At 40.3% G+C, this 62,915-nt stretch overlaps 1 protein-coding gene across 2 annotated transcripts; it reads right to left on the reverse strand.

Annotated features, from left to right (window-relative positions):
• Nucleotides 1-4,388: 4,388 nt before the first annotated feature.
• LOC103190021 (T-cell surface protein tactile) lies at nt 4,389-53,005 on the reverse strand. Of its 2 annotated transcripts, XM_007910626.1 has the most exons (14): nt 52,820-53,005; nt 36,785-37,147; nt 34,572-34,696; nt 32,296-32,509; nt 28,798-28,862; nt 27,305-27,392; nt 26,603-26,779; nt 23,823-23,938; nt 18,813-18,951; nt 16,026-16,088; nt 9,054-9,419; nt 7,628-7,736; nt 7,212-7,264; nt 4,389-4,749 (listed from the first exon to the last, which is right to left on the reverse strand). In XM_007910626.1, the coding sequence occupies exons 1-14, from the start codon at nt 52,884-52,886 to the stop codon at nt 4,709-4,711; spliced, it is 1,986 nt and encodes a 661-aa protein (XP_007908817.1). In that variant the 5' UTR covers nt 52,887-53,005; the 3' UTR covers nt 4,389-4,708. The 2 variants fall into 2 exon arrangements, with proteins under 2 accessions (XP_007908817.1, XP_007908818.1); XM_007910627.1 differs by lacking the exon at nt 7,212-7,264.
• Nucleotides 53,006-62,915: the final 9,910 nt, after the last annotated feature.

Consider the following 62,915-nt stretch of genomic DNA (forward strand, 5'->3'; position numbering starts at 1 on the left):
GCAGGGCAAGGTAGACAAAGGAGAAAATGGGGTAGAGGACAGGGGATGATGGATTAAAGAGGTGTTAATAATGCAAAACAAAGACCAGAGAGAGAAAGGTGTGTCTAGGACCCTGGGATGTAGTAATAGTCGCAGAAGATGGGGAGGGGGAATGTAAGTTGTTCTGGTCTGAAATTGTTGAAATCAATATTGAGGCTAGAGGATTATAAGATCCCTAGCAGAGAGTTGAGGTGCTGTTCCTTGAGCTTGCGCTGTGCTTCATTGGAACAGTGTAGGAAACCATGGATGGAGAGGGCAGAGTGAACAGAACGGAGTTGTTCAGCAAATTGGTTGCCCAATCTGTGTTTTGCCTCCCCAATGTAGAGAAGACCACATTGTGAGCAGTGAATGCAGTAAACTACATTGATGGTAGTACATGTAACCCGCTGTCTCACTTGAAAACTGTGTCTGGGGCTTTGGACAGTGCTATGGGAGGAGTAAAGGGCAGGTATTGTATCTCTTGCGCTGGCATGGGAAGGTCCCGGGGGGAGGAGAGCAACTGTTGGTGGTAACAAACAACAGCAAAAACAACAAAATTGCATTTATAGAGCGCCTTTCACTTCGGGAGGACATCCCAAGCCGCTCGACAGTCAGGGGTCAGGACCCGAGCATGGGAGAGGGGAGGGGTAAGGGTGAGGGAAGGTAGAGAGGTAGGAGGGCGACCGAAGGCACGATCGAAGAGGATGGTCTTGAGACCGGCCTTGAAGGAGGCAAGGGAGGAAGTGAGGTGAAGGGACTGTGGGATGGAGTTCCAGAGTGTGGGGGCAGAGAGACTGAAAGCTCGGCCACCGATGGTAGGGTGGGTCGGGCGGGAGACATGGTGTAGGCCGGAGCCCGCTGAATGGAGGGAGCGGGCAGGTTGGTAGGGAGTCAGCAGGTCAGAACGGTAGGAGGGGGCAAGGCCATGGATGGCCTTTAAAGTGAGGATGAGGATCTTGAATTCGATCCTCTTGGAGATGGGGAGCTGGTGCAGTCGGGCGAGGATGGGAGTGATGGGGTCACGGAGCCTGGTGCATGAGAGTACACAAGCTGCAGAGTTTTGGATGACCCGCAGTTTGTGAAGGGAAGAGTTGGGAAGGCCGATGAGGAGGGAATTTCCATAATCGAGCCTTGATGTGATAAATGCGTGGGTGAGGGTTTCGGCAGCCTGAGGGGTGAGGCAGTGGCGGAGTCTGGCAATGTTGCGGAGGTGGTGGTAGGCAGTGCTGGTTAAGGCGCGGATGTGAGGGAGAAAGGACAGTTCAGGGTCAAAAAAGACACCTGAATGGCTTAGTGAGGTTGAGTGTGCAGCCGTGGAGGCTGATGTTGCCAGCACCCGAGGTGCCGAGGCTCTGGTGCAAACCAATCAAGAGGGCCTCGGTCTTGCTGACGTTCAGTTGGAGAAAGTTGTGCCTCGTCCAGGATTGATGTCGGACAGGGAGTCGGTCAGGACGCCAATAATCCTGGAGTTCAGGGTGGAGGCAGAGAGGTAGAGTTGGGTGTCATCCACATACATGTGGAAATTTACCCCATGTCTGCGGATGATGTCACCAAGGGGGAGCATGTAGAGGGTGAAGAGGAGGGGACCGAGGACAGAGCTCTAAGGAACACCGCACAAGACGGTGCGGGGGCTGGAGGAGAAGCCGTTTGTTGAGACGAAGGGGAGACGGTGTGAAAGGTAGGACCTGAACCAGTCAAGGACAGAACCTTGGAGGTTGAGGTGGGAGGAGAGGTGGTGGAGGAGGATTGAATGGTCCACAGTGTCAAAAGCGGCGGGGAGGTTGAGGAGGACGTGGGCAGCACGGAAACCCAATTGGAGGAGCTCATGGAGGGAGTGGGAGGAGAGGAAAGAGCGAAACTGGGAGGCATCGGCTCTCTCAAGGACCTTAGACAGAAAACGGAATTGGAGATGGGCCGGTAGCTGGATAGCTGTGATGGGTCAAAAGAAAGTTTCTTCAAGTGGGGGTGATAGTGGCTGTTTTGAGGGGGGTAGGAACAGTGCCAGATGACAGGGAGAGGTTGATGATGTCGGCGAGGAGTGGGGCAAGGAGATGGAGCTGGGATTTAAGGAGAGGAGTGGGGATGGGGTCCAGGGAGCAGGTGGTGAGCTTCATGGAGGATATGGTGGCGATGATAGAGGAGGGGGTTACAGATCAAAGGTGTGGAAGGAGGTCAGAGTGTGGGAGTAGGGTAGGGAGGGGTTGGAAGTTGGGAGGGCAGTGGCAGCTGAGCGGATTCCCTCGATTTTGGACTCGAGGAAGTCCAGCATTTCCTCACAGTGGGAGTCAGAGGAAAGAATCTACGGCGGGGAGGGCGGAGGAGCCGGTTGGTGGTGGAGAACAGGAGCCTGGGGTTGCCCTTCGCCTCCAGGATTAAAGAAATGAACCAGGTAGACATGGAGGGAATGGTTCCTTCGGAATGCTGAGAGGGGAGAGGGGTAAAGATATGTAGTAGTTGGATCATGCTGGAGGTGCCAGAAATGGTGGAGAATTATTTGTTGGATGTTGAGGCTGTTGGGGTGGAAGGTGAGGACTAGGGTTACCATATCATGGTTCTGGGAAGACTGGGAAGTAGTGAGGGCAGAGATGCGGGAATAGGGTGGACACGGTCAAGAGCCCTGCCTACTACAGTGGAAGAAGGCAGGGCTCTTGACCGTGTCCGCCCTATTTCCCGCAAAAAATATAATTGGATGCCTTTAACAAGCGGAAAAAAAGCTTTGGTGAGATAAACTGATTTCTTATGTTAAACATTAGCATTCTCACCTTTGAATCAGAAGCTTGTTCAAGTTTGGCATCAGAAATTTAAATTTACAGTGCTGAGGGAGTGCTGTATTGTTTAAAGTGCCAGACAAGATGTTAAACATTAAACAATCTCCTCTGCTTGTTCACATTTGGATGTTAACATACTTCACACTAAACATCTCATGGTATTATTTGAGAAGGGAGTTTTACATTGCCAACAATCCTCCAGATATAATTAGTAATTCGCTTTATGGCTGTTTGTGGGACATTGATGTGTGCAAATTGGCTGCTGTGTTCACCTACAAATAAACAGTCACTGCATTTCACAGCAAAAATCTTGTGAAGTGTGTTAAGACATTTCAATATCAAGGATGGGGCACTATATCAAATGTGAGTATTATTATAACATTCCTTTCTATCTTCAATCCATTTTATGTTTTTAGCTTTCAAACAAGATCGGGAAATATTTAGGAGGAATATTAATAACATGATAATCATTTCCTCTGTTCTCTTGATTTGGTGGTAGGTTGACAGGTTTAAACGTTTTTTCGCAATTATTGCCATTCAGTTCCTTCCTTTATCTATTCTGTCTCTCAATTGTCTTACTGTTACTTGTATGTTAGCCTGGCTAATTTGGTAGCACTCAAGATTCAGATAAGTTCATGCTCCAAGTCATAATCCAGTCTAGGTTGACACTCCAAAGCAGTGCTGGGTGAGTACTGCATTCTCAGACTTGCCTTGGAAGGGAGGTTAAACTGAGGTCCCGTGAGTGAACTTTCGCCTGTTCAAGGGGATGTTAAAGATCTCATTACTGTATTCGAAAGAGAAGAGACTTTCTGCCAGTATCCTGGCCGCTACTCCTCAAGATAACTAATTTAGTGTATTGAGCTGGGGGTTAGGGACAAGTGGGAAAGATGTCTGAAAGCGCAGTCAAAGAGGAAGGTCTTGAGGCAGACCTTGAAGGAGGTGTGGAAAGGGGCAAGTCAAAGGGAGAGACATTTTGACTTTTTTGTTGATACTTGTATGAGCTTTTTTGATACCTCATTTGCAGAGTTAACATTATAAAACACACACATATTATTGCAACTAGAGGAATTTGGCACCTGAAAAACATTTCTTATATGTTGGGAGAAATGTTATTGTGTTTGTGTCATACAGGCAGTTTAAGATGTTCTTTTCCATGAGGCAATACAATAGTAAATTGTTATGGTCATCAGCAGGCTTGTTTCTGAGATTTTGACTATGTTGGATAAAGTTAGCTACTTTCACATTAATTGAAATTACTGATCTTTTATTTGGTACGATTTCTGCCACATTTCTATACTCTGGTTATAACATTGATAATACAATACAATTACATTTAGGTTGCGCCTTTCACATCAGGAGGATGTCCCAGTCAAATGTCGGACAGTCAGTGATTTGGACCTGAGTGGCAGGTGGGGAGGTGGGGGGGCGGTAATTGGGGTACAGTCGAAGAGGAGGGTCTTGAGATGTGTCCTGAAGGAGGCAAGGGAGAGAGGGAGCAAGACCAAGGGAATGTGGGTTGGAGTTCCAAAGGGTGGGGGCAGAGAGGCTGAAAGCCCGACCTCTATTGGTGGGCCGGGCCGGGTGGGGGACGTGGTGCGGAGGGAGCGGACAGGTTCATAAGGGATTAGCAGGTCACTGAGGTAGGGAGGGGCAAACATCTTCAGGGCAGGCAATAAACTCTAGAAATATTAAAACAGTACATTCCATCAGACCTATTCACAATTTAGAGAAATTGCAGAATATTACCTGTGGATGTTTATAATGTTTGCTCTTATAACACATGCACAAAAGAAAAAGGATTTATTACACTTGAATACTGCACCACAATTAAAAGTGAATGAAAAGTAAATTGCAAAAAGAAGTGTGTTGCTTCTGCCTCACAGTTCAGTCATATGCAGTAGGACCTTGAATGGCTGAGTATTTTATTGGTGGTGGAGGGGGTTTAAATGGTGGAGGTCCATCCCTAAATCAAAGAAAAACAAGATATTTATTACAACCACGTGGTTATTCACAATCAAAAGTACTTTTGTATAATACCTTGTAAACTCTTCAAAATATTTACCTACAATTTACCAAATAGAGACAAGGAAGTAATTTACTTGGTTAAAAAGTACTTCCAGCTTTTAAATATCTACATTGAATCCTGTATCAGTGTATTCTCAGTTTTATTTTCTCTTTTATTGGATACTTTGTCCCTTTCCATATTTCTCTGTTTGTCATTTTGCCATCTAAGACTCTTGAAATGCTTGTTTTCACAGCTAAAGGAATTTTTATACAGTATAAATATTTTAAACAGATGCGGGTGCATTTTGTATTTTTCAGCATGATGAATATCCTTGTAAAGCCCTTAGGTTCCTGTCATTAATAGTTCCGAGTGCAGTATCACAATTCCATGCACTTTAGTTGCATATCTCAAAGCTTTTTAAAGATTTGTTCAGTGTGGACTAATGATTTGAGTGTAGCATGGATTTGATTCTAAGGCAAAATAGAGTTCATGAAGCAGAGAGGGATTTAAAATGACTTGGTAAGACAATTTGATTCACATTTTCTGCTCATTTTACCTGATGTAAAGAGAGGTACCATACACACACTGATTTCACCCTGAACTACCTGGTTAAACAATTCACTGACTGTTCACCTGAGAGTGACAAGCTGTGCAAAATTGTGATATGAAGATTTACATTTAATAGATAATTGAGCTTAATATTTATATCCATTCTACAACATACCATCAACATCAAAATCATTATCTTTTATTCATAGTACCATGCATATAAAAGTTATAAAGTTAAATTTGAAGTTACAGTACTATGCATTGAAGTGCTCTGAATCCTAAATAAAGTATGGATGGGAAAAGAGGAATCGGCCATTTTGCCCATCAAGTCCATTCCTTCTATGACTATGTATAATACGTTCTATTCTGAACCTCGCAAAGTTGTTCAGTGTCCTTCAAAGGGGTTCTCTACAAAGTTCCTCCCTGGCCTCAAAGATAAATCATTCATCACACCACTAAGAGGTATGGAGATGTAACTTGGAAAGATATTACACAATCACTAACTTTACAAATAAAAAACCTGTGAAGCCCTTTGAGGTGTCTTGACATGTTGTAAAGTGCTACATCAAACGCAAGAATTATTGTTATTGTAGATAGAATACAAGAAAAAAACCTGAGAAATGCTGAACATATACAGTGTGACAATCAACCACAATAACAACTTGTAATTTTGTGGTGCCCTTCACATGGGGTAACGTCTCGGAGTACTTAATAGTGGCAGAGCTTGACCCTTGTATCAGCATCTGAAGGACAGCATCAGGGAGGATCCTTCATTACAAGTCGTAACATTCCCCCAGGCTATGGATTTTGGACCTCTTTATGAAAACTCAATGTTCAGATATGTTGGCATCCCAGTGCCTTGGAAAGTCCTCCCGACATGAACAGCGCTTTACAAATGTAATTTTGCTGTTGTTGTGGTTGTTGTTTTCACACAATTTGTGTGGAAAACCTATGTGCAAAGCCTGCAGCATAACAGCAGTCTCGCATGTGGCATGACTGGTACACGTTAAAGATGAGACATCCTAGAAACATAACTCCCCCACCAAAATTCATTGAGCAGAGGTATCAGTAAATATTGTTTCAACAACAACTCTGATTTATATAACCACCTTCATGTAGAATAGCATCTTGGAACTCTTTACAGCGCAGTACTACACTTATCAAATGGGATACGAAGAGACCATTAAATTCAAGCCACACAAGCAGAAAAAACTCATTGTAAAAGAGACTGAGGACAGTGAATATTATTGCTGTGCATTATTATTGCACTGTAAATTATGTAGTTCAGTATCCCTCCTGTGTAAAATAAACCTTGCTGGGAACTACAAGTTTCCTGCTGCTGTGCAGCATCAGCATTAAAGCTGTTCTTACCATTACAGTATTTGGAATGTCTTGTTGTAGCCTCCCATGGGTCATGCCATTGGCTCCAAGTTGAAATTGTGCCTAAATCCTCTCCATTTTCAATGCTATGCTACATTACATGTGGAATACTTAATCTACGTGTCCACACATAAAATCAAATGCTTCACCATTAAATAATCCCAAATCGATGTTGTAAAATTGATGATGCCTCCACTTTCTTTGGGAGCCAGCAGCACTTTGATTAAAATGGCAAAGAAGCAGATAAAATGGTAACAAACTTTAAATTGTGTTTTTTTTGGAGTTTTGTTTTTAATTTCTTTGCCGTTCTGGACTGAGATTGTAATTTCTAAGGAACTATTCTTTGGGAGGACTGGGAGTTGTATCAGTGAACTGGGAGTTATATCAGTGACAACGGTATTGTGTTTTTTTTACCTCAAAAATATAGGTTCTGATGTGCTTTTTATTTCAACCAACATTTATCAATAACGTTTCTTTTAGCAGAATCATACCACTGTTCTTAGCTTGGGCTCCTCCAAAATCCTGTACTTGGTTAACTTCATAACTGCAATAAAAAATATTGCAAATGATGTGAAAGGGTCATTTTTTGACAGAAAAAAAACTAGATATAATCAGATATGTAATGATTCTGAGATGTGCAAATGACGAATTGTGGAGGAGTTTTATCTGAGTGATGTATTCATGCTTTGCACTTTTGAATGAATATTAATTTAGCTGAGACTTGATGCAATTCAAATTAATACTGCACTATAAGCCCAGTACCTCCTGTATAAGAATCAAGGATCTATATCAAACTACCGTAAATTGCAGACATTTAGCAATATGGCAATATTTAGCAATAATTAACAACATCCAAATAATTAAAAATAAGACAGTGTAAACCTCTACAAAACAATGTAGTACTTACATTTTCCTGCTTTGCCATCGTTTGATTAAGTACATTGCTAATGCTGTACACATTATTAGGATTACGATTATGGATACCACGATAGCCACTGAAACAGTTCCTTCGGATTCTGCATAATATACAGTAATAAGTTATATACAGTAACAAGTCAGATCAAAGGAAACAAACTAGATTTTCTTATCAAAATTCACAAATTATGGAAAATATGAATGTTTTCCATAGAAAGTTAGTTACATTAAAAATATTGTATAGAGCAAAGTGAACGCACTCAACTCTCCATCAGGAATGGGAATAATGTAATAAGGTAAATCAATTGCTAGGAGGGGTTGAGTTAGCACTGTACCATCAGGAATGGACAACCTTTCTTGGTCTCCTGATCTGTACTGTTGGAGTAGGGAGCAGAATTTATTTTTCCTGCTGCCAATCACTCTATGCCAGCGAAGGGCATAGTGCTGGGGATTCACTCCTAAGAGAATCTGTAGAACTTGGTTGGCTCACTGGTGTTATCTTTTTTATTGAGCTGGGTTGTTTGCAAGATTGAAGCATTGAAGAAATTGTAAGGGACCATTTCCCAGCAGAGGCTGAAAATGTAATGCTTTGCAGTAATTCTTTATACAAGCCAAGGTTACAAATCAGTGTCTTGCTGAGACCATCTTCTCAAGATATCCAGGCTCCAGCATGAATTGCTTTGTGAATGTGTGGTTTAAACCAGGTTCATGCTGAGACTGTTTTTGCAGTAATTCACTAAAAATTAGAAGGGTAGAATGGAGCAAAAAAAATTACAGGTACACTCATGATATTTTGGTGACAGCATAGCTCAATCGCTAAAATTTTTGCTTCTGAGTCAAAAGGTTGTGGGTCCAAGCTCCATCTTAAAAAAATGAGCCTTTATGCTAGGCTGATATTAATACAGTACTGGAAGAGTATTATATTGTTGGAGGTGCCTGAATATCTTAAACCAAGGTCCCATCTGCCTGCTTAGGTGGACATTAAAGATCCCATGCCACTACTTAAAAAGAGAAGGGAGTTCCACTGGTGTCCTGGGCAACAATTTCCCAGTTAAAATTGTAGTGCCTTGGAACGTCATCCTGATGTGAAAGGTCAATTTGTTGTTGTTGTTGTTGATCATGGCTGTTTGGGATATTTCTGCATACAAATTGCTTGTCATATTCACCTACAAAATGCGGATTACAGTAAATCCTGTGAAGAGCTTTGAGACATCCTCCAAATGTGAAAGATGTTACATCAAATGTAAGCATTATTATTATTACCAAGTCAATACAAAAATCTCCATAAAATACTTATGTGAAATCAAATGATCCTGCCCTGTACTGCACATTCCTTGTTTTTACTGTTGTCCCTATTGCAATTTGACCTCTGAAATTTTTTTTTGTGTACAATTAAGATGTGATAAGAGGTTACTCACCTTCTTCGCTCCCTAATTTGACGGTAGAGATTAGCTCACGACTAGTTGATGTTTGAGTAATCAAGTTTGACTGATCAGTAATTGTAGGTTCATTACTGATGGATGAATTAATGTTGATTGATGGTCCGTTGCTTGCCAAAGGTTGAATGGTGATGGATGTTGAATTTATAGTCAACGAGTCAGAGATGGTGGATGAAGCAGTGCCGATTGATGCCTCTGTGCTGACTGATAGCCCAATTCTAGGGGATGGTTGAATGGTTTCAGTTGCTTCAGTATGGTTAGATGGTTCAAAGGTAGTAAATGAATCTGTACCAGAAGATGGTCCGATACCGATAATGAAATTGCTGCTTGTATAAGATTCAGTGCCTGAAGGAAAAGTTATATTATAAAGAGATCTGTATAAAGACAAGTATGTTGTATATAATAACAGCATCAACAACATCTTGCATTTATATAGGACCCTATATGCAGGGTAGAGTCTCAGAGTGCTTGAAATACAAATAATACAAATGTAGCATATAATACAAATCACATACAAATACACTGTCAGAAACTTTGAGAAGCACTTTGAGATGGTCTCAATATTCGGGGTACTTTATTAAATGCAAGGATTATACAATAAAATACAATTTGCATTCATATGGCGTCTTTTACGGTGTATGGATATCTCAAACTGCTCAAAGGATTATTATACAACAGAGCCCCATTATAATGCAGTGTTTGGGATTCATAAGATCTCAACCATATCATAGAAAGTTCAAGTATGATATCTGCAACTGACTAGCACGCTCCCTTCACATTAGCTGGTTCCTGTGCAAAGAGAAAATATGGTGAATTTCCAGGTCATCAGGGCACTCCAACATCACTTCCTGTTTTCTGTGGCATGTGCAAAGTAATGAAGATTATTGACAGCAATCTAATGACCTGAAAACCATCCATTTTAGCATGAAAAAACTGTCAGAGCTCAGGTACAAGAGGCCTCCTATGCGCATGCACAGTGAATGGGGTTCCCCACCTTCCTCCCCAACATCACCACCCTCCTATCTTACCTCTCCCTCTGCTCCGATTGCCTCCTCATCCTAGCGACTTCAACCTTCACTTCACCCCCTCCTGTTCTGCCTCTGCTGACTTCTCCTCCCTTATCTCCTTCCTTAACCTTTCCCTCTACTTCCACTCCACCACCCACGTCCGAGGTCATCCCCTTGACTTGGTGATCGCTTACAGTCAAGCCTTACACTCTTGAACCTCACCACCATCGACAAAGCGATCTTGGACTATCACTTCATCTCCCTTAACTCCTCAATCCCTCTCCCCACCCAACCTACTTCCATCTCCTATCGCCCCTGGAAAAAACATCTCCCCACCCGTTCCCTCTCAGCTGTCTCAGAGTCTTCTGAACTCCTTCCCCGCTGGGCTTATTCCTGCAATGACCTATCCACCTCGGTCACTTTTCTTCACAGCTCCCTCTCTTCCACTCTCAATTCCCTTGCTCCCCTCACTTCCTGAACTGTCTCCTACTCACATAAGTCACCATGTGCACCAGCCACCTCCACTCATTCAAAGCACAGATGCGTGCTGCTGAACGCACCTGGCTTTGAATCGAACTTAATGTTTTATCGGCAGATCTGGCTGTCCATTATCAAATCCTAATGCTTGGCTCTCGCCACTGCTAAATCGTTGTTCTGCTTCAAGACAATGTTGGAGGACAAAGACAACTCCAGGCTCCTCTTCCCCATCACCAACCAGCTCCTCCACCCAGCATTTCACGCCTCGCCCATCCTCACCTCCAAAGCCAACTGTGAGGCGATGCTGGACTTGAGGGAATCCACTCAGCTGCCTTTGGCCTTCTGTCTACACACTCGCCATCTTCCCCTCTCACCCCAGACCCTACCCATCCCTCCCTCCACAACTTCAAACCTGTCTCCCACTCCTCTCTCACCACCACTATGACCTGCATGAAACCGACCAACTGCTCCCTTGACATCATCTCTCCTTACCTCCCAGCTCCACCTCCTTGCCCCTCTACTCGCAGACATCATAAACCTGTCCCTGTCCACTGGTACTGTTTCCAACCCATTAAAAATGGCCGTCATCACTCCTATCCTTAAAAAACCCTCCCTGGATCCATCATTACTCTCAAATTACCGCCCCATCTCCAAACTCCCTTTCCTCTCCAAGGTCCTGGAACGAGTTGCTGCTTCCCAGCTTTGCTCCTTCCTCTCCCGCCACTCCCTTCACAAATCCATCCAATCGGGTTTCCGTGCCACCCACAGCACAGAAACAGCCATGGTCAAAGTGACAAATGACATTCTGTCCATCTGACACCAGATCATCTGCCTCCTCATCCTCCTTGACCTCTCTGTTACCTTTGACACCATCGACCATTCTATTCTCATCCACCGCCTCTCCTCTCACTTCAGACTTCATGGCTCTGTCCTTGACTGGTTCAGATTGTACCTCTCACACTGCCTCCACTTTATCTCCACAAACGGTTGCTCCTCTACCCCCTGCACCTTCTTGTGCGGCATTTCCCAGGACTCTGTACTTGCTCCCCGCCTCTTCAATAGCTATATGCTCCCTCTTGGTGACATCATCTGAAAACATGGGGTCAACTTCCATATGTATGCGCATGACACCCAACTCTACCTCTCTGCCTCCACCGTTGACTCCAGGACCACTGATGTCCTGACAGAATATCTGTCAGACATCAAGTCCTGGATGAGAGCTAACTTTCTTCAGTTGAACATCAACAAGACCAAGGCCCTACTGTTTAGCTCCCTTCAGCATCTCCACACCTCAGGGGCTCATAGCATAACCATCCATGGATGCACACTCCATCTTACTAAGCCAGTACAGAACCTTGGCGTCTTGTTTGACCCTCAACTATCTTTTCTATCCCACAGCCCATGACCCACTCTGCCTTCCTCCACCTCCATAACATTGCTCGGCTCTGCACTGTCTAACACCGTAGGCCGCCGAAACCTTCATACACACATTCATCACATCGAGGCTTGACTATGAAACTCATTGCTTGTCGGCCTCCCCAACTCCTCCCTCCAAAGGCCTCAGATCATCCAGAACTCTGCAGCCCGGTTTCTCTCCTGCACTAGGCTGAGTGATCCTATCACCCCCATCCTCGCCCGACTCCACTGGCTTCCCATCACATAGAGGAAACAGTTCAAAATCCTGTTCCTCACCTTCAAAGCACTCCATGGTCTTGCTCTCCCCTACCTCTGCGACCTCCTAACACCCTACCATCCTGCTGGCTCCCTCCGCTCAGCAGGCTCAGGTCTGCTTCACATCCCCCACCTCGCCCGTCTCACCATTGGAGGGCGGGCCTTCTAGCATTCTGCCCCCACCCTCTGGAACTCCATCCTGCAGTCCCTCCACCTCGCCCCTTTCCTTGCCTCCTTCAAGACCCATCTCCAGATCCTCTTCTTCCACTGTGCTTTCGATCACTCTGCTTTCCTCCTTGCCTTCCCCATCCCGACCCCCAGCTCAGGTCCAAAACTCTGAACTTTGAGCGCTTTGGGATGTGAAAGGCGCTATACAAATGTAGTGTTGTTATTGTTGTCCACAGTATAATCCATTATACATAAAAACACGCTATAGTGAAGTGCATTAAAATGGGCTGAAGTGTAATCAAAATTCAAAACTACTATATGAAGTGTATTGGGGTTAAAATAGACTCTTCTGTTCCTCACAAAGAATAAGAACTAAACACCATGTCTAACCCTTTGATAATCTACTAAGCCTCTAGTCTCTATGTGTTCGCATAGAAAAGAATTTGCACTCATAGTTTTTAAAACTTGATTGAAATGCAGTGCAAATAGTATTTCTTTGAATCTATTAGAAACAAAAACAATGGAACTCTGAAGTATGTAGATAGTTCAAGAATGAAAATGCTGAGCTAATTTCCTTTTTCTGCATGTTTCTGCAGAACTGTTATGAATTATGTGAATAAAATAACGATTTGAATTATACACAAGGACAACACCAAGCAGGGAAGAGTACTGAAACTGAAGGCAGAATTTAAAAATAGGCTACACTTGGATAGAATAGATTTGTTGTATTTTACATTTAATTTTCCTTTCCTCTCCTGCAGGCACTGACTTGTGTTAGGTTACAATTCCATAGAGTCAGGGTCAGTGGCTCAAAGATTTACCCAGTTTTGGTTGTAGGTTCATTTATTTTTGTAATTTAAGAACATGCAGAATTGTGGACAATTCTCAGATTCAGTCTTAAATTGGACAGCGTTTCTTCCCAGTTCTCCAAAATAACCAGCACCTGATTAAGACTGAATTGAATTTTTCACAAATCTGTGCAAATTTAAATTATATGACAGCATGATTTTATGGGGTCTTACGAGGTAGGACTTGGTGATTTTGCTGTTGTATCATCTAAGTGACTAATCTTCACTGTTAAGTTTTCATTTCTGCAAACATACCTTTATTTCCAAGGGGATTTCAATGAGAGCACAAAAGTATTCTTTCTGAGCTGGAAATGACAGGTCAAGAGCAGCTCAATCGCTTCCTTCCCCACCTCCAAATTTGAAATCACCTACTCTACAGCCCAGTTTCTGAGATCTATCTCTGGCACTTCTATTTCTGCAACTGCAGCTTCCAGTTCGAGTCAAGAAAGGTGAACAAAGGGCACAGCAGTCAGTGAGAGGTGACATCCCCACTCATCACTCACTTCAGCATTGGAATTCTAAAGAATGATGGTCCTGAGCACTGCTGTCCAGTTACACTGTGTCTCCTCGCAACTAAACAGGTTCAAAGGCAGAATACAGAAGAGCCAAACTACTATTATTGTGACCCTAAGTATTTAAGTACAAGATATAGCTCTTCATCTCACATGTATTTTTAATCTGGACAGGTAGAAGAAGGCGGTCCTTGTCGGGCACCAGATGTGGAGAAGGAAGGACTGCTGGGGGTCGAACTAGATGCCTAGATTGCACACTGGTCCAGTGAGTGTGAGGGAAAGCCCAGGGAGGTTGTGGAGTTCAGATCCGCAGGAATGAAAATGTTGATGGGAGCCAAGGAGTTGGCTTCCATCTTGTCCATATTCAGCTGCAGGAAGTTTACACTCATCCAGGTCCTGATGTCTACCAGAGAAGCTGATAGAACATCGCCGGATCTGGAATTGGTACTGGAGGAGGCAAAGTAGATTTGTGTGTCATCTGCATACATGTGGAAGCTTACCCTGTGTCTGCAGATGACATCACCCAGAGGGAACATATAGATAAGGAAAAGAAGAGGGCCAAGGATGCAGCCCTGGGGTACCCCGCAGGTGACTGGGTGGGGGAGGGAGGAGAAACCATGTGCCGAGATGAAATGGAGGCAGTTGGTTAAGTAGGACTTGAACCAGGTGAGTGCAGTCCTGCTAAGATGGATGAGGGAGGAGAAGCGGTGGATGAGGATGGCGTGATCCACTGTGCCAAAAGCGGCAGAGAACTCCAGTAGGACGAGAAGGCAGAGGAAGCCCTGTCACAGATAGAGAGGACATTGTTTGTGACAAGCACTGTCTCTGTGCTGTGGGCAGGTCCAAAACCAGAATGCTGGGCTCGAGGAGGGAGTGGAGGGAGAGGTGTGACCGAAGTTGACTTGCAACAATGCGTTCCAGGACTTTGGCAAGGAAGGGTAGGTTGGAAATGGGAGAGATGGAACAGAGCCTGAGGAGACTGGTTGACCGTGTCGGTCAGCAGAGGGGAGAGAAGGGGGAATTGAGTGACAGGGAAGGGGTCGAGGCAATAGATGGTGAACTTCATCTGGGTAATTGTGGTTGAGAGAGAGGAGGGAGAAATGGGGGCAAAAGAGTGTAAGGAGTGGGAGTGGCAGAATCCGTGGCTGAGGGAGACGGTGGTGTAAATAGCCTGGGTGGGGTGGAAGGGTACATGGGGGTGGGTGTAGGATGAAGTTTTCAATCTTTGAGGTGAAGAAGTCTAGGACCTCTTTGACTTGGCGTTTGAGTGAGGATAGAGGGAACTGGAGGGTGTGCACAGAGGAGGTGAAATACGGTGGAAAACAGTGTCTTTGGATTGTTGCTTGCCTCCAGGATGACTTTGAAGCAAATGTCAGTTTTGGCTGTGAAAGAGAGAGTTGGTAGGTGTGGAGGCGCTCCAGCTACAGCTGGGAGTGAATAGTGAGGCTGGATTTCTGCCATCTGTGCTCGAGCATCCAGGTTTGTATTTTGAGTGAATGGAGATGACTGTTATACCAGGGGGAGCGGGTGGGTTTGGAACAACCCTGGATTTCAGGGGAGCCAGGTAATTGAAGGTGGTGTAGAGACAGTCATTCGGCAGCTTGATAGCTCCATCAGGATCGCTGTGGGTGGAAGACCAGAGGGAGAGGAGGTCCGAGGAAGAGAGGGCAATTGTGAGGGACTCAGGGGGAAGCTTTATCCAGGGGCAGAAAAAAATGGTGGAGGGCTTGGAAAAGGGGAGGGGCTGTGCGAGGAGAGGGAGATGAGGAAGTGGTCTGAGATGGTCTTGTCGGTGATAGACAGGTCAGAAATGTCAAGGCTGTGTGTGATGACAAGGTCAAGAGAGTGGCCACAGTTGTGAGTCAGCGAGTCGATGTGGAGGGTGAGATTTAGGGAGGAAAGGAGGGCAGTGAAGTAAACTAGGAGGATTTTGAGGGAGAAAGAAGAGAGATAGTAGAGGGTGAGGTGCTCAAAGGAGGATAAACAGCTAGAGGAATAGAGAGATAGACCAAGGGAAGCTTGGAAAATGAGGGCCACTCCGCCGCCACAATGATTGGGGCCAGGGTATGGTGAAAAGTGTAGCCAGGAGGGGAGGCTTCAATGAGGGGGGCAGGGTCACCATGAGAGAGCCAGGTTTCTGTAAACCCAAGAATATCAAATGTACTTATCCAGGATGAGATCATGGACAGTAAGGGCTTTAATGGAGAGGGAGTGGTGGAGGAGAGAAGATAACCAAAGATACATGGTTATGAGGGTATCACACCTTACCTTTGCTAGACGCTGCAGGAAACAATGTTTCTGAGGTCACTTTAGTGGGTGGCGTGTAATTATCTGTAAAGTACAAAGCAGGTTATTGAAATGGTACTTATAGAAGTTTAAAAAGCACTTGTAAGGAAAATGACAAGGCAAATGGTATCTTGTACCAAAAAATGCTGCTACCTGTAAAGTACATCTTTTCCAGTAAAGCATGTGAACATTACCTAACTTGCAGGGATTTGGCTTCAATAAGATCTCGGATTGAAGCAGAGTTTATGAAAGTTGATATGACCCACATGGCCTTCTCTGGACTAGATGTTCTATCCTGAGGTGTTTCTTGGGTGTAAGTGCTGGTTATGCTGCTATTTTCCTGTTGGGTGCTTTAAATACCCACCAGCTGCCTTACAAGCGACTTATTTGTTATTTTTTTGACAAATAAGCATGTGGCTACATTGAATAGTGAAGTATGTTCAATGGCCATGGAATATAATTTCTTTGTATTTATGATGTAAACTTTATATGAAAAATATCGCATTTGCCATTTGCAATACAACCTGGATTTCAAATCACAAAATAAACTCCCTGGAGACTGCAAATGTTGTGAATCAGTTGGCTTCAAAGGAATCTTTACAATGAAAAGACTGAGTGTACAGATTGTGCTACCTTCCTAAACCACACCACTTACTCTAGGAATGTGACCACATCACTCTAACCCCCAGATCTAACCGTGCCATGCTACCATACCCTGACCAAATGCATTCTTAATTAAAGAATATCCATGCTCTTTACAACTACAAAATTATACGGTTAAGCACATGGACAAACCTCAGCCAGAGACTTCCATTTAGCAGACAGCTCCAAGCACTTGAAACAATAACTCAGACTATTCAATAGCTTAGTGTTTAGAAATCAATCTGAATTCAGCTCCACCAATACTACATAATTCATAAAATATAATCCTTACATTTGGGTATAAGGTCTTTCATATTGGAAGGAAGTCCTAAGAGTTTCGCATGATATACTGTAAAGTGCAGTGATTGAGTGTTTTGTGGGCAAAAGTGGCAGCCAATTTGCACAGAGCAATAAGAACATAAGAAATGTTAGATGAAAAAAGACCAACGTGCATATAGTTCACCTTCCAGCTGAGTGGCAGTCGCATGCACAACTGTCTTGAACTACCTATGTACTATATCCCATAATGTTATTTCCTAAAAGAAAACTATTTAATCTGTGTTTGAAAGAATTGACACTTCCTGGTTCAACCATATTCATGGGGAGCCTGTTCCACAGGTTCACTATTTGTTCACTGAAAGAGTGTTTGGGTAGATTTGTTCTGAATTTACCCCGCTTCAATCGCATGTTGTGTCCTCTGATTTACTGTTCTGGACAAGTTGAAACAGCCCGTCATGATCTATATTGTCTAGCCCCTTTAGAATTTTAAAGACCGCTATCATGTCGCCTCTCAATCTTCTCTTTCCAGTGTGAACGTGCCCAATTTACTTAGTCGTTCCTCATGGTCCAGTCCTTCCATTCCTGCAATCATTTTGGTTGCTCTCCTTTGTATCTTCTTGATTTCACCAATATCCTTTTTGTACTGGGGCGACCAGAACTGTACAAAGTACTCTAAGTATTGTCTCACCAATGATTTATACAGTGGGAGGATTGCCCCACTATTTCGGCTTGCTATTGATCTTTTGATATATCCCAACATCTGGTTTGCTTTACTCACCTCCACAGAGCATTGTTGGGAGAGCTTCAATTTATAGTCAAGCAGGACCATTTCATTTTCCAATCAAGACCCAGGTCCTTTTCATTTTCTATACATACTATTTTCCTTCTATTCAAATAATGGTCCCTTCCAGGATTTTGTGTCTCCATGTGAAGTACTTTACATTTCTCCACATTGAATTTCATTGGTAGTGATATGAATAGTGTCGCAACTTTTCTCTGAGACATACTTGAATTCTTTTTTCAGATCAGATAAGTTACCCATCTCCTCCTTGGTAAAGACTGACACAAAACAAATGTTTAGCACTATTGCAACTTGTGCAGCATTATTTGACCCTATTCCATTGCTTGTTTTTCTTTTACTCTTAATGTGACTAAAAAACGTTTTGTTATTATCCTTCACATGTTGTGAATGATTGTACAGTGGTCACATTCTTGGAGTAAGTGGTGTGGTTTATGGAGACAGCACTATCGGTATACTACAGAAGATAAATTTGATTAATTTCAATGTACATTTTACTGCAGCATTGAAGATGTCAGAGATTCTGACCATAAATGTCTCCTGTACCAAACCCTATACAAGTATCGCTGGTCTAGTGAGGGAGACCACCGAATGGTGCGGCACAAAGCCATGCATACATGGGCCATAGGTATTATTCCCCTCTGGATTAGCTGATCTCACCATGGAGTCAGTGAAGGGCCTATAGTTGGCCTTATTGTCCTAGGATAGAGATGGGGAAACCCTTTTCTGCTCATTGTTATCCAGTAGTTTCTGCTAAAAATGCACCGGTGGATGCCCATTGAACTGTCTACCAACAAAATTTCACAGTCTTTAGGATAAGAGGAGGGAGAAGAAAAATCTATGACATCAAAACATAAACTATTTGAAGTAACACAATTGGGTCTAAGGTACATCATTGAAACTGTGCTTCAGTTTGATTTCCAAAATTTTAAAACTGTAACTTATGTGGTTCCAAGCAAAATGAATTTTAATATTAACTAAATATAAATTAAATGTGGATTATTGTTTCTCGATTTCAAAACACATCTTTATGTTATCGTAAATCTCACCTTTAAATGTAACAACAATGTTACCATGGCTGCTTAGGTTTGTCCCTGGAATATTTACACTACAAGTGTAAATTCCAGCAGTTTCCTCCGTTACATTTTTCATTGTCAGCAAATCTGAACTTGACACTGTCCTATTGTCCTTCAAAAGAATGAAAGTATTTATATTAGAACTGATCCAATTTGCAATGAAGTGCTTTGAGATGCCCTCCCAATGTGAAAGGTGCTAATAACAGTAAATTCAGTAATAACATTAAATTATTATCATTTTATGATTATTAATAATAATTATTCAGTTTATGCACAATCCAGGTGCAAGCAAGGTTGTAACTACCATAAATATCCACCAGGGTGTGCCAACACTGAGCCAAAACACTGAATCCTCTCAGTCTGCTTCAGCTCATTGCATACTTTTTCCAAAAGAGCAGAGTTTGCAGTTTTCAATGAAACACAAATCGATAATTGAAACATACTTTGTACCTTGCACCTTTGACCTTGTACTGTAGATTTAGCTGTTCTGATTCGTGTTCACATTCACAGGAGGTAAACACAGTCAAAATGGGTCAAACCAACCCGAAAATCTGTCTGGTTTGACCCACTCTTACTTTATTGACCACCACTGAATTGGTTCTTTCCCACCATTCAGTGCTGAATGCAACTTTCTTTCATGTAACTGATTTGAGTGATACATAGGGATTTTTTAAAATGCCACGATTATCTTTTGTCATATTATTGTTGCGGGAATTTGCTGGGATTATAAAATGAATCGGAAATGTCGATCACAGCCAATCTCTTGCCGGAGGCCAGAAGCTTGCATGGTGTGTAATCTGATTTTGGAAATTAAATCGACATCCATGCGAAGCTCTGACAGGTCAGCATGACAGGTTCACACATGTCCAGTAGTCAACACTTTCCAAAAGCCAATCCTTCTGAAAATCACTGCAGTGTGCTATTTTATGCATTTTCAATGAAGTATGGTCAAATAAAAAGAGAAAATACTGGAAAATACACAACGTGGCACTTGGTATCTACAGCATATTGCATGTCAGCATTCATCAGAACTAATGTAGTGAATCGCTGAAACTTTATGTGTCTTTCCCTTTCAGAGGTTGATGAGTCTGTTGTGCTTTCACTGCTTTCTTTCAGATTAGCACTATTCAGCATTTTTTTTCTCAGAGGTAAAATAAAGATGCATAAAGTGCACTGCCATCGGTTACTGCTCTATGGAAGCTCTCAGTGATACTCAATGATGGATTTCCTATTATAAAGATAAGGAGGAAACATCTCTTATTCTTAGGCTGAGTCTATGGATAGAATAGAATAATCTGATCATACTTAACCACATAAAAAATAGCTACACAAAATGTTGCTATCATTTCTCCTCCCTTAATTATCCCTAGTGATTACTTCTTAAAGCTCTTCTTGGCATTAAAATCCAGCACCAATTGCTCAAAGAGAGCTTGAGTCCCATCTGGGATTGAGTTTTGACATTTAACCATCGTGGTCTTCCACTGTACAGTGGTTATTGTTATAATGGTGCCAAAAGATCTATTTTCATTCAGTTTGGCAGAAATGTAGGAGCCTTCAAGTTATTTCTGCTTATTTTCAGTTTTTCATTTTCATTTTACTCCCCAAGCCCTCCCCCCCAACTATAACTGGCAATACTGCAACTCCCTACACAGCAATTGTGTCTCCAGCTGACATGTGACAGAATGCTAACAACAGGCATAAACCATGGAGGCTATGACTAATATTCCCCCTTCTCACAGATGCACTTGTACATGTCCATCCATGCATTTGTAGAGAGGATTCATGGGGACCAGGAGAAAATAACAAGGGGTGGAAAATAGGAGAAGTGCCCAGTTACTGTTAGCCCTCTGTAAGGTTGAATCCAAATACATGTCAAGAAACAAAGGTCTGCAATGAGTTTCCTTGTGGTTTTAGAATCTCAGATACATTTGGAGCAGATGCTGGATTCCTGATTATCATTAGATTAGTTACGCCAGGTATTCTCGATGAGTTTTTTTGCCCTATTTAATTAAAGAATGTCCCAAGCATTGATTTGGCACAGACTGATTGTTTCAAAATATTTAATGAAAACAGCTCGAACTCAAGCAGGGGAGACATCAGCTGTATCATGCGCTGCTCTCCGGTGCCTCCTGTCTATTAATATCTATTAATAAAGTGACATTAATTTTAAATGAAAGTATTTGTGGTGCGTGAAATACTCATTGTGCAATTTTTTCCCCATTTACTGTAAATTGGCATAAAGTGTATGGATTTTAGTTGAGTAAATGTAATCTGCGCTGTGAGTGCACAGTGAGCAACACCGCCCACGACCATAGCATTAGATCAGCTAGTTTCCTCCTTCCATCTGGGCTTGGAGTGACTACACTGACTGTGAGGCTTCACTGCTCAGTTCTGTTGACCCTAAAACAGAGCAGAATGTGTTGCCTTTGAGAGCTTTGTAATGGCTGTAGTTTAATACTATTCATACCTTATAATTCAGTAACTTTCACTGAGGTGTTGTAAATCGCAGCAATAGAAACAGCTATAACAGTATATTAATAAAAGAAGGAAGGCTCTGAACTGTCTGACACTGAGCTGCTTGTTACACTTCCCATCATTATATTTTGTATCATTAGTGTCTGAACAAGCACTTGGACTCTCCTCCGTAAATCACCTTTTGAACTTTTCTTAAAAATAGATGATCAAAAATGGACTTTTAAAGAATTTGAGATTCTGCACGTGATACACATTCTGTCACCCCAGAGTGCCATACCCCATGGCACTGCCTCAAACCGTTTGATGCCTCCATTATAATAAACATTTGTATAATCCATTAATCATTATCTCTAAGAATTTCGCCCTCTATATCTGGAATCATGGATGTTTTAGTTATTTACCTCTTGACATGCACTTATATAGCATCTTTCACTTAGAATGAATGTTACCAAGTACTTCACAAGGACAATCGGGAGAGAGAATGAGGGAAAATTTGGGACTATTCACTGAAGCACAGTCAAAAATATAGGATTTTAATGGTTTTTTGAAGGCAGGAAGAAAGGTGCACATTTAAGGGATTTTGGGAGAGACGTGGTTGCTGTAGGTGCCTCCTCATTGGCTTATCACAGCTCTGCTAGAATTAATGATATGTAAGGATGCCAGCATTTAATTAAAGATATTTAATATGTTGATAAGGAAATTATTAATGAAGTGTTAAAAATAAAGCTCTCATAATAAGCTCTCCCTCCTAGGAGTACTCATTTCAAACTATACCCAATGCTGCTGTCATAACCACAGTATCACTCTTAAACCAAGAATGTGCTGAGTAGAAATTATTGATCTGAAATTCTGCCAGGTTGTAGTCTATAAGACTATTTTGCAGAATTGTGGAAAATCTTTCAGCTCAGTCTTAATTTGAAAGTCATTTCTTATTAGGAACTCTGGAAACCCGGATTCCAAATTAACACTAAATTTAAGAATTCTCCACAATCCTACACAGTCTGAAATGTTAAGACAAAACTTGACTGAGATAAGGTAGAATCTTCACCTTTATGTGTACTGATTATTTTTTACTCAGCATTTTTTTAGGTGATGTTGTGTGATCTTGTGTTACATTGGTAAGAATTTCCAACTATTAAAGATACTAAACTAATAACAACAGAGAAACACATTATGTGGAATATGTAGGAAACTGATCCTCTCTCGTTTGCTGAGCCTGCATAAATCCCTTGTCTTCCAGGCTCAAGCAATTCTCCCCTTATGTGCAATTGAAACAGGATTTTCCTCATAATTTAATGACAAGCAGAGAGTAACCAAGCTGATTTGCCTTGACGTCTTTTTGCTGTTAAGCAGTAAGGATAAAATATGTTACCGAGGACTCATAATCTCTGCAAGTAGCCTGCATCCAATTATTAGTTAATGCAAGATTTAAAAGAAATTGATTAAAAGCAACAAATCTTGAATCACTTCAGAAGTCAAGTCACAGTTGATTTTTATTCAAGGAGGAAAATGTTACAGATATATGGCATCAGAATTACACAATGGGTCGAATGGCCTTCTTCTATGCTGTAAAAAAATTCTAATTGTAGAATCATAAAACACTTGCAGCACAGAAGGAGGACATTCAACCCTGCTGGTTCCAGCTCATCCACTGTTGCTGTCCACTCTAATCCCTTTTCTATTTCCATACCCTTTCAAATTATATCTGCTCAAACAAGAATTATTCCAGCATCACATGGTTTTGTGATAATGTGTGATTATAAATAAGACCAATATGACTCCTACTTGTTCTGAATATCGTGTATTTGGTGAGGACAGAAGAACGGGTTTGTTATTACAATGTTATCTGTCAGTGCATCCACGAAATAAGCATCAAAAAATCCCTTTTCAAGCCTAGACTTGTTTGATCTAGCACCTAGCATCTTATCATGCTGAAATATCTCACAGCACTTTCTGCAATGAGGTTCCTCGAAGAGAATTGATTGTAGCTATGTAAACAGATGTGGCAACTAATCTGTGCCAGCATTGCCACTAAAACAAAAAATAAATAAATACCACAATAACAACAATGTTACATTTAGATAGTGCCTTTCACAACCCAAAGTTCTTTAAATGCCCAAATAAAGTTGGGGAAGATGATGAATTCAGAAGATGGAGAGATAGTGGCCAGGATAGTGGAACGACACAGCAACCCACTTATAAGGCAGGTTTGCTTATAAATCGAGTGTCCTGTGGACCTGTTGTTGGCTTTGGCACACAAATCAGCTGGCGTCTGTAAAATGGCCAAGCTCCTGGATGTCATTTACAGTGTGTAGCAAATACACATTATGTGCAGGAAGCACTGCTGATTTCACTTCACAAAGGAAAACCACTGATAACCTAGCAGTTGGTCATTTTTTTGTTACAATTCAGGGCCTGCTAAGACATTGAACTCAGATAACCACATTATAATGGAGTTGTCATGTATCTGCTATTCTTCCAAATTGTTTGTACTATTGATTTTATTACCTTTGTCCATTTGTATTGCAAAGTCGCTGAACTGTTGCTATGGCACAAAACATTCAAATCGCTTCCAGCAAACACCTCATATTGATCATATGGAGTAAATTCAATGCTGCCTAGATCTGTTTGGAAAAATAGAAAACGAAAATCAGTTAAAGGAATGTAACTATTGTGCATAGGAAACATGATATACAGTGGCTATTTACAGGGAATAAAAGATTAAATCACAACAGACAATAAGTTTTATTGAAATAACACCATAGGATTGTTAAACAGCTACCACGGTAAGCACATTAGACCTTAGCTTGATGTCTCATCCAATGTCTAGCACATCCATCAATGCAACACTTTCTCAGTATCATACTGGAATGCTATCCTGGTTTGAGACTGCAAAATTTGAAAATGGTGAATTTACAAATCCCAAATTAGTATTGTCTAAAAAAAATTCTAAATCTTTTTCCTACAATGCTGTGTTTAACAAGAAAGTTTGACCCCACCTAATTACTTCACCCACCTAATCAACTTCAAGATCCTTGTCCTCACCTTTAAGGCCATCCATGGCCTTGCCCCCTCCTACCTCTCTGACCTGCTGACTCCCTATGAGCCTGCCTGCTCCCTCCGTTCATCGGGCGCTGGCCTGCTCCATGTCTTCCGCCCGACCTGCCCTACCAGCGGTTGCCGGGCTTTCAGCCTCTCTGCCCCCACACACTGGAACTCCATCCTATGGTCCCTTCGCCTCGCTTCCTCCCTTGCCTTCTTCAAGGCCAGTCTCAAGACCCTTCTCTTCGATGTTTGGTCTCCCTGCCACCTCTCTCCCTTCCCTCAACCCTACACCACCCATAGAGGCCCCAACACCTGACTGTTCAGCGCTTTGGGACGACCTCCCGACGTGAAAGGCGCACTATACATGTAATTTTGTTGTTGTTGTTGTTCATCTGTTCTCATCTTATATTCTCTTCAATTATTTTCAAACATGGCACAGTGACCTTCAGTTCTTCACCATGATTCTCACTGAAGGATCATTTGGAATACAATCTAATTTCTCTTGTTTAGATGTATCTATTTTTTACCACGATCAATGCCAAGTGAGCTATGGCATAGTCTCAGATAATCTCAGGTATCTATTGGGTTCTAATAGATTCTTCTAAGGTGAATCTAACACACCGCAGTCTGTCTGACAACTCATGGCCAACACGGACTACAGTATCAGATAGTAACTTGTGCGACAGATAAATGGAGTAAACATTGTCACCTCAGTTGAGCTACCTAAACTGCTTGTCTTAAAGAGGAACAATCATGTTGGGACAATAAAAGTACCCAATATATATGCCAGAACAAAATCTTTGATAAAATACCCAAGATTTTACAATGTCTCCATACAGCCCAGAGGTCTATTATTTTAATCCAACTCTTAACTTGTTTCTAGCCTAATAACCCAGAGGAAGGATACAATGTATACATTTGGCAACATAAAAATTTACAGCATTAGACAAGGTTCTGCAATATCTTTTGATATGTATTATTTTGAAAGTTAAAATGCAATTTTACCAAAGTGCTTTTACCAAAATGCACAATACAGTTAATAAACCATTTGACTCAAATGCAAGCCAGTTATTTGACCCTTTTAATCACAGTAATTGCAGATGATACTAAGCTAGGAAAAGTAGTAAACAGTGAGGAGGATAGAAGCAGACTGCAAGAAGACAGACTAGTAAAATGGGCAAACACATGGCAGATGAAGTTTAATGTGGAGAAATGCGAAGTGATGCATTTTGGGGGGAAGAATGAGGAAAGACAATATAAGATGAACGACACAATCTTAAAGGGATGAAGGAACAGGGATACCTGGGGGTTCATATAAGTAAATCATTGAAGTTGGCAGGACAGGTTGGCAGGACAAAGCTGTTAAAAAAGCAGATGGGATACTAGGCTTTATAAATAGGGGGAATAGAATACAAACGTCAGGAAATAATAATGAGCCTTCATAAAACACTGGTTAGCCCTCAACTCGAGAACTGTATTCAGTTCTGGGCCTCACCCTTTAGGAAGGATGTCAAGGCATTGAAGAGGGTGCAAAGGAGATTTACCAGGATGGCACCAGGAATGAAGGACTTCAGTTATCAGGAGAGGCTAGAGAAGCTAGAATTATCCTCCTTGGAGCAGAGAAGATTAAGAGGAGACTTAATAGAAGTTTTGAAATTATGAGGGGATTTGATAAGGTGAACAAGGAGAAACTATTTCCACTGGCAAGTGGGTCGATAACCCAAGGACACTGATTTAAAGTAGTTGTTAAAAGAAACAGGGGAGGTGAGAAGAAAATTTTCACACATCAGGTTGTTTGGAACGAGAATTCATTGCCTGAAAGGATGGTGGAAGCCAATTCGATAACAACTTTTAAGAGCGAAATAGATAATATTTGAGGAGGACAAGTTTGCAGCGCTATGGGGAGAGAGTGGGGAGTGGGATTGATTTGGATAGCTGTTTTCAAAGAGCTGACACAGACGAGAGTGGGTCGAATGGCCTCCTTCTGTGCTGTATAATTCTATGGTTCTATGATTCAGTGATTAAGGCAATTTTATTAATCCCATCACATGCGTCAAAGATTCCAGCCATATCCATGAGTTGCACTGATGGAAGATAATTTAATATCAAGTGAAGATTAATTTAATATCAAGTGACTATCACATCATATGCTGCAATTTCCACGCCTCTGCTTCCAAAAAACAATTTAACGAGATAATCAGAACACCACTAAATGATGTTGAATGACAGCAATAAATGCTCACCTTTCTGATGCTGTATCTTTCTAGATGAAATAGCTTCCATTTTGTTTGAAGGCAGAGAAAACATCGCTTCACACCAAAGATTCTTCCATTGGTCATATTCAGTCAGTAAAAGCAATTTTGTTTTCACTTTATATAGGCCCTTCGCATCCAGGGAAATTTCAGATGTTATATTAGAACCTGAAAAAAAGCATTTGAATCTAGTATCAGCTTTTTATTTATGTTTCAAGCAGGTAAACTACAAATGTCTTGGCTGAAATTTAAGCAAAAGCTCAATTCAGTGGTAACCAATCAGAACAAACAGTCACCAGTCCATTACATTCTCAAGCAACATTGTGGCCCTCTCACAGTAGACAAGTACTCAAACTTGAAATGATAGAAATTACTGCACAGAAAGAGAACATTTGGCCAATCGAGCCTTGTGGTTTGTAGCCCAACCATTTTGATAATGACAGAAGGCAGATAGACATCAGACCAAATCCTTTGTGATGTGTTAATTATCACTGGTGATGACTATCACATCATATGCTGCAATTTCCACGCCTCTGCTTCCAAAAAAACAATTTAATGAGATAATCAGAACAGTCTTGTTTGTTTACTAATTACCACATTTCTATCCACAACATTTGTCAGTGGAACTTTCTGTTGTACTACTGCATAACCGTGACATATAATGCTTATAGTATAGTCAAAAGATTCTCATACCATTAGCACCATTTCGAAGAGGATTTCCATCCAAGTACCAGGTAATATTTGGTTTTGGAAATGCTTCTGCTGAGACACAAGTTGCTGTCTGAAAACAAATTGGATTATTTAAGGTATGATAACCACAGACACAATAAAGATGTTATGCACTCATATTTATATGACATTAACACACAACAATGCTCTTTCTATCATGCCTTTGCAGGGCTCTGAAATATTATCCCGTGGGAAGGCTGCTATATAAAGGTGCAAGATGTTGCTGTTTGTGCAGTTCCTAAAATGAATATTAACTTTTTTTTAATGATGATAATAATAAGCCTTGTATTTGATAAAACACCTTATCATGTCGTTGAGATGTTTCAAAGTGCTTCACAGAATAATAATAATAACCTTGCATTTGATATAGCACTTCATCATGTCTTCAAGACATCTCAAAGCGCTTGATAGAATATATTGTAAAATGAATTGACTGTATATTTTGTGGGTGAAACGCAGCAGCCAATAGCACACAGCAGTGTCTCACAAACAGTCGTGGATTGAGAGACCAAATTCTTATTATTTTTTAAAGAGATTATTACCCCCAGATAACGATCCTCCAATTGACTAACAACGAAGTTTCTACTTACTGTTAGATAAACAGAAGCATATGTAGTAAGGAAACTTGTCTAAGGTTTCACCCGTCCAGGAATCGAACCTAGGTTCCTCTTGCCAACCTTGCAAGCATGCCAAGCACTAAGCTATAATTTTTAAAATACTAAGGAAATAACTTGACATCATTTCCACTGGAAGTTAAAACCAATTTATCAATGAATATGAATGATCTTTTACTCATTTTTGTGTCGATCTCTGAAGCCATCACCTACAGAAAGCATTGTTTCTAACTTCATTGCTGTGAAAATGAAAATTGGTCTACGTGACATACTGCACTGGCGAAGCTAAGTTTCAAACAATAACACATGAAAAAAATTTCCACAATAGCTTTTTACATGTGTAAATGAACGAAAAAAGATGCATAGCCTGAAAATATTCTGTTTGGATTCTATGGGATAGACAATATTGTTATAGAATTAGTGTTTTTCCCGGTGCCAGAGGTACTTTACTGTCTGGCCAACCTTGTCGCAGTTCAAATTGCAAACCAGTGTTCAGTATTCACATCAATGGACCGAAAACCTGGCAACCACCCAAGTGGTTGAGTCGTGTCGGGAGTAATGGGTTATAATGAAAGCAACTCCTCAGCAACTCCTTGTTGTTAAAGAGTGTGACATGATGTTTCCATGTGTGTGAGAGAAAACNAAAAAAATTGTGAGAACAGACCTTTCTGCCTAACAATATAACCATTAAACACATGCAAACAGATTTAATATGTAATGTATGGATTATGTGTATTTGCTATCACAGGCTTCAGTACTTCACAACAATTTTAGTGAACATACATCTTACAAGCTATTACATCACATGAAATAGACAGTATTTTATCAATGAAGATTACTTGCCAGGTGTACATTGTTCAAGTCAGTGTAGTCCAGTACCTCATTGATTTGTGGGGTCTTTGGTTCAGCTGAAAGGTAAAAGTCTCAACAATTAAATCTTGCAACTGCAATTGTGGTGATTTCATACAATGTACAAATCTTCAGCAAATCAGCATGAATGCAAGTACTGCCATGACAACATATTGGCAGATAGGAAATGTCAAACATGGATCAATTTATTCTTAAGTTGCTTTAAAAGGCACCATTCACAGTCGAATGTATTATTGAGAGAAGAATCTTTAATCTTTTTCTGGGATCAATTTAGACCATGGTCTCATGGATTAAAGATCTTGCTACAGAACAGGATTGTTTAAACTGTTGCCCAGTTATCCACTTGAACTTTAGACAAATCCTTAGTTACAATGTTTTATTCTAATCATCATGTTGTTTTTATAAAATATTTTTTGCAGCATTTAGCAAACTCTCTACTCAAGAGTGTTTTTATTGGACAATAATTTATACTTTTACTCATAAAGTATATGGAGCTCTGTAGCTCAGTGGGTAGAGAACTCGCCTCGCAACGAGAGACCTGGGTTAGATTCCCAGCAGGGTGAAACCTTGGGCAAGTTTCCTTACTCCACATGCCTAATAATAATCCCTCAAGAAAGAAAACAATAATAATTTGGTCACTCAATCTGCATCTGTTTGTGGGACACTGCTGTGTGCAATTGGCTGCCGAGTTTCTCCCACAAATACACTATTCACTTGACAGTATATTCTGTGAAGCGCTTTGAGACATCTAGAAGACATGAAAACCATTATATCAAGTGTAAGGATTATTATAAAGTGTAAAATACATTTAGAAGTTGATTGTGCATTGAAATAACCAACTGTTATTTGGCTCCCAGTCAGTTTGTGCTGGTTTTTACACTCCACACAAGCTCCCACCTCTCCCAAACCTTTCTAATCCCTTCTCCCTCATATACGCATTAAGTTTTTCTCTTAAATACTGTGATTCTTTCTGCTTCAACCATGCAGTGAATTCCATATTCTCTACATCCTCACCACCCTCTGTGTGAGGAAGTTCCTCCTAAAATATCCTATTAGATCTACTACACGTGGGAAGAGTCTATCAATGTCCACCTTATTCAATCCTTTCATAACCTTAAACACCTTAATCTATCCTCTGTCAATCTTTTCAACTGTACATATAAAATCCAACCTAGCCAATCTTTCTTGATAGCTACATCCACTCATCTTGTAAATCCCATCCTTGTAAGTCTACACTATACTATCTCCAATGGTACAATACCCTTCTTGTAACATGTTGACCAGAACTGTACACAGTTCTCCAAATGTGTTCCACCCAAGATTGTATATAAATTTAACATTATTGAGGCACATAAAATGTCAAACATATGAAGCTTAAAATAACTGTATAATGATGGTGTAATATTTATCTTGGTCAGGAAAACAGGGTCCTGAACCAGTGAAAGTATTGTGTGGATTCTGTCAAGCCCACTCTTTAATATCCTTCTCCCATCAGCAATACACTGGCATAGTGAGTGATTAGATGTGTTGTTCTCTCCGTCTACTGTAAGCCCTATTGAACTTGGCAAAACCTCCCTTATTAGTAGGCTCAAATGCAAATTCAAGAAAGACTGGTATCTGGTTTTGAGTCATTTCTAGCATTACAGATACTGGATTACTGTTATAATCTTTTTATAATGTTGCTTTTCAATTGTTCATAATCGTATGTAAAATTATGTGAAAAAGTACTTTCTAAGCTTCCATAATGTCCTTTCAGCTTTTTTTAAGAATTCTATTTCATTTCCACATCAGAAGAAAATTCATCATCGATGTTGGCAGACATAAAGTTATTGCAAAAGTGAATGACATTTATTCTGTCTATTCTGTGAAAATCCACTGTAAAGCACTATTGCATTGAAACTGTAAAGCAGAAAGATATCTGATAAATGATAGTATAAGAATTAATTGTCAAGATGTAACCATAAACAATATGTTTATTCTAATGATGCATCAAATATGCTTTAAACAATAAAATATCAAGGGAATCACAGAACATCAAGTCTGGCTGCTCTTTCGCTGTCAGATAAAGTGTGTGCTTCCCAGAGAATTACTATTGGTGTCACATTGCACTAAATGTGCACTGGGGACACAGAACCAGCCTCAGAAACTGAATACAGTTAAACTTCCATATAATCAAACAGAGACTAACATATTATCAACACAGGTCATTCCAATCAAATGATGATAGAAGACCTGGAATTAGACTGTAAGACCATTTAGTTTTAAAATATAATTGCAGAAAATTTGTAAGTTCAACCCTAATTTGGAAGTGGTTTGTTTTTAAGAACTGTAAAAAATGAGCTACCAAGTTATGACTGATATAAGAATTTCCAACAATTTTGCACAATCTTAAAATGTAACACAAAATGGACTATCTGATGAAGATTAGGTGGAATTTCAGGCAGAATAATTTTTGGGTGAAATCTGCCCTTTCTATGTTTCATTTGTTCCCTCTTTACCCATGTTCAGTTCACAACTAAAGACTTTCTTCTTCAACCATTCCTACGGTCATCTACCCTTTTTCCCAGCTCAGTATTCAAACTATGCCATTGTTCAGAGCTCCAAGACTCTACTCTGGGTGAAGGGTGCTATATAAATCCAAGTTGTTGTTGAATGCCAATATCCAGGAATAGTGGTCTCAAATAGACCTGAATAGTGGATCCTCCAAGGGAAGGATTAAACATAAAGGGTAAAATGCTCTTTGCACATTGTTCACATTCTCCAGAAGAAATGGCCCAACTCCCAGGTGTGAATACAGTGAAAAGCTCCACATCTAACACATGAATGGTAGGTGGAAAATGATGACCATATGATTGATAGTACCAGGGTAAATTTTGATTGACAAATCTAAAATACAACCTGAACCTTTTTCTCCCACTCTGTTTGCCGCTCTAAGTTCAACCTGTGCGCTTCTTTTTTCTACCTCTCCTTCCTTCTTTCTCAGTCTCTATTCGGGTTTGCTCACTGGAACAACTGGGAAGAACAGTTGGACGTGAACTATAAGCTTATACCGTGTGTGTGCATTTGGGTAAAATATATTTTGCAAGTGATGAGTTGTGAGATCTGCTCTGTATGTATAATAGACATACTGAAATGTGCTAGTTGAAATTGCTTATGTAATAATACCCCAGCTTTCTCTCCAGAAATCTAACTAGGCTTGGATAAAATGCAAGGGTTTGGTTTTGTTAAAATCAGAGAAAATAAGGATGTGAGTTTTGCCTGCCCTGTTACAGGAATACTGACTCTCCCTCTACTTCCTGATATCACAAGAACAAATTCCAAAGCTGCACTGCCATTCGGAAACACGTTTTGTGAGTTATAGGTCTTACATTCGTATGAAATAATAAAATAATAATAACCTTGCATCTTTACCTTATCTTGTCTCAGTTTTCTGTAGTGTAGCCAATTTGCAGAAACCAAAGAAGGACTTACCAAATATATTTACTTTATTTATGATGGTGAATCCTGAATCATATGATGTCTCTACCCGACATATGAAATCTCTTTCATCCACAGTCATACTAGAATTGATGCGCAAACTGTAGTTCCTTCCAAGAGAGATTCTATCTATGTATTGGGTGATGTTATTGATTTCATTTTCAAACCTGTTTGCATATATAAGCCTTTCTTCAGTTCCATTTTCTTTCTAATAAACAAAGATAAAAAGTGATATTTAACAACAACAAGATTACAGTTGTATAGAGCCTTTCACATCGGGATGACGTCTCAAGGTGTTGGACAGTGTACAGCATTTCTGACCCGAGCTGGGGCCAGGGTGGGAGAGGGGAGGGGAAGGGGGGTGACTGATGGCATGGTCGAAGAGGAGAGTTTTGAGGCGGGACTTGAAGGAGGCTAAGGAGGGGGCGAGGCAGAGTGATTAGGGGATGGAGTTCCAGAGGTTGGGGGCAGAGTGGCTGATGGTGGGGCGGGGATGTGGAGCAGGCCGGAGCCAGCTGAGCGGAGGGAGTGGGCGGGTTGTAGTGGTGCTGTTGGGGATTATACAAGTACTGAATTATCTTTAATCTTAGTACTAGGGAGAAGTTCCATCTAAGTTTGATTTATTCTTATTTAGGTTGCTTTTTGAAACATGCAGAATTTGGAAAATTGTTGAATTCAGTCTTTTTGTGAAGTTGCTTTTCTGCAGATCTTATAAGAATTTACAGGGTCAATATAAACCCAGGTGGAAATTCTCCCCAAATGTTTGAAAGAGTGTATGACATGTGTACAATAAGAAAGCCATTTATTTAAAGAGTAACATTCTGGACAGCAGCCCTTTAAAACATGAATGGATAGGTTTGGATGATGTGTAGAAGAGTTTATTAGCATGGAATAAGAATAAAGTGGGAAAAATAGCAAAGCTCTTGGAGACCCCTGAGTTGCGAGAAGAAAAGTACAGAGTTTTATGAACAAACTTGATAGTTATGAATCTAAGTTACATTGAAGACTATCATGTAGCATGGAGCAATACAGGAGTGTGATTTAAATTTTCATGAATGTAAATGCGGACCTATTGCATCTCATACTATCAAGAGCACTAGCTTGGTTTATTGAGGCTATTAGGGTTAGGGTGCTATTAGTGCTATTAGCACTTAGGGTGATTCTTTCCATTGTCTATGTCAACTTCTGTCTGCTCTGTCTCCTTTTCTGTGAGAGGAGAATTTCTGTCTCCTCTCATGGAAATTGTCAATGTAATGTGAATGAATCTACAACTATGGGATGTTGTTAAGGTCTTTAAAAGTTAAGAACCTTTTGAACTTAAACATTTTATCCCATCCATGTGGATGGATTCACACTTAGGTTAATATGAAAGAAATATTTTTTTTATTTTCAATTAAAAATTGAGCAATATTGAAGGAATTCAATTTGTATCCATTTATTTTGGGGAGATATTCTAATCTAATTTAATCTAAAGGTCGGTATTCAAGTTCTAGAAATGTTATATCTCAAGGGAAAAAAAAGTGAAATTCTGCTGTTCCTCCCTTGACGTACAAGTCAAATGATTCCTCTGAATTGTAATACTTGAGTTGGATACAAGCACTACAAGTGTAATGGCAGCAATGCACACCATTCAAATTGATTTTGACGATCACAGCACTAAATGTAAAACCATACTCTGTAAAAACTTGTCTTCAAAAATAAGATTTTGTTTAAAGTAATTTTTCATTTTTACATAGGAACCCTTGAAACAGGCTTTATTGTCTGACCTGGTTTTGTGTAGATTTCAATATATAGTATAAGGGATTTTAGGTCCCAAGAATTTGTAGGTAATAAAATTCCACGGTAAGTTTTTTAACAAATGTTATTCTACTAAACAAAGTTAAATTTTTCAGTGATATTTATTTAATATAGGTAAATCCTACAGGAGAGTGACAGCTCCGTGAACAGTATATGCTTGTCCTAGATGAGGACCCAACAACCTTGAGTGAAGGCGAAGAGGCACATCCGGACCACAGCCGCTATATCCCTTGTGTTTGTGAATAATGTACACATTTGGTGTGAAATCAGTAATCATTATACCAATACTTCTCAATTCAAGCACCATGTAAGGCTGCTTCTATGGCTAAAGCTGTAATGTACGGTAATAAAATGAAACAGTCAAAGCACAACAGAGGTAAATTTTGGCATCCGTCCATCAGTAAGTATCTATACAGTATAACATTTCTTTTAATCCTATGTATGCTTGAGCTTTATTAAGACCAGGCACATACTGTTAACCATTCCAGTGTAAAATTGTGTTTGGCGCCAGCATTAAAGCCACAAGGGATTTGTATTATGCTGTTCAGCATTACTTCAAACACATTCAGTTGTTCCACAGCATTCTCCTGTAAATCAACTGAGGGAAAATATCAAATTAATAAAATGCAGATCTGTGCTCAGAAAAAATATTAACAATGGTATGGAAATATACCTGTTCAGGTTGACCGCAGTTCACAAGATAAATCTAAAACACTGAGGTTTTTTTTAAGTTCTGATTCATACCATGTAAGGTCACTTCTGAATGAAAGAGGTTTTATTATGCTGAGAGGAATTTTTGGTCATAAAACTAAGGAATATCACTCCAGAGGAAAGGAACACTTTTTTTTCCTGTTGAGTCTTAGCATGACCAGCTGTGTCCAGTCTTGGTCAACTGGTCTTGCTGACCATATCATAGATCACACTTTTCACCCAATTATCTCTTAACTCTAATTGCAGAAGAGCTCCTCTTACAAAAACAATGCCCCTTTTTGATTCCTCATATCTGTCATTCTGAATTTTTGATGATAAACATAACACTTTAAAAATTAGGTGTTCACCCTAACCACTATTATTTAAATTTACTTTTTTTATCAAAGGATCTATAACAGTGTTATCATCATAAACCTGCTGACAGATTTGCGGTTACTCCTAACTCTGGGTGCTGCCCAGTTTTGCAGTTTTCCACTTTGAGTTTGAAACAATAATAATGTTATATTGACTCAAATATCAGCAGTGATAAGCCTGTACCCAACATAAATCCTAGGCTCTAGGCAATGAGAGGGTGTAATTATGTCCTCACATTGCTTCTTTTAATAGTTCTCAACTATTATCAATTTGATTCATTTAATACTTCACCAGAAATAAATAAATTGTATTTAATTTTCTAAGATATCAAATTGGGAATAAATCAACTGAAACACATATGCAAATAACTGTTTTTTTGTCAATATAATTCAATTTTTTATGACATAATGTTTATTTAATATCATTAATATATGTTTATTGTAGGTTAAGATTGTGATTGTGTGTCATAAAGCATCAGATCAGGGATCAGATTGAAAATAATACATTAGTGAGAGAATATTAAAGAAATGCAGGAGTTAGTTTATTTTATAATCTTTTGGAGAACCACGATACACATTTCCATTTGATCTGATAGATTATAAATGTTGTTTTGAATCAGAAAACACACTTAGTGACGGTCTACTTTCCGATTAATGTTTCTTTCTGATCTTAATCCTTTAACATGTAACAAAGTGTCTTTGATGCAGTGTGCTGGTATATTAGAATCATGGATAATGGGAAAGTAGGGGAAAGGTGCAGGTTTGCTGTGCAATTCGCTACATTTCAGATCTTAGTCAAGCCATTAAGAGCCATACCAAATGAAGATGATGTGTTTCCCCAGATTAAGGGAGGAAACTCAAAAACTGTGTTCATCATGTCATTCTCAAATGTATTTTGATTCTGACTATGGTGGAGATACTGCTGACAGTCCTTTCAGAGGAATAATTCAGAAATATAAGGAAAAAATAACCAAATACATTGGAAGGAAATGATCGTTAGTAAAGGGGTTCAATTTGTACCATTTCTTAATGGGATTTTTTATTAACAAATCCAGTTAGAATTCTTGACAACTTGCAGAAATTCTGTTTCCAAGGTAGATTGCATTGGAACAGTTTCCAAGCATCAGTGTACATCCAATTATTGGTTATGTTTCGGTTGAAGAGGCACCCTATTTTTTGAATATTTATCTACCTAATTTAAGCCAGTTATGACCATTTTGTCTTAAAATTAAAATTGTGGAAAATTCTTCAATTCAGTCTCAATTTGGAAGCAGGTTTTCCTCAGTTCTTAAAATGAAATAGCTTCAAATTGAACAATTCTGTGCTGCTATCATAAAAACTAAGACAAAATGGTCTTTCAGAATTTCAGACCATGTAGCTTATTCCCTCAAAGAAGGAATTCCTTGATTCCTTGATAAGTGACTGTTGGTTTTAAGGAATTTGATTAATATTGCATTTATTATTATGTCCCTCAAGCAAACCATTAGATTTTTGTTTATTTTAATACTTATTAAAGAAAATATTGTAAACTCTCTGTATTTATGTGTACCTTCTACCTTGTTTGAATTATTGTGCTCCCTATGTTCAGGAATAGTAGTTAGTGATATATTTAATGGACTTACCTTCATTAGCAACATTGAGATTCATATATACTTTTGCGTTACCCAATGGAAACGTACTGAATGAACAGGTGTATTTTCCGGTATCAGAAGCCTTTAGATTCGGGATGAATAAATTTCCGTTTCTGTTTTTTGATGAATGTATAGACTTGGATTCAAACTGAAAAGAAGTGTAATTTTTGCCATGACTGATGTTCCTGCCGTTCGTAATTACAATCAGTTCAGGATGACCATTAACTTCTTTGGTCCAGTCAATCATGCTGATTGTGAGGTTTTCTTTGTTTTCCAGAATGCATTTTAGACTGATACTCTGACCAGCTATTACATTAATTGTTTTGTTATACTCAATCGTCAACTCATGGAAACCTTTTAAAGAAAAGACAAAAAAATTTTTTTTGGTACAAGGTCATAATCTTTATCATAACTAGGAACATCACATAAAGGCTCTTTATGACAGTCAAACAAAATAAATTGTCACACGGTGTACTGTACACTATAAGGGCTAGTGCCTGCTTTAAACACCCAAAAGAACCATGGTTATAATACTCCTTGTATTTTGCTATAGATCTTTATCACATTACAGAACACTCAAATGTTTCAAAAGATTTACTGTGAAGTGTAGTGACTGTTTGTTTGTAGACAAGCAAGGCAGCCAATTTGTCCACAGCTATACCGCGCAAACAGCCATTAAGTGATTAATCCCTTTTTTTCTGGGGGAATGTTGGCAAGGACATCAGGAGAAACTTTTTGAATATTTCCATGGGATCTTCAGAGTCCATCTGAATAGGTGACAGGATCTTATTATATCCGAAGGATGGCATCTTCCACAATGCAGCACTCCCCCAACACTGGAGAATGAGTTCAAAGTAACAATGTGAGTAACAACTTTGAGACTCAGCTTGGGAAGGAGTTGGATGAAGCAGAGGGTGCTGCGATGGAGTTCCCGAGACCTGGCAGAAAGCCTGATGGTGGGGTGAGTTGAACAGTGGTCAGGAAGCATGCCAGGGTGATAGGATTGCAGGAGGTCTCAGAGGTAGGGCGAGAGAGGCTATGAAAATATGGGGGTGAGGGGTTGTCCTAAACACACTGCATTCCTTATTTAATGCCAGGGATAATTAAGGAATTTGATTCTAATTTGAAGTTGGTATCTGGCAAAGAACTGTAGAATTGCTGCCCGCAGAGTCAGGAGTATAAATGGCAACAACAACTTCATTTATATTTTGCCTTTCATGTAGCAAAATGTCTTAGAGCACTGAAAGTCCCTTGCTAACTGTACCCTTGTCAGTCCTTTCTAGCTAATCAAAAGGCATCATGTGAATTTCAATGCAGAGATAGTCAGGGGCTCTGTAAACTCGGGCCATCTCATCCTACATCTCCTCTATCTCCTACTTGACCCATTTTATTTCCGCCACTAGGGAATTAGCAATTTCATTTGCATTTCCTCAAATAACATTTATTCTTTATAATAATAATAATCCTTGCATTTGATATAGCGCTTCACAAAACACACTGTAAAGTGAATTGACTGTATATTTGTGGGCGAACGCGGCAGCCAATTGCGCACAGCAATGTCCCACAAACAGTCATATGGATTGCAAATGACCAATTTATTATTGTTTTTTTTTTTGGAGGGATTATTATTAGGCGTGTGGAGTAAGGAAACTTGCCCAAGGTTTCGCCCTGCCTGGAATTGAACTCGGGTCTCTCGCTTGCAAAGCGAGTGCTCTAACCACTGAGCCACGGGACTCTCTAATAAATTTCTTCTAACTCTGCAAAAGTACACAATGTGCCTTAAACATGTAAAACTGAATAAGAGAAATGGACAGGTTGAAACAGATATCATGATGGTTTTCTAGCTAGCATAACATATTTTAATCATTTGTTTCTTTCAAAATATTAATAAACAGGTCATGGTGCTTGCTTGTTGACCTAAAAAATAATCAGAAAAGAATGTATAGTAGACACCTTTAATTATGAAACCTATTCCTACTAATATTTAAAAAAAACACTAACACATTATCAGCTCTGATAGATCAGCATTTTGTTCTGAAATTATTCTACTAATTTTTTTCAATCTCATGATTGTGTAAAATGCTGATTCATTTTAATTTCAAAACATTTACATCTAAGCAGAACCACAGATACGTTTGGAAACCTTATGCTTGAGTGTCTTTGAATATTGGACGTCATTACTGATAGAACGGCACAATTACACTGAACCACCAAACCACATAGAAATCTATTATCCTTTATCATCTTCTTCATGTGCTAGCGGATGTCTGCAAAATATGTGCAGACTGCAGATCGTTCTCTTCCTGTAAGACTCGTTCATTTTCATTTAAATATATATCCTGTCTCACTTTGCAAATTCACATATTCACATATTTAAACTTGTTTGTGAGCAGCCTTATTCTTTTCGCTTATACATTTCACTCTTACTATTCTATAGAATAGTTGCCCTGAGACCAATATGTGTGTTGGCAGCACTCTCGCCCCTGAGTCAGAATGTTTTGGGTTCAAGCCCCACATCGAGACTTGGAACTCGTATAGCCTAAACTGGCATTCCAAAGCTGGGGATAGAAGGTGAAGGTGCCGTCCTTTCAATGAAACATTTAACAGTGCCTGCCTGTTCAGGTGGATGTTAAAGATCCCATGGTGCTGTTCGCAAAGAGAACAGTGTTTCTCTTGATATCCTGGCTAATGATCCCAAAAATAGACTCGGTCATACATTTCATTGTGTTTATGGTACATTGTGGTGCGCAATTGGCTGCTGTGTTTGCCCACAAAACAGGCAGTTACTACATTTTACAGTATATCCTGTGAAGCTTTTGGGACATCCTCTTGATGTGAAAGATGCTATACCAAATGTGGGATCATTATTTATTAACATAATGCCATCAAAACCAGATATATGACATACCAACTAAGGGTGTTGGCTGGCTGGACACACAGTTTACCATTAGCAGGGAGCCATTTGTACATAACTGCCACCATCCATTCCCTTATAAGTTCCCTCGACTTACCTCTTTGACTGTGCCTTCAGCCATTTTATTCCTTCCCACACATATCAGCTCCCACCCCCAGCTCCTGTGCCCAGCCAGCAGTGCTTTGGGAAGTCTTTCTGATGTGAAAAGCGTGATATAAAATATAAATTTGCATTCTGTTGTAATACACTACGCTGTTCTAAAGCTCTCCTTTAAATGACGTATCTACAATATTTATGTTTCTGATTTTTGACCTGAATAAAATATGGTTTAAGTGAGATGACCAGGTCAGATGACACCACAAACCATGAGAATGAAGCTTAAGTGACTGATATCATTATGTGAACTCCAGGATGTACTGTGAGATCACTCCAGGATATTGATACTTATAAAACTTCACGTTATTCATTTAATTAGGAGAATTTCTTGCATTGGATCAGATCCGGTGCTAATAGGAGCTATCAGAATTTTTGGGAGTCAGCCAGGCGTCTGAAACATGTGGAAATCTTTCACTATGCTTAAGAGTATTCAAACTAGACTGAGAGTTCCATATATGCACACAACCTACACATGGACAACACCAACAAAATCAAACAGCAAATTTCATTTACATAGCACCTTTCACGTTGGGAGGATGTTCCAAGGTGCTGACATTTCCTTGCCATTGGAATGGAATACGCATCCTCTCCAAGGAGGAATGGATCATGCTGACCTAATTACAGAAAGTATTAGGCACAGGTTGGCAAGAGCCAAGGCTTCAGGACACCAAAGTCTGTGTTGTGGAGTTGCTGTAGTTCAAGCAGCGAAAACCATTGAATGTACTGTCTGACAAGCTTCCCACTGCTTGTCCAGCTAGGATCATCCTACCCTTTAGAGCTTTGGCTTGCAGAGTCAACAGGAAGAATCCCTGTGCCACCCCCCACCCACCCAGTATCTGGTCTGCTCCTCCAAATCCCACTGAAAATCCAGGCTTCTTCAAAGCAGCTCCCTGCCTATTTCCCCCAAGGACGATAGTCACTATACCAGACAGAAAATAGACATGGTTGACTCTTTGATTCCTGATGTTTCTGATGGTACACCGATTAAGAAAACAAAGCAAGTGCAGCTGAGTCAAAAAATAATTTCCATTTAATACTGGAAAATTCTGTGACCAGTTAATATTGTCATGGAATACTCATTTAGATGTTCTCTGAGTTTTTTAAACTATGCTGAATAATCTGTAGACTGGCAATAATCAATTTACTATCATAGGACCATTGTGGACACCCACATACATTTTGTAACATGTAGATTTTTGTCTTTCTGGTCAATTGTTTTCCATTCCATTTCCACTCCATGTTAAGTCACTGACTGAATTCTGAATTTAGATTGTTAAATGTCAGTAAGCTATACTCTGGATGTCATCACAGTCACCAATGCTATTCTCACCAAACATCTTATAAATGGTCTCTGAAAAGTGATCAGGAGTGTTCTACCCTCACCAGCCCAAGGACATTAAAGCTAATTGTAATGTCTTGGCTGAGATCAATCTGGTCCCTGGTCTGAATAGAGTAGTGCTACAACATACAGCAATGAGTTTAGCTTGGATGAAACCATTGGAGTCATTTACTGATATATTTTATTTATCTTTGTTAATCTGAATAGGACATTGCCCTGTTCACTTGCTTCAAAACCTAAAATGATTGAGTCTGGTTAAAAGATGATGGGCTGATATCTGACATCTTATCAGCTTTTACACAAACTCAGTTAATGACCACAGTGTAATATTCAGATACAGAGACAATGTCTTGGCCACATCCTGCATAGGTATGTAGAGACAGCAAGCAGAGCAGCTATTCGGAAAATATGAAGAGACGTGTGGCTTGAACTGTCAAGTAGCTTCAGGTGCCAGACTTTAGTAAATTTAAAGAGACCTATTCCTCTGCAACAACAACAACTTGCATTCATATAGGGACCTTCATGCTGGGCAGCGTCCCAGAGCATACCAGTAAAATGTCATAGACAGTGTTACAGGGACAAACCACGTCCTTCAGACATGGGGTCTATTTGTATATTTTTTAATAAGGTAGTTATAATTATTGAATTAGTAAACCAACAAATGTGTTTAAAGCCATCCAATAATGTTTTAAGCATGCAATAATGCTTCTTCAGAGCATTCAATATTTCAGAAATGTAATAAGCACACATTTTTATTATTAAGAAATCTGTTAAGAAATACTACAAATTAGATTCCAAAGTTTGTATACTTCTTGACCTTGCTAATTCATAACTCTGAATATCTCGTAAAATAATTGTTATATAAGTAATAAAAAAATTAAGTTATAATAACAAAATAACCCTTGCATTTGATATAGCACTTTTCATGCCTTCTAGACGTCTCAAAGCGCTTCACAGAATATACTGTAAAGTGAATTCACTCTATATTTGTGGGCGAAACGTGGCAGCCAATTGCGCACAGCAGTGTCCCACAAACAGTCGTGGATTGAAGTGACCAATTTATTATTGTTACTTTTTTTCTTGAGGGATTATTATCAGGCATGTGAAGTAATAAAACTTGCCCAGGTTTTGCCCTGCCAGGAATCGAACCCAGGCCTCTCACTAGCAAGGCAAGTGCTCGAACTACTGAGCTACAGGACTCCACAGGATTTCTAAGGCTAAGTTTGCTTAACCTTAGAATAAGAGGCACTGGATTGAACACTGATTTCACCACAGTGGAGAGTAGGAAAGAAGTTTGGAATAATGTAACTAACGCTAAAAGAATAAGGAGAAAGTTTGGAGAATCAATAGTCACTGTAGTAATGATAAAACAGACAAGCAAGATTGCAATAGGTCAGATTGAGTACTGATTTCAACCCAGTGAGGAGTTAGGAAAGATGTTGGGAATGATTGCAAATTACCAACCCATATCCAACTGGCCCTTCCTTGCCAAAGTTCTGGAATGCATTATTGCAAATCAACGTCTCTCACACCTATCCCTCCATTCCTTACTTGAGCCCCTCCAGTTTGGTTTATACCCTCCCCACAGAATTCAGACTAAAAGTCACAAATTATGTCCTCTCTCTCTGTGACCAAGGATCCCTCTGCTTCCTTGTCATCCTGGACCTCTCTTCTGCATTTGACACAGTTGATCACAGTGTTTTCTTCCTATCCCCGCATAGTAACCTGCGGGTAATCCAAGGCTCCATCCTCAGGCCCCTTCTCTTCCTCATCTATACGCTCTCTCTCAGCGATATCATCCACAGACATGGGATAAATTTCCACATGTATGCTGATCACACACAAACTTACTTCTCCTTAAACAGTTGCAACTCCAGGTCCATTGATATTGTTTCAGCTTGTCTGTTAGACTTCAAGGCCTGGGTGAGCGCAAACTTCCTGCAGCTGAAGATTGACAAGATACAAGCCATACTTCTTGGCTCCTGTCAATGTCTTCTCTCCTGTGGCTCTGACCTCCTCAAACCTCCAGCCTTTCCCTAAAAGTTACCAAACCTGTACATTACCAGGCATCAGGTTTGATCTCCAGCTGTCCTTCCTCCCCCACATTTGGTCCCTAAACAAGACTGCTGCCAGATGCCCAGAGTCAGCCGAACAAATGCAGCAAGTAGTGGAGTGGGGAGAAAGCAGGTCAGAAAGATAGGGAGGTGCCAGTACATGAAGGGATTTGAAAATGAATGAGAGGCTCACAAAATCAATCAGTTTTGTGATAAGGAGTCAGTGGAGCCTGCAATTACTGATCATGGGAGTACATAGTTTAGTGTGGTTGAGTATGTGGGCAGCAGATTTCTGAATCAGTTATAGTTTGTGGGTAGTGGAGCTAGGAAGACTGGTGTGGAGGGTTTAAGCTGCGCTGGGCAAGATGTATGGTCAGAGGCTGGAAATGTTGATGTAACTAACGCTAGAAGAATAAGAGAGAAAAGTTTGGAGAATCAAATATTCATTGCAGTAATGATAAAACAGAGTCAAACAACTTTACAATGGGTCATGAAAGTACGGAAATTGAGGTGAGAGAGCAATCATTTTGATAAGTTCTTACATCCTGTACAAAGAAGAGTCTCACAGACATAGGGTAATTATTCAAATCTAGGACAAATTTGCTTTCATATAGAGAATTAAGTCTGTCTGTCTGATTCCTGGTAATGCAATGAGGAGTCTGTTAATCATTCTTTCTGATTCCTGGTAACGCAATGATGAGAGCATTAGCACATGTATATCTCTCTGATTTCTGGTAATAACAGTAAGTAGGACAACATTACATTGACAAGTCAGTTATCACGCCACTTTGAAATTTGTATCCCATTTTAAGTCAACAGAAATGCAGCATTTAGGCAACCCAACGTTACATGGCACCAAAGTATTGGGGTGAATAGTTCAATCACTTCCCTACACCTCTGTTCATAGTTTCAGAATTATATTGTTGGTAATGTAGGTTAACAACTGACTTGGAAGCAATGATCTGCATGTTTAATTCATAGAACAAAACTCAGAAGTCGCTGAGTTTCTCCATAATTTTTAGTTTGGGTGAAACTGCAGAATTGGGAACATGCAGTGAAAATGCAATATTTCTTTTATGAAACATATTTTTCACCACATGGTTACTTACTGGTGTTATTTTAACTTGCGTATCTGACATTGAAACACTGAGTGTAGATATGGTTTTTGAATACTATTGCGTTTCCAAAGACATATTCAGAGTAAAATCTAAAGAAATGTAAATTGTCTGCCCTGCCTTGTAGCTCTGAAGTATTATTGATAAAGTTATCTTATTTATGAAGTCTTCCACAACAAAATTGTAGACGGTCTGGGTGATATTTTGCTCTCTGATGATATTTATCACTGTTTGTTTCATGCTGCAGTTGCTACTAAACCCAAGTGACTAATTCAGGCTTATTGTGAGTGATGATAAAACTCCTAAATGCCAAACTGAGAAAACTTTGAACTTTAAACTCAGTTTGTCTGTTAAACTTATTTGTGATTTGCGTGGAGCTGGGTGCATTTCTCAAGCAGCAACTGTGTAAAATAGCTGATTAGTTTATAGACTGAAGCATTGAACTAGCATTAATTAGCAACTAGTACCAATGTCAAATCAACTGACTATTTATACCTGTATGACACTATGATCATACCTGAATAATTTCCCATCTTAATACTGTAACATTTTTGCTGTTTCTGATCTATTGTTTCTTCCAATTTTTAGTTTAATCAGAACTAGAAATCTATTGTGGTATTTTTAAGCAACAATTTATAGTGGGATTAAGTTATTATGCTAATTATGACAAACAAACTATGCAAACATGGCAAGCTCTGATCAACGTGATAAGAATGTGTTGAGAAAGGTTCCATTTAATAAGGGAAATGAGTAATATATAAAATGAATGACTTTACTGCTGAAGTTCAATCACCTTTTGAATTCAGATCTTTTTCAGAAAAGACTTAGTTTCAGAGCAAAATGGTTGTTTTGATGAAATATTCTCCTTATTAAATTAAAGATAGCAGGAATGGCAATGAAACACTTTCAATCCTTGAGTACCAGTGTACGCATCAAACAATCTCCAGTGGATGGAGGTTAGATGCACAGTAAATTTCCCTCTGCTCCATCAATGAACTTCAGCCCCAATCTCAAAAATCAACCACAATCTGCCAGTGTGTAACAATTTCCATTTCAGCTACATTTCACTGGAAATGCTCTAAAGTTCTTGTGACTGAGTAATCACATTCTGAACTTTGATTTGCATTTCTAGGTTAGTGTGAATGACAAATTTTTCCATTAATTTTATCAGATTTAGGCAACAAACACGTAGCTACAAAAAAGCAGTTGAAATGAATACAACTACCTTACTAAAATGGTGCTATATAAAACGTTGTTATTGCTGCTGCTGTAATTATTCTATCAGATACCAGATCTACATCTAAAATCTCGATTTCTTTTGTGACCTAAGGAATGACTGAGTTACATACAGAATCTCACTGTTGATATCATTATTTGCCGAATGTGTCTCATCTGTCCATAAATCAGATCCTGATCTCCTTGTGGCTCACCACGTCATCTCCCACTCTCACTCAGACTTTTCTATCCTTGGTCTCTTACACTGCCAAATCAGCTTTGGCACTCTTTAGCCGACAGGCTTGAACATTGACGTTTGCATCTTCAAACCTTTGCTGTCTGCTCCATTTCAAACCTTTGCTATTTTCTCCACTCTCCTACCCCTTGCCAGGTACTTTTCACAGATTTGTCCTGGAATTTCGTATTTCTCATTACAGTTGTATCTACATTTTTCTTACCTGTGCCTGAATATCTTATTTTTTTTGCATTATACCTTATACAACCACTAATACGTTTACCACTAAGCCACATTGTGTTAATGATCTATTAATTGCTTGATTGTGTACACTTTTTAACTTCTTCCTAATGTGTTGATTATCTTGGTTTGCTCCTATTTGATCGTCTCAACCTTTCAACGTCCAACTATTTCACTGAAGGGTCACTCCCGACACATTNAAAAAACAGAGCTCATAACTGGTGAAAGATCACAAACCTTTTTAAAAAAATACTCGCAAATATTTGCTACTCCACACGACATTCCTCTTGTTCACTTAGGCTGGTCACAAATATTCTCAGAGGTAATAATCTCTTTTAAAATAATTGTGGCCACTCAATTCACCACTTCCAAGAAAAGCAGCAAATCTGAAGATTGGGAGAGTTTTAGAAACCAGCAAACAAAAACTAAAAAACTCATTAAGAGCGGGAAAAATGAGTATGAGGGTGAGCTAGCTAAGAACATTAAGTCTGATTGTAAAAGTTTTTACAAATACATTAAGAGGAATAGGCTAGTGAGGGTAAATGTAGGTTCACTTCAATCAGAGATGGGAGAAGTTGTAATGGGGGATAAGGACATGGCAGAGTCCCTAAATGGGTATTTTGCATCTGCTTCACCCTAGAAGACACAGCAAGTCTGCCAAAAATAGAGATGCACCAAGGGGATAAGGACAGGGAGCAACTTAGGGAAATTTTCATTAGTAGAGAATTGGTGCTAGCGAAACTGTTAGCAGCAAAAAGTGACATATCCCCTGGTCCGGATGGCTTGCTTCCCAGGGGTTTAAAAGAGATAGCTTATGAGATAGTGGAGGCCTTATGTCTGATCTTCCAGAATTCCTTGGATTCTGGAACAGTCCCCATGGATTGGAAGATCGCAAATATCACACCACTATTCAAAAAAGGTGGAAAGGAAAAGATGGGGAACTATAGGCCAGTTAGTCTCACATCAGTGATAGGAAAAAATTTAGAATCATTGATTAAGGATGTGGTAGTGCGGTATTTAGGGGAGCACAATATAATTAGGCCAAGTCAACATGGCTTTACAAAAGGGAAGTCATGTTTGACAAATCTCATAGAGTTTTTTGAGGATATTTTGAGTTAACTAGATTAGGGTGAATCAGTGGATGTGGTCTATTTGGACTTCCAGAAGGCATTCGATAAGGTGCCGCATAAAAGGTTAGTCCAAAAGATAAAGGCCCATGGAATTGGGAGGAGCATATTAACGTGGATTGGGGAATGGTTAACTGGTAGGAAACAAAGAATAGGGATAAGCAGGTCCTTTTCAGATTGGCGGCATGTGACTAGTGGAGCGTCACAAGGATCAGTCCTTGGGCTTCAGCTATTTACCATCTACATCAACAATTTAGATGAGGACATCGAAGTTAACAAATCTAAATTTGCAGATGACACAAAACTAGGAGGAAGTGTCAACACAGAGGATGACATTAAAAAAATGCAACGAGACATAGATAGGTTAGGTGATTGGGCAAGTAGGTGGCAGATGAAGTATAATGTAGGGAAGTGCAAAGTCATCCACTTGGTAGCAAAAACAGTAGAGCGGGTTATTTTTTAGAAAGGGAGAGATTGGAATGTGTTAGCGTCCAGAGGGACTTGGGTGTCCTTGTACACCAATCACAAAAAGTTAGTCTGCAGTTGCAGCAGCAATTAGGAAGGTGAACGGTATGTTAGCATTCATTATGAAAGGATTAGAGTATAAGAGTAGGGAAGTCTTGCTGCAACTGTATAGGGCCCTGGTGAGACCACACCTGGAATACTGTGTGCAGTTTTGGTCTCCTTATTTAAGGAAGGATGTACTTGCCTTGGAGGGGGTGCAGCATAGATTTACTAGGTTAGTACCAGGGATGAAGGGGGTGAGTTACGAGGATAGGCTGACCAATTTGGGCCTATATTTTCTAGAATATAGAAGAATTAGAGGCGATCTTATAGAAACCTATAAGATCATCAAAGGGCATGATAGAGTAGATAGTGGGAGATTGTTTCCCCTGGTTGGAGAAACTAAAACCAGGGGTCACAACCTTAAAATCAGAGGCCAGCCCTTTCGCACTGAGTTGAGGAAGAACTTCTTCACTCAAAGGGTGGTGAATGTATGGAACTCATTACCCCAAAGGGCTGTTGATGCTCAGTCCTTGAACATATTCAAGACTGTGATAGATTTCTTATTGCAAAAAGGATTAAGGGATATGGGGATAAGACAGGGTTAGGTTATTAGCTGGAGTTAGATTAGAAGATCAGCCATGATCGAATGGCGGGGCAGGCTCGAAGAGCCGAATGGCCTACTCCTGCTCCTACACGTTATGTTATGTTTATGGGACACTGCTGCCAAGTTTCGCCCACAAAATATACAGTCACTACGCTTTACAGTATTTTCTGTGAAGCACTTTGAGACATCTCGAAAACGTGATAAGGCACTATATCAAATACAAGAATTATTATTAGTAGTATTCGTATTAATCTGTCTTTCTCTTTGAGAAGTTATGATACTATTCAATTCTGCTTTTTTTTATTTCTCACTATTATTGAACTTTCAGACATTGGGGCATTTTGTTCTCTGTGTCAGCCTTCAAAATGCTCTAAAAACCCATCTTTTTGTCCATGCCTTAGTCCAATGTTCACAAACAAAACGATTTTCCCTCCCTGCTTGGAATATTCTGACCTAGATGTGAAGTCCTTCCAAATGTTTATCCTTTGCAAAAGGTGCTACATAAGTACAAGTTTTTGTTATTGTTGGTGTGAAGGTTCAGTGTGATATAGGGCTTGAAAGGCCTATAGGAAATAATCAGTTTCAACGTTTTCTATCTTTGAATTCTAAGCACTTTCCTGCTTGTTCGGAGTCAATACCAGCTAATTCCCTCTCCACTCTTGGTACCACTAATAGTGTTGATGAGCAGGTATTGCTTCGAAACCAATCTTTCAATTTATCTTCAATGCATCTTTTAGCATGGATTTGCTCTTTTTTAAATCTGTAGATAAAGCTTGCTAAATTTTGCTTGCTCCTCTGTCAATAAATGTGGATTATGTTTGTTACTGATAGGTAGAGATCAACAATCCTTGAACTGCAGAATTTTGAGTCCTTCGAGGCTCTTGCAAAGTAGTCATTAGCTTGAACAAGGCTTAAAAAATTCCAGTTAGTGTAGTTAGTGGAGCAGATACAAGTGTTCTGTCTCTGACAAGTGGAATAGGCTCACAGTTAGATCTCTGTAGCTCTTTCTTCATGAACTGTGGGAAACTGTGTTTGAGCTTCCCTTTAAAACTCCCACAATCTGTATATTATCAGTTTGTTGCTACTTATTTCTTCACTAAATATTTTCCTATATAAATAGTAATACTGATTATAATAATTCTTGCATTTGATCATCATCATTATCAAAATGTCTCAAAGCATTTCACAGGATTTACTGTGAAGTGATTGTGTATCTGAAGATGAAAATTATTTGATAGATTTTTGGTAGGTCAGGGTATTAAGGGATATGGGGAGAAGGGGGAAATTGGAATTGAAAGGATTAGTTAAGGTTTAGATCAGCCATGATCTAATTAAATGGCGGAACAGGCTCAAAGGGCTGAATGGCCTCCTCCTGTTCCTATGTTCCTATGAATGCAGAAGTCAATTTGCACACAGCAATGTCCCACAAACAGTCATTAAGTGAAGGATCAATTTTATCTGGGGATTGTTGGTTTGGACACTGGGAGAAACTCCCTTCATGTCCTTAAATATAATAATAATCCTTGCATTTGATATAGCGCTTTTCACGTCTTCTGGACTTCTCAAAGTGCTTCACAGAATATATTGTAAAGTGAATTAACTGTATATTTGTGGGCGAAACGCGGCAGCGAATGGCGCACAGCAGTGTCCCACAAACAGTCGTGGACTGAAGTGACCAATTTTATTGTTTTGATTTTTCTTGAGGGATTATTATTAGGCATGTGGAGTAAAAGAAATTTGCCCAAGGTTTCGCCCTGCTGGGAATCGAACCCAGGTCTCTGGCTTGCAAAGCGAGTGCTCTCGATGCCTCACACTGCCTGCTTTGACAGAATAGGTTTCATTGGTAAACATATTTTCTGGTAAACACATGTTTCTGATCAAACATATTTTCCATTACACTGATTTAAACCTCGAAGCCAACATGTTACTTTAACCCATAGGTTCTGAATCATTTGTTACTTATCTATTATTTGTGGGCACCTCATTCTGGTTTGGACTCTCAACTGATAAGATAATTAATATTAAGATTTTGAGATTATTAAGATAAAAATAAGACCTACTGCTAATCACTAATTATTGCTAACTTTTATTGTGTATTTTTGCTCATGATTTCTCATTATAAAGATGATTACTATTTTTGTGAACACCAGAGGTTAACTGTTAGTGCTGTTTCTGCAGACTGCCCTGATTAAGTTTGTTAAATACAGATTCAATTCTAAGCAAACAGTGGTCTGTGCTAGCTTTGTTTTCCCGTTGGCTCATTTGTTAAAGGCACTATTTGAAATTGAGCCATACAAACCCAAAAAGTTTGAGGTTTGATCTTTGGTCTGTACTAATGTAACTGATCTCAGGTAAGACAGCAGAAGGAATAGTAAAATTGGATTTAAAAACCAATGGGCCAAGAAAGAAAATTCAGGTAGGGTTCAAACTATTGAATGTTATGAATGAGACATCAGTAAGGCTAAAACCGAGGACTATTTGGTGTCTCCGGAAAGCTGGATGAATTGTTCAAAATTATGCACAATTATAAATTTAAAACATTAGTTCTACGGCAGTGAGTAATTTCAAGCTTCGAGTTTCCTCTGTTAAGCACTCTGAGATTCTATGCCACGTAAATGGCGCTTTATAAATACAAGTTGTTGTTCTTTGCACACAAACAACAAGTGTTCGTAAATTCAATATTCTAAAATCTGGGACAATGACATTTGAAATTCTTCTTTTCAGTTTGCTTTTTCCCCACAAGTTTTTCAGTTCCTTAAATTGCTTGCTTATTATTGGTCAGTTGTGGGTCACAGTGAAACTTATCATTATGCTTAAAGGGTATTGAAACCAGAGTGAGAGCTCTACATACATACATATATATATATATATACACACCACCTCTGCATATAAATTTTCCTGTGTCTGGAATGGAATGTGCACTCTTGTTGAAGGGAAGAACCATGATTCCAAAAAATATTAGACGCAAGGTGGTGAGAGCCAAGGCTAGGGCATCCCAGAGTACGTGCTGAGGTACTGCTGAAGACTACAACCAGCTAAAATGGCACAGGTTGTCAACGAAAGCACTGTCTGGAAAATGTCCCACTGCTTATCCAGAAAGGAGCATCCCACCCATGGCTTGCAGGGTTAACAGGGGCTGAGTAGGAAAAGTCCCTGTCCCCAGTGACTCGCCTGCTATTCCATGGTCTGCTGATGGACCAGCCTGTCTGTACTGTCATCACTAGTGACCTGGAGTACTGCAGACCTGCCTGGCTCAGGAACTCCACTACCAAGTCATATGATGGTACAAGTCATAAGCTATGTGATGACACAGTTTAATGTAATTGGCTGGTGATCCAAACATTGCTGCCAAATGTGGTGTCCCCATTTAAACACGAACAAAATCATGAACTTTAGAGTCGGCATTTAGTGTAGTGGCACACACAAAGGGATATTATATGACAATATATACAACAGTAATGCCTCTGAAAACCAAAGTATATTGGAACATCATTTACAGTATTTCCAAACATCCACAAATTTCCTCCAGTATTCAGTATCCATGCTTTGATTTCCCTTCAGTCAACTGTCTACTTGCCAATTTAACAAAAACAAAGAAACTGCCTGTGTACAATCTGATTCCTGGATGAACCTCAGAATGTATTTTAAGTCAATATTAGGAGTTTTTAAATCAAAGCAATCCTATTAGTTTAATTTTTGGAGGGTCAACCGGGTGTCCGAAATATGTACAAACCTACCAACTATGTGCAAAGTAATTCAAACCAGACTTTTAGTTCCACATATGTATGCCACCTCCAGCTGAAAATGTCCCTGTATCTTGAATGGATAGTATACTCATCTCCCTGGGGGAGCATCCTGCTTACCTAATTCCAGAGAGTATTAGGTACAGGTTGGCAAGAGCTAAGGCTTGGGGACTTTGTAAAATTGCTGGAGTTCAACCATGTAAAACCACATAGCTTGCCAATAAGATCACTGTTTGACCAACTAGGATTGCCCTGCCCGTTCTACAAGTAGGTGAACAGGAGCCAAGTGGGAACCATCCCTGATCCCAGTGATTGGTTTCCCTGTTAAGTCCTGCCTGTAAATCAGGCTGGCTGGCCTGTCAGCAGCAGCAATGGAGTACTGCAGACCCGCCTGGCTCAGGAACTAGATTACCAAGAGCACAAACAGGTGGCTGACTCAATTCCAACATTCCATCACTGAACATGACCTTGGAGTCAGCTAAGCTCCAAGGAGACTCTAGTTCCCACTTTGAATCCCTTTTTCACCTGAAAAATAGCCACTACAGTTTTACAGGAAGCATTTGTGAATCCCCCTTGATGTGAAAGGCACTATACCAAATATGTTTATTATATGTAAGTAGACATAACACCACACAGGAATATCTGACAATTATTAGGTACTGTATGCTGGTTTATTAACTTTCTCAACAAAGAAGCTGGTGATTCACTCAAAATACTTCTATTTGCTCTTCCTGAGCTACATTAGAAATAATTTTATTCAATAACAGTAACTCTTACCTCTGACAAGAATTATGAACACAAAGAGACACAGTGCACGACGAATGCATTTTGCCTGCAGAGCCATGGCTTTTCATGTCAGACCCTTTCGACTCCCTCTGCACTTTCTGACATTGTGACTGTACAGTACCAGAGGAGCATAGGAAACCAAACTCAATACTACACAGTAAGCTGCAGCGAAAACAACGTTACACCACAAAGTTTAATTCTGTATCCTGTAAGTCATGCGGCCACATCCGTTCAGTTAAATCTGAGGGCAGCAGAATTTTTGGTATCAAACAGGTGTCTGACACATGTGGAAACCCATCATCATACCTATGAGTATCCAAACCAAACTGAGAGTTCCTTGGATCCCACCTATTCATGAAAATTCCCATGTATTGGAATGGAATGTGAAATCTCTCCCTGGAGAGATACATCCTGCTTACCTAATTCCAGAGAGTATTAGGCCCAGGCTGGCAAGAGCCAAAGCTTGCAGACCCCAGAGTGTGTGCTGAAGTACCCCTGTAGGCTAACCAACTAAAACTACATAGCTTGCCATTAAACATATTGTCCAGCAAGCTTTCCCGCTACTTGTCCAGCAAGGAGCACCCTACCCATTTGGCTTGCAAGGTTACCAGGAGTTGAATGGGAAGAACCCCTGCCCCCAGTGAATGGACTGACCCTTGAAGTCCTGAGCCAAGTTGGCTGTGCTGTTATCATCAGTGCCTTGGAGTACTGCAGACCTGCCTAGCTCAGGTCCTGGACTACTGAAACTACCATTCAATTCGGATATTTCATTGTCAAGCATGTCACCTTGGTGCCAGTTCAGCTCTGAAGGAGACCCCACTTACCTCCGCCCACAAGGAGGGCAGCAGAACTGTCAGCATTTACATCTCAGTACCTCACAGCAGCAGGTGAGCCACATTCTACAGATAAACAGTCCTGTTTATTATTTATTATAAAACAGTCTGCTTTTATGTATGACCTCAGTCTAGATTTTGGATAATTAGTTTTTTTTCCTACTAGGATTGATACTGTTGGGATCAGGAGGGGTAGAGAGAGGGCAGGGTTGGTAGGGGTAGAAGGGTGATCGAGGATACGGTCGAAGAGAAGACATGCCTTGAAGGAGGCAAGGGAGGAAGCGAGGCAAAGGAACTGTGGGATGGAGTTCCAAAGGGTGGAGGTGGAGATACTGAAGGCCCGACCGCCAATAGCGAGGACCAAGGCAATGGAGAGCCTGTTGCGGGGAGGACACGAGCTGCAGAGTTCTGGATGATCTGCAGCTTGTGTAGGAAAGCGTTGGGAAGGCCGACAAGCAGGGAGTTAGTGTAAGTGAGCCTGGATATGATGCGTTTATTGAGAATATTGGAGTCCAATGCGTGGAGCCCTGTAGCTTAGTGGTTAGAGCACTCGCCTCGCAAGAGAGAGGACCTGGGTTTCATTCCTGGCAGGGTGAAACGTTGTGCAAGTTTCCTTACTCCACACGCCTCTGTTTCTTAGCAGTAAGTAGCCCAAGTTGCTAGTTGATTGACTGATTGCTTTTCCGAGGGTAATAATTCCTTCAAAATAAATTATAAAAAAAATTTGGTCACTCAATCCATGATTGTTTGTGGGACACTGCTGTGCGCAATATTTGAGTGTCGAAATGATAATTATCACAGCAAACAGTTTTGCTGATTTTATTTTATACAGTAACTTCAATTGGAAAAAGAGAATTTAAGTAAGTGATATATAAAAAGCAATTCATTACAATTTATTTTGACTATGCTCTTTGCAGAGCTGGAATGAGAGCGGTAAGTGAAGTCTCCTTCGAATTGCCTCTAGGAAGACATGCTAGGCACAAGAATGTGGGAAACAAGTCAATCCTCTATGGTGGTCTCCGTAGTTCAGTTTCAATTGGGTTTGCTATGGGCACCGCTGATGACAGACAAGCAAGCCTTTTGTTCGACCCTGAGCTGTCCTTTCTCCCTCACATCCGCACCACAACTGGCACCGCCTTCCATCACCTCCGGAACATCGCCAGACTACGGCATTACCTCACCCCTCACGCTGCTGAAACTCTGGTCCACGCCTTTGTCACCTCAAGGCTGGACTACGGGAACTCTCTCCTCGCCGGCCTTCCCGCCACGTCCCTCCACAAGCTGCAGGTCATTCAGAACTCTGCAGCTCGTGTACTGTCCCGCACCAGGCTTCGGGACCACATCACTCCCACCCTCGCTCGCCTCCACTGGCTCCCCATCCCCCAGAGGATTGATTTTAAGATCCTCATCCTCACCTACAAGGCCATTCACGGCCTCGCTCCCTCCTACCTCTCCAACCTACTATCCCCCTACCTACCTGTCCGTACCCTCCGTTCCTCCGGCTCCGGTCTGCTCCACGTCCCCCGCCCCAACCGCCCTACCATCGGTGGCCGGGCCTTCAGCCTCTCAGCCCCTAGGCTCTGGAACTCTATCCCCCAGTGCCTTCGCCTTGCTTCCTCCCTCTCCTCCTTCAAGGCCGGTCTCAAAACCTTTCTCTTTGACCGAGCCTTCAGCTCCTCTCTCGACTCTCTTCCCCCTCCTCGCTCCCTTCCTTCCCTCCCCTCACCCTGACCATATCCCCCCTCCTCGCTCCCTCCCTTCCCTCCCCTCACCCTGACCATTTCCCCCCTCCTCGCTCCCTCCCCTCCCCTCACCCTGACCATTTCCCCCCTGCTCGGGTCATGACCCAACTGTGCAGTGCCTTGGGACATCCTCCTGACGTGAAAGGCGCTTTATAAATGGAATCTTGTTGTTGTTGTTGTTGTTGTTCAATGGCAAGACTTAAAGGAGTAGCCCAATCACTTAGAGCAGAGATTTTTCCCATTCAGCTTCTGTTAAGCCTGCAAGCTAAAGCCTTAATGGAAAGGATGGTCCTAGCTGGACAAGCAGTGGAAACTTGCTAGACATTGCTTTTAATGGCAAGTTATGTTGTTTTAGCTGGTTAAACTCCAGCAGTATCCTAAAACACAGCCTGGCTATTGTCAGCTTGCCCCTAATATTCTCTGGAATTAGGTAAGCAGTTTCCTTCCCTACATGGAGAGGGTACCCATTCCATTCCAGACACAAGGAAATTTCCATGTGTAGGTAGGTAGCATGCATGGAATATTCATTCTGGTATAGATTCCATGGTGATGGTTTTCCGGATGTGTCAAATACCCGGCAGACCCCTGCAAAAAATCAATTACTTTTGACAGGACAATTCCTGGTTTTCTTTTATTTTACAATGTAGCTTGACAATAATCACCATAAAGTAAAATGAATAACCTTAGTGAATGGAGCCATAGAGCTCAGCTTGCTATAATTTTGAGCTATTAGTGAGGGAGAAAAGATAACACTGCATAGCATTGCCAGAAATAATTGTCAGCCACATTGCTTACCTCAAACAGACATCTTTTTTAATTTTAGTTCCAGACTTACCTGACTGATGCCAACGCTAAACTTGAAAAACATTGAAAAAATGATTCGCAAGAGAAAATCATTAGCAATGATTGCAATGCTCAAATTATTTGTGTGTATTTTGGCAAAACCTGAAAATGATGTCTCCTTAACGGAAAGCACAACTACACTCAACAGTGCAGTAATGTGGAGCTGCAGGCCAAATCCAATCTTCCCACACCCCACTGTATTGTATAGGAGCTGTAAATAACAACAGCATCAACAACAACTTGCAATTATATAGTGCCGCTTCACGCAAGGTAGTGTCTCGGAGCATTTGATAACCTATAATAAATATGTTTTAGTTATTAACAATAATGATAATAAACTAATGCCAATAAACTTTGATAATATGCCTGATTTCCAATCCAAATTATTACACTTTTAAACTTGTTAAAGAGCAAATTGCATGATAAACCCTTTAATAACATTTAAATTGCCACCTGGTGAAAGTTCCTGAGCAATCCAAAAGACACCTTGAAAGCTTTCATCAGACCACAGAGGGAGTGGAGTCTTCTGCAATTCACACGGGCTGTGTTTATACAGTAATGGATGTGAGCTGCATGCTCCCAAAACTACTTCCTCCAGCAGAGCTCCAGTGCAATTTGTTGTGCCTCTCACCACAATCTATAACTGTACAATTGGTGATAAATATGCACCTAAATTGTGGTTATTCTGCAAATCTGGATCAACCAAATGCAGGGGAAGTTGGTGTTGGACAGATCATAGCCAGACAATAATTCAATTTACTATCAAGTGGTGTCTGCTGATTGAGAAGCTTGACTTTCCAGTTGACTGAGACTCTTTTGTGGGCGTTGACCTATTCATTCATTGGACAGCTTGCTGAGACCATTGATGGACTGTTGAAGGAAGGTGTCATGGTTCTCAATAGAAAACCGATCATTGTCTGCCTAAATTCCATTAGACTAAGAAGTTTCTCAGATGTTACCTGTTGGATATAATTCCCTCCACCTCAGCAAACTAAGTGTTTTCCAGCAAACTAAGTGTTCATGTTGCCTACTTAGTAGGCAACATGAACATGGAAACTTTGTGCAAGCTGTCCTTGTCTGTAGCTCTTCCTACACATCCTTCCTCCTCCTAAATAGCACAACTTAACATTAAGGCAATCAAAAGATTTTAAAAAAGCTTTACAATAATACGTCACAAGATCACAAAATTACAAGAACGGTTCAGATGAATATGACACTTTAATCCATTTGATCTCACCTTTCCAGAACACCCACCCTTCCATCTTCCCACCACAACATTACAGATTTTATAAAATAAATCCAGTATTGTGGCCTTGCAGTATGTGACATGCTTGTCAATGGAATGTCGGAATCGAGCCAGCCCTCTGTGACAGTCTCGGTAGGCCAGTTCCTGAGCCAGGACACTGCTGATGACAGCACAGAGGGCCTATTGGCAGGACCTGGAAGAGCAGACCAGTCACTGGGGGTAGGGAGTCATCCCACTCAACTGCTATTAACCCTGCAAGCCAAAGCCTTAATGGGTAGCTTGGTCCTAGCTGGACAAGCATTGGGAAAGCTTGCCGGACAGCAATATCAATGGGAACCTATGTGGTTTTAACTGGTCAGACTCCAGCAGTACCAGAACACACACTCTGGGGTCCCCAAGCCTTGGCTATTGCCAACCTGCGCCTAATAATTTCCAGAATTAGGTAAGCAGGATGCGTCCCTCCAGGGAGAGTATGCACTTTCCATTCCAACAATCAATCTCTGGAATTTCCATGTGTAGGTAGTATGCATGGATTTCTCAGCTTGGTTTGGATATTCTTAAGCACAGTGATGGGTTTCCGCATGTGTCACCACATCAACAACAACAACACAATTACATTTATATGCGTCTTTCAGGTCGGCAGGACGTCCCAAGGCGCTAGACAGACAGAGTTTCGGACCAAGCTGCAAGGTCAGGATCGGGGAGGGTGGAAGGAAAGGGGGGAAGCAGAGGCAAGTGAGGGGGTGAGGTCCAGGGACTGCGGGATGGAGTTCCAGAGGGTGGGGGCAGAGTGGCAGAAGGCCTGCCCGCCAATAGTGGAGCGAGAGAACATAAGAATTAGGAGCAGGAGTAGGCCATTCGGCCCCTCGAGCCTGCCCTGTCATTCAATAGGATCATGGCTGATCTATTCTAACTCCACCTATCCGCCTTATCCCCATATCCCTTAATCCCTTTATCCACAAGAAATCTATCAATCTCAGTCTTGAATATGTTCAAAGACTGAGCATCTATAACCCTTTGGGGTAGAGAATTCCATAAATTCATTACCCTCTGAGTGAAGAAGTTTTTCCTCAACTCAGTGCGAAAGGGTTTACCCCTAATTTTAAGACTGTGACCCTGATTATAGTTTCTCCCACTATCTATTCTGTCGTGCCCCTTTATAATCTTATAGGTTTCTATAAGATCACCTCTCATTCTTCTATATTCTAGATAATATAGGCCTAAATTGCTAAACCTATCCTCATAACTCATCCCCCTCATCCCAGGTACCAACCTAGTGAATTTACATTGTACCCCCTCCAAGGCAAGTACATCTTTTCTTAAATAAGGAGACCAAAACTGCACACAATACTCTAGGTGCAGTCTCACCAGGGCCCTATACAGTTGCAGCAAGATTTCCCAACTCATATTCTAACCCTTTTGTAAGAAATGCCAACATACCATTAGAGAGAGGCGGGGGATGTGAAGCAGGCAGGAACCCACTGAGAGGAGAGAGCGAGCAGGATGGTAGGGGGTTAGGAGGTCTGGCTGACCAAAAAAAAAACATGTGATATGATAGTTTTCACGAGCTAGATGCTGGACCTGTCTTGAGAGATTGCACCACTACTGTATTATAATAATAGTAATCCTTGCATTTGATATAGCATCTTTCAAGTCAGGAGGACATCTCAAAGTGCTTCACAGGATTCTCTGTAAAGTGTAGTGACTGAATTTTTGTAGGCTAATAGAGTCGTGAAAGTCCATCAAGTTTCTGATTCTGCAAAACACAACCTATTCCCCAATAACAGAAGAGCAGCCACAATAGGACCAATGATTTATTGGACACGTCCATTGTATTTTTTCTGGCATCCATGAAAGAGTGTCCTTCACAATCAAAAAACTGTAGGATAAAATGTAGTGTGGATAAAAGCAATTTGATCTATAGTTCTTACAGTGCAGGCATCACAATTTATGAAAATGAGTCGGTGTGATCCATCCTATAAAAACTACTATAGTTAAATTGATATTTTTAGTCTGCTGACATTCATCACTGACATTTCTGTGATAAGCCCACATTTTCTGATTATCAGTAATTGTGCTAGACGTAAATTTATTGTATAAAGTTCTACTTTTTATTGCTGTTAATTGGAAAGAATCCTTGTCTCATATTCCACTGAATGGCCAAGCTGGCTGGTCTGATTTCAATAGTGCCCAAGTGTACTACGGTCCTGCCTGGCTTAAGCACTGTCCCACAAACAGTCATGGATTGAGTGACCAAATTTTTATTGTTTCTTTCTTGAGGGATTATTATCAGGCGTGTGGAGTAAGGAAACTTGCCCAAGGTTTCTCCATTCCATTAACTCCATTCCATTATTCTATTGTCATGTAGTTCACCTTGAAGCCAACTCAACTCCAAAGGGTTGCCTCCCTCTGAAGCTGGAGTTCTTGCAAGTGCTGACTTGGCTCAGTGTTCTCTTTCTGCAAGCACTTATTATAAACAAACCTAGCTACGTTTACAGGTTATTCAAGAGCTTTTCCGCGCACATAACCACAGAATAGAAATGAGGGCAAGCAAATATTAACTGGAGGCTCGGTGTACACCCTTGAGTTTCCTGCAGCAGAATCATATGTGAGGGCAGTGATGGCATTCTTCTGGACTATGTAAAATTTGTACTATTGCAAAGCTGTTCTAACTTTGCTTTTTACAACATTCATGTGATGGATGAGAATTGAGTCAAAAGATTATGCCCAAAAGGCAGCTCAGCTGCTGCAGTGGGTTGCTGCCTCCACAATGGTCCAGTGGGATACAGAGTCCTTTACAGTTCACCAGCTGGGGAATTTCTCTTCTTTGACTGAATCTCATGGGAAACGCAGAGTGGCAGTGAGGGCGTAAGGGAGTCTAACCCGCCTTATTGTGCAGTTTTTTTCATGGTCAATGGAAGAACACTATTAGCAGGATCTAGGAACAGGTTGGCCTTATCCTGTCAGTTGTGGATAATACTCAGTGGGGGAAAAGGCAATTTAATAATAAAAATCACAACAACAACAAATTATTTAGATACACGATTTGTAGTATTTCAACAACACTGATCATTATTTTGTTGATTTGAGCCACTAGAGGCCACTCCAATCCTATGTGTTGATGTTGTCAGGTGAGATTGTGTGACAAATTATTTTCATTAAATACACAAAGGTTTCATACAGTCATTGATCTACATTAGCTGTAGAAACCAATAAGTCAACAATAGTTAACTTTTTCCCATCAGTGGTCATGGACACTGAGAAAAAAAGGGCAGGAAATATGCCAATCAGCTGCTTGTGATTTTTACACTGAGCAAATTGATGCTTCCCAGAGTTGGTAACATTGAAGTAACATATAAGAAAAAGGCAATCGACAACACCAAATGCTTGCAAAATGAACTTGCCATTCATGTGTATTTCCTTTCATTTTCAACTTTTTCACTATATTAAAAATGGATGGCATATGGTTGCCTGAAGGTATAGTGGATACTATAGACGTTAGCAAAGGTGCCTGTCTTTCTAAAGCCTTTTCATATGTATACACATATACAATGTATTGTTGCAATGTTTCTCTGTTACAATTCAAAAGCCTGGAACTTTGTTTTTTAAAGTTGTGCTCATATTTCACATAAATTCACTCTGAATTGAACTGTACCTTTTGGGGAGTATCAACCTTCATAAATAGCTTGCCTATTTGAGGATCCAACGAAACAATCTTGAATGATGAATACATTATCGTGTTGTCAGTCTCTGGCAGTGTGCCCAGTCTTTCCCAGAAGACAGAAGTGATGCGATTCAACACAGGGTTTGGTCAATTAAACCAAAATAAGTTTATTTATTTGTTTGGAGAGAGCATGATTCAATAAAATTGGGGAAAATTGTACGGAAGATCACTTCTAAATTAAATAGTAGGAGAACTATAAGTGAGCCTTAGAATAATTCTTACAACAGAGACCAAAAGCTTGATAGAAGAGTTGAATGTTTGCAGAGTAGAAATTCAAATCTGATATTTTAGTATCAAACTTATTTAGCCCACCAATAACTTGACTTTTCAACCAAGAGGTAATGGAAACTCCAGAATGAAGGAAAGATGCTTTTTTATATTTAGAACAGCTTATTTAATACTATAATAATAGTAGGTCTTACTTAAAGGAACATGTACCCCAACCTGATGTGAAAGGAGCTTTATCATATACAAGGCTTTTCTTTGAAGTGCAGACACTTGGAATTTGGTACCATATTCACTGCACCTCACCTAAAAGGGAACAATAACAACAATTTACATTTATTTAGCACTCTTCACAATGGGGGGGAGAGGGGTTGGTAACTCTTCCATCTTTATATATCTTTCCCAACCTCTAAAATAAACCATTTTAATAGTCTGTTGGATTGAGAAAACAGCAGCTTCTTTGCTCCCAAAAAGGGCTGCAGTAGATAGCAAACTTTTATTTCTAGACTTTGTGAACTTCTTTCTAGTAGGAGCACCAGAAAAAATGTTGGTTCTCATCCACAAGTTGAGAATTTCCTTCAAGCTGTTGAGAGCAGCTAACAGATACTTAATGATACCAGTCATCAAACCATACTCTCATGTACTGCACCTGTGGAAACATACTGAATGGATACCAGCACTTGATGGATGAGGAACATGAGGATTATGTGGTGACTTCCTTCCTCAGGTAATTTCCTGTAAATTTGCAGGGAAACCTGTACTTTTCCTGAAATATGCAAATGCAAATGAACTGACTTAAAAAAATGCTAAACTGACACTAGCTCCAGAAATTTCGAACCTAGAGTTTCTTAGATCTCAAAGATGTGAAGTTTTGTTTCTTTGATGATGTTGAATGACTCACACAACGTCATTTTATATAGTTTCTTAACCTTTACAGCGTTGCCAAGGCACTGGATGGTTACAAAAGGTTACAGTGTGATACCAATAGTTTTTGGGTAACACTTTTATCTCCACACAGTGGTTTGTTAAAATTGAAAATGATTTTGGTATATTCCCATTAAAAAGCCATAGCAAAAAATTTTTTAGCAGTTAAAATAAAATCAGCTCCAATGACTTAAAAGTTGCTGCCTGAAACTCTGGTATTACTATACAAAACCTCAGGTAACAACCTTTTCAAAATTCTGGTACAAAAGCCAAAATGGGACAGGAATCCAGTTCATTTTCAAAACACAATAAATTAACAAATGTTTTCCGGCTCTGCATATTTCCCTAACTCTAACATGCACCATTTATCATTGAATTTTAAGGAGGAAATCACTCATTGTTAATATTGATCTAGAAACAAAGCTGTGTTGCTAACCATTTTATTCAAAATATCTGTGATTCCAGGGTAAACAGAAGAAACAGTAGCTGCCAGACAGTGACTGGTTCATCGTCCAGGGCTACCTCTTCTCACTTGAGCTCACCTGTCACT

This window comes from Callorhinchus milii, unplaced genomic scaffold (genome assembly GCF_018977255.1).
Source record: "Callorhinchus milii isolate IMCB2004 unplaced genomic scaffold, IMCB_Cmil_1.0 Scaffold4, whole genome shotgun sequence".
Lineage (NCBI taxonomy): Eukaryota > Metazoa > Chordata > Chondrichthyes > Chimaeriformes > Callorhinchidae > Callorhinchus > Callorhinchus milii.

Coding starts and splice junctions, on each gene's coding strand:
- LOC103190021 (XM_007910626.1), bottom strand. CDS start 52,886: ATGGCTCTGCAGGCAAAATGCATTCGTCGTGCACTGTGTCTCTTTGTG. Junction 37,148..52,819: donor GTTCATAATTCTTGTCAGAG/GTAAGAGTTACT, acceptor TTTCTTTAAAAG/GTTTCCATGAGTTGACGATT. Junction 9,420..16,025: donor TCCTGCAGCGTCTAGCAAAG/GTAAGGTGTGAT, acceptor CTTTTCCTTCAG/GCACTGAATCTTATACAAGC.